At 48.0% G+C, this 71,364-nt stretch overlaps 3 protein-coding genes and 1 pseudogene across 4 annotated transcripts in view; 3 read left to right on the forward strand and 1 right to left on the reverse strand.

Moving 5' to 3' along the window:
- Window positions 1-226: 226 nt before the first annotated feature.
- Window positions 227-20,380, forward strand: GCSAML (germinal center associated signaling and motility like; the record flags this gene model as incomplete). The annotated part of the gene is made up of 4 exons (XM_081091296.1): window positions 227-261; window positions 1,534-1,583; window positions 18,998-19,026; window positions 20,147-20,380. 4 exons carry the CDS (start codon window positions 227-229, stop codon window positions 20,378-20,380), a joined length of 348 nt encoding a protein of 115 aa, XP_080947422.1.
- Window positions 20,381-25,063: 4,683 nt separating this feature from the next.
- LOC308519317 (F-actin-capping protein subunit alpha-2-like) lies at window positions 25,064-25,913 on the reverse strand (annotated as a pseudogene). Its single transcript has 2 exons — window positions 25,705-25,913; window positions 25,064-25,470 (listed from the first exon to the last, which is right to left on the reverse strand). The product of its transcript is annotated as an F-actin-capping protein subunit alpha-2-like (transcript).
- Window positions 25,914-52,687: 26,774 nt separating this feature from the next.
- CLEC4G (C-type lectin domain family 4 member G) lies at window positions 52,688-55,980 on the forward strand (the record flags this gene model as incomplete). The annotated part of the gene is made up of 9 exons (XM_081093452.1): window positions 52,688-52,742; window positions 53,018-53,119; window positions 53,488-53,541; window positions 53,686-53,748; window positions 54,100-54,204; window positions 54,494-54,583; window positions 54,769-54,917; window positions 55,035-55,150; window positions 55,424-55,980. The coding sequence occupies 9 exons, from the start codon at window positions 52,688-52,690 to the stop codon at window positions 55,560-55,562; spliced, it is 873 nt and encodes a 290-aa protein (XP_080949578.1). The 3' UTR covers window positions 55,563-55,980.
- A 13,508-nt stretch (window positions 55,981-69,488) lies between these two features.
- FCER2 (Fc epsilon receptor II) overlaps window positions 69,489-71,364 on the forward strand; it is a gene marked incomplete at both ends in the record, with an annotated part of 7,602 nt that continues 5,726 nt past the window's right edge. The window contains one exon of the mRNA XM_081091297.1: window positions 69,489-69,660. Within this exon, the coding sequence (XP_080947423.1) occupies window positions 69,489-69,660 (172 nt within the window). The remainder of the gene's footprint in view (window positions 69,661-71,364) is intronic.

The raw sequence follows: 71,364 nt of genomic DNA on the forward strand, positions 1-71,364 counted from the left end.
TAATTCCAGTTTGGTCCTGGGAGCATGATCAGTGTGGCTTCTACTTACTCCACCACCATTTTGGAATCTCAACATTAAAATTTTTAATTAAAAAAAATATGTGTATGTATATATATATATCCTATATAATAAAAGGCTAATATGCAAATAGACCGAATGGTGGAACAACCGAACAACAGTAGCTATGATGTGTGCTGACCACCAGGGGGCACATGCAGAACATAGCATGCGTCGGCAGCGGGTGGCAGAGCACAGAACATGGTGAGCGCCAGCCACGGCAGGATGGTGGAGCAGGTGAGCGAGGGCACCAGACCAACGTGGGATACTGGTCACTGTCACTGGCGCGAGCATTTGGTGGTTACTGAAAACTCTTTGCTCTCACACGCCATGGTCCTGCCCGGCGCTAACACCTGCTGCCGGCACCAGCCCTGCTCGCACCTGCTGTTGGCACCAGAGCCACTGCTCATACCGCTGCCAGTCCTCGCTGCCGGCCCCGATCACTTGGCACTGTCAGTGGGTGTGAGCGGCGGCTGCTGGCCCCGATCACCCCTGAGGGCTTCTCCACCTGCCCCTCTTTCTGAGGGGCAATCCGGGCCAGTTGCTCACACCCGCTGATGGCGCTGGCCCCGCTTGCACCTGTTGCTGGTGCCGGCCCCAATTGCTCTGCGCTATCAGTGCTGCCAGCAGACAGGGGACCAGGGGCTGCGGAGGGAGGGGCCAGGAGGGGTCGTGGGGGATGGGCCGAGGATGGGCTGCCCCTGTGCCCACTGCAGCCTCGTGGCCCACAGTTCCTTTCAGGGTGCATGAATTTGGGCACTGGGCTCCTAAAATATATATATATATATATATATATATATATATATATATATATATATATGGCACTGTGACAGACCAAATAACTAGAAAAGAACTACAGGCAGTTACCCCACCAAAATATTAAAAAAATCCATTTAAAGTGTACATTGTGATTTGATTTATGTATACATTTTAAAAGATCCCCTCCATTGAGTTAATTAACACATTCACCACCTCACATATTTAGCTTTTTTTGTTTGTTTTGGTGAGAGCATTTAAATTCTACTCTCGGCTAATTTACATTATACAATACAGTGTTATCAGCTATATTTCATGGTGTTTCAGAAAAAAAACAAAACAGGGTAAGTATGCCCAGCCGGTGAGGCTCAGTTGGGTGAGTACCTCCCATGCACCAAGAGGATGCCGGTTTCATTCCAGGTCAGGGCACATGCCTGGATTGTGGGCTCTACCCCCAGTAGGGGGCATGCAGGAGGCAGCCAATCGATGTTGCTCTCTCATTGATGTTTCCATCTCTCCCTCCCTCTCCCTCTCTCTCTCTTTAAAAACTCAATAAAAACATATTTTTAAAAAACAGGGTAAGCAGGATTTCAATTTTATTTAACTTTTAAATTGTCAATCTAGCAATGGCCTTAGGTTAAGAGCAATGAAACATTTCTTTCAAGCACAATTTCAGCTTCGGAAAAGTGGAGTGTCTCACGTTATCTCTTTCTCTTGTAGGCAGGAAATTACTGCACTGGAGAAAGGAAATCGATGTCAAGATAAGAAAAGTAAGTCATTGCTTCACAATATTTGTTTTACTAGGGAAGCTGTAAATTAAACATCCAAATTAGCTGTGATTCTGATACTCTGTCAGGATTGGAGGAGACGTGGCTGGAGTCTTCACAGAAATGTCTTAGCCCTTCATTTTTTGCCTCACAAAACTGATTTTATTATTATTTGTATTATAGTAGTATCTATATATAATTTCTTTCAAGCAACACTTTGTGCACTTCTATAGGAAGCAATTAATCAAAATCCTATGGATTTGAATTTCCATATTGTTATTTCAAAATAGGGCTATTTGGAATATTAGTTGGTGTTAAGTATATCTTCTTTGCTCATGCATTTACTCTGTCTGATTTAGTATCTATGTGTAGTAATCATGTGATTACTTTAAAAGGGACAACTATAAATAACGATGCTTAGTCCCTTGGGACAGGCTTATCTGAAGGACACTAACTTTTCTCATTACTGTTGCTTCAACTGTCTTCTCCTCTTACAGTCAAACTTCTTCAAAGAATTGTCTAGCCATGTCACTTTCCAATCTCTCAGCTCCACTGAGTGTACTTGATGGTCTATGAAATAAATATATTAATTTTTAAATGGTCTATGAATATATATATATATCCCTCACCAGAGGCTATTTTTCCATTGATTTTTAGAGAGAGTAAAAGAGAGAAGGAAAGAAGGGAGAAATATCGACATGAGAAAAGCACATCAATTGGTTGCCTCCTGCACATGCCCCAAGCAGGGCCTGGGCCAGGGAGGAAACTGCAACTGAAGTATGTGCCCTTGACCGGATTCAAACCTGGGACCCTTTGGTCCACAGGCCAAAGCTCTATCCACTGAGCCAAACTGGCTAGGGCAATGAAATAAATATTTTTCCAATGTCATCATTATCATAAATAGAATAACATACTTTTTAAAAAAATCATAGTGTATTGCACATAAAATTGCCATATGAGACAATTTTTATAATTAAATTTATTGAGGTAACTTGGTTAATAACATTATATGTTCCAAGTTTACAATTCATCTGTGTTTTGCATTGTGTGCTCACCACCCAAAATCTAGTTTCCCTTCATCACCATATATTTGACCTCCTATACCTGCTTCATCCTCCTTCCACCCTTCTTCTCCTTTGGTAACCACCATTATGTTTGTCTTTGTCTGTGAGTTGTTTGTTCATTTGTTGCTTTCTGTTTTATATCCTACATATGAGTGAAATCATAAGGCTCTTTTCCTTCCTGATGAAATAATTATTTGGTTGTATATAGTTGTACTAACATTGGTCATGTTTAAAAAAAGCCAAATGCCTCTCCCCAAAGGTAACTACTACAGACATTAAAATGCAATGTTCAGTCTTAATCTCAATCGCTTTATCTCCAGCACTTACAAATGCTGCTCAACAACTCCCTCCTGAAATCGCTCCTTCCTCCACTTTATCTCTTTCCTGAAATCGCTCCTTCCTCCGTTTGACACCACACTCTGCTGTTTGCATCCTCACTCACAGCCATTTCTCCACCACCTAACATTACCCTTTCCTGGGCACATCTAAAATGCTGGTGCTCGCCCTGACTAGTTTGGCTCAGTGGATAGAGCGTTGGCCTGCGGACTGAAGGGTCCCAGGTTCGATTCCAGTCAAGGGCATGTACCTTGGTTGCGGGCACATTCCCCGTAGGGGGTGTGCAAGAGGCAGCTGATCGGTGCTTCTCTCTCGTCGATGTTTCTAACTCTCTTTCCCTTTCCCTTCCTCTCTGTAAGAAATCAATAAAATATATTTTTTAAAAAATAAATAAAATAAAATGCTGGTGCTCCTCAGTGGTCCAGCCTTGGAACTTGTTTTACTCTCTTGAAGAGTTTGTGTAGGATTGACCTTATGTCTCTTAATATTTGATGGAAGTTACAGAGTATTCACATTTTTTGTTTAATTTTGTCAGCTTTGTAACATGCATTGTTCTCATCAAATTTGTCCTTTTTCACTAAAATTTCAAAGTCCTAAGCTTAAAGTGGGTCATATATACTTATATGTAGCCTATCTAATAAAAGAGTAATATGCAAATTAACCATCACACCCTCACTCCCTCACTCCGTCACAAAGGTGGCGGCGACCACGGAGCTGGAGTGAGCAGGAGGCTTAGGTTGCCCCCGGCGATGGAGGAAACCAAGCTTCCCTCCTGCCCTGGACATCCCTGAGCTCTGCTCAAGGCTACAATGTTTCAATTATAGAAGATAAATAAATCCCAAATACCTGCTTCCAGCCGCCATGGCCTCTGCTCAAGGAAGGGCTGGGAACATGGGTTGCCAGGGGCAACCCAGGCTTCTAGCAGGACCAAGGCTACAAAGTTTCAATTATAGAAGTTAAATAAATCCCAGATACCTGCTTCCAGCCCACAGGCATGGCCAGCCTGAAAACGGCCCTCAGCCCCTCACCCAGGCTTGCCAGGCACCCCAGCGGGACCCCCTCACCCTGAATGGGGTGTGACCAGCCTGAAAACAGCCCTCAGCCCCTCACCCAGGCTGGCCAAACCTCCACAGGGTGAGGGTCCCCACTGGGGGGCTTGACCAGCCTGCAATCAGCCATTAGCCCCTCACCCAGGCTGGCCAGGCACCCCAGTGGGGACCCCCACCCTGAAGGGGGTGTGGCCAACCTGAAAAGAGCCCTCAGCCCCTTACTCAGGCTGGCCAGGTACCCCAGCAGGACCCCCACCCTGATCAGGAACACCCTTCAGGGCAAACCAGCCGGCCCACACCCATGCACCAGGCCTCTATCCTATATAATAAAAGGGTAATATGCAAATTGACCCTAACAACAGAATGACTGGGAATGACTGGTCACTATGACACACACTGACCACCAGGGGGCAGACGCTCAATGCAGGAGCTGCCCTCTGGTGATCAGTGCACTCCCACAGGGGGAGCTCTGCTCAGCCACAAGCCAGGCTGACGGCTGCCAGCACAGCAGTGGTGGTGGGAGCCTCTCCCACGTCCTCAGCAGCACTAAGGATGTCCAACTGCAGCTTAGGTCTGCTCCCCGCTGGCAAGTGGACATCCCCCGAGGGCTCCCAGGCTGCCAGAGGGATGTCTGACTGCCAGCTTAGGCCCGATCCCCTAGGGAGTGGGCCTAAGCCAGCAGGACATCCCCCGAGGGGTCCCAGACTGCGAGAGGGCACAGGCCGGGCTGAGGTAACCCCCCAAGTACACAAATTTTTGTGCACCAGGCCTCTAGTTTTATTATAATTTTTAAAATTGTAATTACAGTTGACATACGGTACTATATTAGTTTCAGGTGTACAGTGTAATGATTAGACATTTATATACTTTACAAATGATCACCCCATAAGTATAGTATCCACCTGACACCATATATAGTTATTATAATACTAGAGGCCCAGTACACAAAATTCGTACACTCAGTGTGTGTGGGGGGGGGGAGGGCGGGGGAGGGGCTGGTCCCTCAGCCTGGCCTGCGCCCTCTTGCAGTCTGGGAACCTTTGGCGAATATCCGACTGACAGCTTGAATATAGTTGTCCTTAGCCCTGCTGCAGAGGCGGGAGAGGCTCCCACCACCGTGTTGTGCTCGCCAGTCATGAGCCTGCGTCTGACTGAGCAGTGCTCCCCCTGTGGGAGTGCACTGACCACCAGGGGAAAGCTCCTGCATTGAGCGTCTGCCCCCTGGTGGTCTGTGCGCGTCATAGCGACCATTCGTTCTGCCATTCAGTTGATTTGCATACTAGCCTTTCATTACGTGGGATTATTGACTATATTCCCCATGCTGGACTTTGCCTTCCTTTGACTGTTTTTGTAACGGGCAATTTGTACTTCTTAATCCCTTCACCAGCCCCCAGCCCCCTAGAACCACTTCCAACTGGCAAACATCAAATTGTTCTCTGTATTTATGAGATTCTTTGTTTTATTTCATATATTTTGTTTTTTAGATTCCCCAAATATAAGTGAAACCCTATGGTATTTTTCTTTATCTGTCTGACTTATTTCACTTAGCATAATACCCTATGAGTCCATCCATAGTGTCACAAATGGTAAGATTTTATTCTTTTTTATGGCTGAATAATACTCTACTGCATAAATGTACAACTTTTTTTATTTAAAAAATTTTATTATTGATTTCAGAGAGGAAGGGAGAGCGATAGAGATAGAAACATCAATGATGACAGAGAATTATTGATTGGCTGCCTCCAGCACACCCCCTACTGGGGGGATCGAGCCTGCAACCCAGGCATATGCCCTTGGTTAGAATTGAACCCAGGACCCTTTAGTCCTCAGGCCAACACTCCATCCACTGAGCCAAACTGGCTTTATCCAATTGTCTATCAGTGGACACTTAAGATGGTTTCTTATCTTTTTTTAAAATTTATTTTTTATTGTTGACATTATTATAAATGCCCCCTATTCCCCCTTCCCCCACTCACTTCCTTGCTCCACCCAACCCCTGCCCTATCTCTGGCTTCACCACACTATTATCTGTGTCCTTGGCGATCCCTATATGCATATACATTCTTTGGTTAATCCCTTCCCATCGCCCCCAAGCCTCCCCTCTGAGACCAGTCATGCTTTGGCTGTTGTAAATAGTGCTGCAATAAACACGGGGGTGCATATATCTTTTTGAATTAATGTTTTGGATTTCTTTGGATAAATACCCAGAAGTGAGATTGCCAATCAATGATTCTCTCTCATCATGGTTGTTTCTATCTCTCTCACCCCTCTCTTCCTCTCTGAAATCAATAAAAATATATTTTAAAAAAAGACAGTTGAGGATCCCTCAAAGCTGCTGCTGGGTGCGGCCCGCAGACTCCTCTTCCAGACGGAATCATGGCAGCGAAGCCCCTCCAGCAGCAGAGCCTGGAGCCACGTTCTCAGCTGGGCGGCTGACAAGAGGGCTCCTCCCCTGGGAAGGCGCAGACCAAGGTTCCCTGTGCCCAGTGCTAGGCCGGCTCTGCTTCCCATCTCTGCTGCTCTGGGTGTGGGGTTGAGGCCTCACACGCCCAGAGGGAAGGAGCTTTGCAGCCATGATATCCCTCCTGCCTCACATCGGCCACACAGGCGGGGGCGGGGCGGGGCGGGGTCCTCCCTTTCCACAATGGCAGTCCTCCTGTAGGTCCCAGGTGGCTCCGTCAGTGCTCCCTAGATGCAGCAGTTCTAGTCAGCTGCACTTCGCTTGGTGTTTCCAGTGGATTGTGCAGTAGCTTCGCTGTAAATCTGCCCCCTGGCTGGGAGCAAGGGGACACAGCATCCAGCTAGTCTGCAGCCATCTTGCCTCTCACTTTTTTTCTTGGTCCCTTTACCTTTTTCGCCCAACCCTCTCCCCGCTTATAACTGGCAGTTTGTTCTCTGCACCTACGAGTCTGTTCCTTTGTAAAAAATATATATATATTTTTAAATCCTCACCCAAGGATATGCTTAGAGTGAGGAAGGGAGAAAGAGAGAAACATTGACCCATTGCCTTCCATATGCTCCCCAACTGAGACTGTGAGAAGTCTCACCTGTCCGAGTCCCAGTAATGGACTTGGAGACATGAAGGATGGCGAAAACCAGAGCTTTAATACATCCTTGAGAGCGGGTACATGTGGGCAGGCAGGCACACACAGAGCAGTGATCATAGGCAACTTAACCTTATGGTGCCAGCGTCCCTGCTCTGGCTCCTCACTGGCTGAGTACTGTGGAGTTAACAGTCTCTCCCCTAAGTCACCTGGGTCTTATTGTCTCCTATTGGGTTATTTTAAAAAATGGGCTGAGGCCTTTTCTAGTTGTCTCTCTTAGGTTTTACGCCACCGCAAGGAAAAACCATGAGTCCAAACAGAGACCAGATTAAACAGGCTTTATTGGGAGCACACGGGGGCAGGGTGCCAGCGAATACCAGACAGTCTCCACCTCCCTTTGTCTAGGGCAGGGGTGAGTAACCTTTTTGTGAGTGCGTGCCAAAACCAGCAAAATCTCTGACTCAAAATTCTTCTGTGTGCCAACCCTAATTTTTTGAGAACATGTCACACCTACTTGATATCTCTTAAGGTATACATCTGTGAAGAACCTCGAAGAAATAAATAAAATTCATTCGAGCGACAAAAACACAGTATATGATGATGAAAAATACATTTTTAAAAATATATTTTATTGATTTTTTACACAGAGGAAGGGAGAGAGATAGAGAGTTAGAAACATCGATGGGAGAGAAACATCAATCAGCTGCCTCTTACACATCTCCTACTGGGGATGTGCCCACAACCAAGGTACATGCCCTTGACTGGAATTGAACCTGGGACCTTTCAGTCTGCAGGCCAACGCTCTATCCACTGAGCCAAACCGGTTTCGGCCATTTGTTTTTTAACGTATACATGTACACTGATAGTCTGACAGAAAACTTTGTGGCTCTGTTTGATATTATCAGTGGGACTTTTGCTGCTGCATCACTGATGACAGAGATTTTACATCAGGTTTATATTTCGTGACCTTCAGAGATATGCATGCGTTACTACTCTCATCCATCAGGCTACTCCTATTACGAGACTTAACAAAATTCATCACTGAGAACAAAGATCCACAAGCGTATGTGGATGAAACCAAAACACTGGTCGGATCTAGGAAGGCAGGGAGAGTTAAGGCATAGGCATAGAAATTGCTCTTCCCCTCTCTCGTCAATCCATGTCTATGGTCTTTAAGATAACTTGTTATGTAAAATTATTTATTTATACCTAAGATGCGCCTACACTGAATTTATCTGAAAAATAAAAAAGTCGATATTAAGAAAAAAATTGTAAATGGAAGATTATAAGAGAGGGTTTCGCGTGCCAGCAAAAGTTACTGGCGTGCCATGTTTGGCACACATGCCAGGGATTGCCCACCCCTGGTCTAGGCAGATCTTCCTGGAAAATGTGCTACTGGTCACATGCACAGTTCTTTGTTCTTGTACCCTCTCCCCCTTTACCTTGGGGAAATTCGGTAACCGACTGGCCACGTGCTGTTTGTTTTCTAAAAGTTGACTATGCTGAAGATGGATCACAGGCCTGTCTCCTACCCAGGTATGTGCAGGGAATCGAACTGGCAACCCTTTGGTCCAGCAGGACAACACTTAACCAACTGAGCCCCTCCAGCAGGGCTCTATGAGTTTGTTTCTATTTTGTTTGTTTATTTTTTTCCTGAAGTTCCACATATAAGTGAAACCATATAGTATTTGTCTTTCTCTGATTGGCTTATTTCACTTAGCATAATACACTCCAGTTTTATCCATGCTATTGCAAAATGCAAGATTTCCTTCTTTTTTACAGTATTCCATTATGTGAATGTACCACCGTTTTTAAAATATATATATACATATACTAGAGGCCCGGTGCACAACATTCATGCACACCTGGGGGGCAGGGGAGTCCCTCAGCCCAGCATGTGCCCTTTCGCAGTCCAGGAGCCCTCGGGGGACATCTGACTGACAGCTTAGGGAGCGGACCTAAGCTGCAGTTGGACATCCTTAGCGCTGCTGCGGAGGCGGGAGAGGCTCCCACCACCGCTGCTCCCACCTCCGCTGTGCTCACCAGCTGTCAGGTGGCTTCTGGCTGAGCAGCTCCCCCTGTGGGAGTTTCTGCTTTGAGCGTCTGCCCCCTGGTGGTCAGTGTGCATCATAGCAACCGGTCATTCCTCCGTTTGGTCGATTTGCATATTACCCTTTTATTATATAGGATAGGATTTTATTTATTTCAGAGAGGTAGGGAGAGGGAGAGATAGAAACATCTATGATGAGAGAAAATCATTGATCAGTTGCCTCCTGTATGTCCCCTACTGGGGACTGAGCCTACAACGGGGACATGTGCCATTGACCAAAATTGAACCTGGGACCTTTCAATCCACAGGCCAATGCTCTATTCGCTGAGCCAAATCAGCTAGAGCTGTATCACAGTTCTTTTATCCACTTATCTACTGATGGGCACCTGGGCTGCTTCCAAATTTTGGCCATTGAAAATAACATTTTAATGAACATATGGATGCATACATTCTTTTGCATCAGTGGGATCACTGGGTCATGACAATTCCATTTTTAATTTTATAAGAAAACTCTATACTGCTTTCCATAGTGATTGCACCAGTCTGTTAAGGGCAGAAATAGAATCTTGGGGACCAGCGGCAATTATAAGTAATATTAATCATGCTCTATAACCATGACGGTTCTGTTCTGATTAGAAAAAGCACATTCTAACCTTGTTGGGAGTTGTGCACCCTGGGACATGGGAGCTACCATCCTCCTTCTGAGAACTGCCTGTCATTAGGAAAGAGTTACAACCTCATGGCTGAAACAGTCTAGTTGAGGAGGCACCTGCTCCTTACAATCCCAGCCCCTTTTGCCTGTAATCTGGTCCTGGGGGGCCCAGAGGTGCCTCTCCTCCTGCAATCCTCCTCTCCCAGCCCACATGATGATAATTCCGTGCCTTCTTTCCCATGTCTGTAATTCCTACTTTCCCACATAATCTTTGTCCTTCTACCCAATATAAGCAGCTGGCTTATGGGGAGGGCAGGGCAGATTTTTGTGGGTGACCTGCTCCTCTCCCTGCTGCCGGCACTATTGGAATAAATGCTCATATATGATTCAACCCTGACCCTGCTTAATTGGCTGAATAAGTGACAGGCAGGCTGGACCCCTTGGTTGTCCAGTTACAAGTCTGCATGTCCATCAGTCTGCATTCTCTCTTCTCCTTATGGTACCCAAATGATTTGGATGTTGTTATGCTTGATGTTGTCCCAAGGGTCCCTTACACCATCTGTGTGAGCCACGTCCTGCGTGGTTCAGGGTTTGGGATCTGGAGAAGGGCTGCGAGCAAATGACAGAGATGAGACAAGAAATAATAATTTGGAAATATTGGGGGCCAGGCGGAAAGTCCAACACAAGGGGAAGGACTTCACTGGTGCCCAGGCCTTGCCAACCTTTTATTCAATTTTGGATACAAATATAGCCCTTAGTCAGGCAGGCAATTCTGGTAATGGACAGACTATCTTAAAGGTCAGTAAATATTAGTAAAGATTTACTCTGAGACTATTTGGTCAGGAAATTGCTTGAGCTACCATTGTCTCAACTAAACAATCGGTGCATTGCTCTGGCCCTTGCCAGGGCTCAAGGTTCACCAGTGTTCCGGGCTCCTTGTTTACATTTCTCTGATAGTGAAGACAATGGGTAGCTTCCAACAACCATCCTCATTTCTTTAAATTGAATTTTTGCTACTCTAATTGGGTGTTTTCTGCTGCCTTGTCTTCCAAATTGCTGATTCAATCTTTGGCTTCATCCACCCTACTGTTTATTCCTTTGTGTGTATTCTTTATTTCAGATAGTGTATTCTTCATGTCTGACTGGTTCTTTTGGGGGTCCTTTTATGTCTTCTTCATGCTGTTGAAGTTCTTACTACGTTCCTTGAGCACTGGTTCCGTCTGTTCTGGGGCCTTTTGGTCAATGTCTGGCACTCCCTGTGACAGGCCCTGAGCAACCTGTTTAAAACCTACCAGGGGAACCACTGCAGCTGAGATATCTCTCTGGGATCTCAGCCACCACCCATGGGAGCAAGGCCAACCCTTTTCACGCCTCCACCCTTTCTACCACTCACGATGTGGTTTCCTCTGTAGATCCTTGGTTATAAGACTTCTGTTCAACTAGTCTTTGGTTGGTTATTCAGGTTGATTGTTCTACAGTGGAACCTTGGTTCTTGAACTTAATTCATTCCAGAAAGCTGTTTAAGAAGCGATTTGTTCGAAAACCGAATCATTTTTTTCCCATTAGAAATAATGTAAATTGAATTAATCCATTCCAGACCCCCAAATGACTCCCTATTTTAACCTTTCTTGTATACAGTGCATGTCTAATGTACTGTTTAATCTATAAACGTTTTAAAAAACACATAAAATGGAAATGAAAATTTTACAAAAAGGAAATAAAATGTACAGTAAAAAAATGAAAATGTATGTACACACTAGAACTTACCCTTAATGTTGAGAGCTACTGATGGTTGAAATGGAGAAGTGGGATGGAGGGATGTTATTGTTTAGAAGAGGAGTCCCCTTCCATAAAAACATCAGGTAGCTCTTTGTAGGGAGTGGCTCTAGGGTCAAGCCTCAGGCTGACCTGTGGCAGGGCCACAAACAAGTCCCGGCCTGGAGGGCAGAGCTCTCCTAGCATAATTAAGCCTGACCTTGTAGCCCTCCCTAATTCCTTCCCAAGTAGCTCATGGACTGTGGGAGGTGCAGCAAGTGTTGCCAAAACAAGAACATTTGTATACATGTTAATCTACCCTTGTTTTAATCAGACTATAAATAAAGCATCGGCTCGCAGGCTGGGTCTTTTGTGTCCTCATCCAGGCAGGGAGATCCACCGAGCCCCAGCTGTATTCTCTTGTCTGTCTTTTCTTCAATCCTTCACCGCCCCTCCCCAAATTCACCCTTGGCTGTGCTGGCGTGGCACAGCTCTTCTTCTGGGGTTCTTTCTCTCTTTTGCCTCTGCTCCACTAGAACTTGCTCCAGGCTCACTGGGCCTGTCTCACTAAAAATCTATCCAATGATTTTTTTTTTGTTTTGTTTTGTTTTGTTTTAATATATTTTATTGATTTTTCACAGAGAGGAAGGGAGAGAAATAGAAAGCCAGAAACATCGATGAGAGAGAAACATCGATCAGCTGCCTCCTGCACATCTCCCACTGGGGACGTGCCCACAACCCAGGCACATGCCCTTGACCGGAATCGAACCCGGGACCCTTCAGTCCGCAGGCCGACGCTCTATCCACTGAGCCAAACCGGTTTCGGCTGATTTTTGGTTTTGTCTGCATTTTAACACTTGCCTGAAGTGAAACACTGCATTGTCATTGAACAAGTTTATTGCATGGTTTGCTATTTCTTTGTCATGGTGATATTTCTCAATAAATATTCACAGCACAATTTCCTGAGACATTGACAACATGAGGTTTAGTGGTAAACTGACTCATCTTTGTCGCCTGAGAAGTTTTGTTCCCATTTTTCTATGACTAATTTGGTCAGGAACCAAATTGTTTGAGATGGGAGACATTAGAAAATTGAAGTTTGACTGTATATTTTAGTTGTAATTCCAGTTTGCAAACGGAAAAGGAAGAGAAAAGCTGGGGTAGCAATACTCATATCTGACAAAATAGATTTCAAAATAAAGGTCATCACAAGAGATAACAAAAGTCACTACATAATACTAAAGGGATCAATCAAACAAGAGGATATAACCCTAGTAAACATATATGCACCCAATATAGGAGCACCTAAACATATCTTTTTTAAAAACTTCTAGAGGACTTTAATGGAGAGATCGACAACAATAGTCATAGTAGGGGACTTTAACACTCCTCTGACTTCACTGGATAGATCTTCCAGAAAAAAAATTAACAAGGAAACAGTGACTCTAAAGGACACACTGGATCAGATGAATTTAATTAACATTCATAGAACATTTTACCCCAAAGCTGCAGAATATGTATTCTTCTCAAGTGCACATGGATCATTCTCAAAGATAGACCATATGTTAGTATACAAAACAAGTGTCAGATCACAAAGGAAATAATAAAGATTAGAGCAGAAATAAATGACATAAAGAGTAATAAATAAATAAATAAATAAAAGATCAATGAAACCAAGAGCTGACTCTCTGAAAAGATAAACAAGATTGATGAACTATTAGCCAGACTTATCAAGAAACAAAGAGAAAGGACCCAAATAATAAAAAAAGTCATAAACAAAAGCAGAGACGTAACAATTGACACCACAGAAATACAAAGGGTTGTAAGAATATACTATGAATAACTATTGACAACAAGCTAGACAATGTGGATGAAATGAACAAATTTCTAGAAAAATACAATCTCCCAAAGATGAATCAGGAAGAATCAGAAAACCAAAACTCCCAGCAAACAAAAGCCCTGGTCCAGACGGCTTCACAGGGGAGTTTTTCCAAACATTCAAAGAAGAACTAACACCTGTACTCCTCAAACTATTCCAGAAAATCCAGAGGAAGGAACACTTCCAAACTCTTTTTATGAGACCAGCATTATCCTAATTCCAAAACCAGATAAAGGCACTACAAAGAAAGAGAAGTACAGGCCAATATCCCTGATGAACATAGATGCTAAAATCCTCAATATTAGCAAATCGGATCCAGCGATATATTAGAAATATCATAAATCATGACCAAGTGGGATTTATCCTAGGGATGCAAGGCTGGTACAGTATTCTCAAATCAATAAATATGATACGTCACATAAACAAACTGAAAGACAACTATCGCATGAGCATATCAATAGACACTGAAAAAGCATTCAACAAAATCCAACACCCGTTTTTGATAAAATCGCTCAGCAAAGTGGAAATAGAGGGGTCATATTTCAACATAATAAAGTCCATACATGACAAACCTACAGCTAACATCATACTCAATGGGCGAAAACTAAAACCATTTCCCCTAAGAACAGGAACAAGCCAGGGATGTCTGCTTTCACCAGTCCTTTTTTGTTTTGTTTTTAAATTGATTTCAAAGAGGAAGGGAGAGGGAGAGGGAGAAATTGAAGTATCAATGATGAGAATCACTGACCAGCTGCCTCCTGCATGCCCCCTATTAGGGAGTGAGCCCAAAACCCAGGCATGTGCCCTTGAATGGACTCAAACCTGGGATCCTTTAGTCCACAGGCTGATGCTCTATCCACTTAGCCAAAACGACTAGGGCTGTTTTCACCACTCTTATTCAACATATTACTGGATGTCCTAGCCACAGTGATCAGACAAGAAGAAGAAATAAAAGGCATCCAAATTGGAAAGGAGCAAGTGAAACTCTCATTATTCGCAGATGACATGATATGGTACTAGAAAACCCTAGATTTAATAAATTAATTCGGCAAAGAGAAACTTAACAAACAGTCCAATTTACCATTGCAACAAAAATATTAATATATGTAGGAATAAACTTAACCAAGGTGTAAAAGACTTGTACCCAGAAAACTACAGGATGTTGAAAAAAGAGATAGAAGAAGATATAAACAACTGGAAGAATATACTGTGTTCATGGATTGGTAGAATCAATATCATTAAAATGTCCATACTACCCAAAGCAATCTACAAATTCAAAGCAACTTAACAAAAGGAAGTCAAACAATCCAGTTAGAAAATGGGCAAAGGACCTAAATAGCTACTTCTCCAAAGGGGACATACAGATGGCCAAGAGGCATCCTGCTCTGACGCTGTATGAAGCTGGCCACTCGCTGTGCTGGCTCTGGGCCTCTTTGGAGGGACTCTTTTGTAAGCCAAGGTCAGACTGCTGTCTGTGCCTGGCTCTCCGTCACCTGTGTGAAGCTACAAGGTATCCACAGTTTGTGGCTTCCTCTGCTGGGCTCGGCTGTGCACGGGAAGGACCAAGCTGCACTCTAAGGCCAGCTTTTGCTAGCACAGGGCTTAGAGGCCTGGCAGCAAGTGTCCCAAGGCACCAGGGCCTACCTCAGTGCCTGCGCCTGCTGGCTGGCTTTTAGTTTTAGTCACTGAAAAGGCCCAGTCACTGAAAGGTCCTCTGGTCGAATCAGGAGGATGGGGCTATTGGGTCTCCCATGAGGGGGAGGTGTTTTCAGCTTCAGGGAAGATGGTGGGTGTGAGCCCTTGCCCCAGAGTCACACCTCTGCGTCTATCTCGGATTTCCCCCAACCTTGCGGGCAGGGCCCCTAGGAGTCAGTGGGTGGGGCCTCTGGGGCCCAGAAGTTGCGAGGGTGTTCCTATTGGATCTCCCATGAGAGGGAAGCACCAGTCAGGCTCACGGGAAATTGGAGGGAATGACCTAATCCCACAGCTGGCCACTGACACCCCTGAGTCTGCCCGGACTGCTGTGTCCCAGCCGGTGCCACTGACTCCTCAGCAGGGTTACTATTGCTGTGGGTGAGCAGGAGTCCAGAGGGTGGGTTAATTGCTTTTCCCAGGCTGGTACTGTGCAGAGAGGACCTCTCTGCTGCAGAAAGATGGCTGCTGCGGTCCTGGAGGATGACTCAGTACAGGGGTCCTGATGGCTGTTCGCCCCCTGTCTCCCAGAGCCCCAGCCCCAGCCCCAGATTCTCCTCAGGTGACAGACATGAGTCACCTGAGCCCAGGGTGAGTGGCTGCGAACAAAATTTTGTGAGTTGGCCCTTTGAGAGGGTGCTCTTGTCTCAAAGGGGCTGTGCCTCTCCTTGGCATTCAGAAACCCTGCCACCTTTTACAGCTGGATGCTCTATGGGCACCGGTTCCCAGCTCTGGCGCTCTGGGCTGGGGAGCCTGGCTTGGTGTTTAGCCTTCATGCCTCTCTGGGGAACCTCTTGCTGCTGAACTATCCCTCCATAACCTCAGCACTGCCTGTGGGAGCAGGGCCAGCCCTGTCACATCTCCACCCTTCCTACCATCCTCGAGGTGGCTTCTTCCGTCCGCCCTTGTTTAAAAGTCTCCTCCTCAGCCCAGCCAGTGGTTGAGCATCAACCTATGAACCAGGAGGTCACAGTTCATTCCCAGTCAGCGCCCATGCCCGGGTTACAGGCTCAATCCCCAGTGTGGCACAAACAGGAGGCAGCCAATCAATGACTCTCTCTCATCGTTGATGTTTCTATCTCTTCTCCCTTCCTCTCTGAAATCAATAAAAATATATTTTAAAAAAGAAAAATAAATAAGCCCCCTTTTCAGATAGTCTTTAGTTAGTAATTCAGGGTGATTTTCCCCCAATTGAGTTGTATTTCCAGTTTGGTTCTGGGAGAAGCTGAGAGCCAGATCACCACATCTTTAAAGCGCCAGTGTCTGCTAGTTCTGCGCTGTGGATTTTATCAAAGTTCTTTGTCATATATATCAACTTTGAGGCAAGTTACTCATATTCTTTAAATTTTGGTTTCTTCATATGGAAAATTGTCTTAAAATTAAAAAATATTACAACTTTAGATTCTGGTTGTGAAAATAACATTTAAAAATCAATGTCTACTTATTAGAACTATGCCTTATTTATTGAATCACAACTTTAAAGGCATGAATGCATCATATTCTCTGCTTATGTACTCCAGGAGCAATTGGATCACAGGTCAGTGTCTACATTCCGCATTCTTTTTGTAATGGCCTGTTTAAGCAGTCATTTAGGCTGGCCTCTTCCATCCTGGTGACCACAGGTAAACTTTAATAAACCTTTTGCCACGCATATCATGGACCATTTGTGTCCATATATTAACACTGATGGCACCCTTTCTGCCTCTAAACCAAACCAGGTGATACAACTAAGACCAGACTCTCACACGTTGGGGAGTGTGTTGCTTTTAACAATTCCTGATACCAACTGTTGAAGTCAATCACAATTATTGAATTGAATTGCAGAGTAGCCACTGTAGTGCACTAAGGTCTTACAAATCACAATAGGGCTACCACGTTTACAAAAAAAACAAACAGCAAGTGAAATTAGCATTTCAGAAAACAACACGGTGCTCACTAATGTGTTATCTCATGGCCTTGAGGAGAGAAAGGCTTTCCTTGTCATTTTATGGGATATTGTCAGAAAGATAATAAGGTTACATTAACATATTCACTTTAATATTCTTATACTCTTAAATCTTTAGATATATTCATGTTTTTTAAATAAAATAGAATACATGTGCGGTAGGCAGAATAAAAGCCCCAAAAGATATGCGTTTAAATCTACTTAAAAAAAAAATATGACAAAGGGGACATTGAGGATGTGATGGCATTAAGGGTATGAAGGTGGGGGGAGGAGCCTGGATTATCCAGGGGAGCGGCGGGTAAACACAAAGGTCCGTACAAGGAGGAAGACAGACGCAGAGGAGACGGGGCCAGGGCGGTGCGGCGGGAGAAGGATCTGAACTGCCATTGCTGGTCTCGGGTCGCTAGCACAGGGAGGCAGGACCCGAGGAATGAGCACAACCTCTAGGAGCTGGAAAGACGAAGAAACAGAGTCTCCCCTTTTCAGCTGAGGAAGAAAGAACCTCATTATCCAAGACCAGAGGGAGCACTTCATCTGCCAAGAGAGACTTGTTGGAGGCTGGCGTCCAGCTTCGTGGCAGTCCTCAGACCTTCTCTCAGTTGTTCTCGTTCCGATTCTAAGGGCCATATTTCCCCCAATCAATGCCCTAACTTCAAATAAGAAGTCTACTCAGGAGGTTAATTCAACTGACCTTTAGCTTCGTAATGGCAAACTCCATGTTTTTAATCAGAGACTAACTATGCTTGTTGCTAAACATTTTAACATCTTCAGCACCAACAGTGGGACCACTGGTCCTTGACTTTCTGATGCCGATCACACTGACACTTGGTCCTCCAAATTGCTGTTTCTAACGCTACAACTGAATTCTGTTTCTAGGCTACATAATTTCCTCCGTTTATGATTATAAAACACTATTAAAGTCAAAACATAGCTGTTTAATTAAATTATTGCATTTATGAAGATATGTGGTTTTATGGATATAAGTAGCATTTTATATTTGAAAGCACTGCATTGAACATGACTTTTTATTTGTGCAGAATGATTAGTTATTAGAAATTATTAACATACGAGAGGCCCGATGCATGAAATCCATGCAAGAGTGGGCCTTCCTTTCCCCAGCTGCTGGCACCGGCTTCCTTCTGGGACCCAAAACCTGGGCTTTCCTCGCAGCCCTGGCTTCGTCTGGAAGGTTGTCCAGAAGGTCGTCTAGAAGAGTCCCAGGTTCAATTCCAGTCAAGGGCGTATACTACGGTTGCAGGCTCTTCCCCGGCCCTGGTCGGGGCTCAGGCAGGAGGCAACCAATCGATGGGCTTCTCTCACATTGATGTTTCTCTCTGTCTTTCCCTCTCTCTTCCACTCTCTCCAAAAATCAATGGAAAAATATCCTCAGGTGAGGATTAAAAAATATATATGCAGTGGTAGAAAAGGAAAAAAAAAGAGGAAAAAGAAAAAATATATTACAGTGGATATCAGATTAACATATGTATAAATCGCTTCAGTATTCATATATGTAGTCAACCTTCGTATTTAATCTGAAGAACTTACTCTTATTTCAGTACCTATCTCTATAATGATTATTCATCTTAAAAATATGATTTTCCTGTGATGCTTTTATGGAAGTTCTATCTTAAATTTATAACTATAATCGTTCTTCCTTCATCCTTGCCATACTCTGTTTTCATAGCGTGTTTGTGGGCAAAATTGTGTTACCCACTTCCAAATGCCACTGTCCTTCAGCAGCCTTGGTGTGTAGCCTTTACACAGAAACAGTACTGATGCTGCTTCCGGACGTATGTTCTTCCGTGGTCTTGTCCTAGAGCCTTGAAAAGCTCAGTGTCAGGTGGGCCTCTTTACAGTTCACCACTGCGTTCTACCCTTTTAACCACTCCTCAACCCCAACTGTGATGTCCAAAATTCTTAGGTTGGTTTCTTTTTATGTTTTATCCTCTAGGTAATGAAGTTTTATCCACCTCTAATCAGGTAATAAAAATATTACATTTGTCTGATAAATGTCAAAATCCAGATGCCTTTATGTAAGCATAGCTGTAGATCTTCCTTTACTTGAAATTTCTAAATGCATTGATCAATACTTTCAAATTTTAAATAATATTCTTGAGAATTTTAATGCAGAAACAAAAATAAATTTGAAAATTTTTAAATGCTTTGAATTTAGATGATTGGAAAGTTCTTGTTATAATTCTACTGAAGTCTTATTTTAATTTTCAAAACTAATATAACAAAAATAAGTTAATCAAGTAAATACACACATATAATCTGACACTATAAAACATCCATTCTTTTTAACTTTCCACATTTGTTTCCAATATTTATGTCCATGAATTAACATCTATATTCACAAACATGGTGGATAACAACAGGCACATTAAAAAGCTTATTCTTTTTAATTCTACATCACAAGCATTTTATTAACTTTATTATGTAGTATCTTCATTTTTAAATTTTTCTTTCATAGTCTATGCAATTGAAAGTTTATTTAAAAATCTAAATTTTATTAATTGTATTTTATCTTATGCATATTTATAGTTATGTAACTTAATTTTTTTTAAAAAAATATATTTCATTGATTTTTTTACAGAGAGGAAGGGAGAGAGATAGAGAGTTAGAAACATCAATGAGAGAGAAACATCAATCAACTGCCTCCTGCACACCCCCCACTGGGGACATGCCCGCAACCTAGGTACATGCCCTTGACCGGAATCGAACCTGGGACCTTTCAGTCCGCAGGCCGACGCTCTATCCACTGAGCCAAACCGGTTTCGGCTATAGTTATGTAACTTGATCAATTACTTGCTGAGTGTTGATTGCTGCATATATTCTATCTCAACACGTGTGGCCTAAAGGAGGGATAGCAGTGTGCTTCCTTTCTTGTTTATTGTGTGAGGTGAGAGGAAAGCAGAGTGAGCGGTAACTTAGAGCACAGTCCGCCTTGCTCAGTGAGTCTCTCAGACATCAGGGCCCGAAGCTTTGGACACCTGAAGTGTAAGGTCTTCATCAGAGAAGAAGAGAGGAGGGTGAGGGGCTGGGTTCGAATCTGATGGATGGCTGGATCCTTGATTTCTTTCTCCTTTGTGCCTGGCAGGAAAATGAGGATGACTGTGGTTCTGAAGAAGTGTGCTACACAGTCATTCGTCCCCACGCTCAACCCAAGCCCTCCTTGAGCTCCAATGACAATGGCTATGAGAACATTGACTCCATCACAAAGAGGGTGAAATCATTTAAAGAAGAAACAGAATATGCCCTCCTCAGGACGTGCATCACCAGGCGTTCGCCCTGCACCCCGGAGCATGATTACGAACTTGTGCTTCCCCACTAGGCACCTCATGCCTTTTCGTCTTTCAGTAACAAAGATGGTACAGAGGGATACCCGCTGGGGAAGCCTCTCTCTCAGCAGTTCATAAAACATTCATTTCTGTCCTGAGTTTAGAAATCATGTCCTTTTAATATAGCGCCTTGGGAAACTCTTAAACATGGTATCTCTGTGGTTTGTATGAAGCCGTCTGCATTGGCATAAGGATCTAAAGTCTTCTACATCTTTTTGTTTGTAAGGTTTGAAGATATGGAGGTGGTGGGGAAACCTTCCTAGGACAATAAACATCCACAAATATATAACCTAAAACATTCAGTTCCAGCCATGCTCTCCAAATTTCAAACGCCGATATTTTCATTTGTAATTATGCATTTTAGTTTTGATGTATAAGCTACTCAATAAACTTTTAAAATATAGGACTAGTGAAGAGACCCTTTAATGACCTGATATTTACTTCAATTTTGTCTTTTCTATGTTTTTTAAATTTTACTTGTGATAGTGTTTTTAGAATCAAGGTATTAATATTAGATTTTCTGAGAGGAGAAGCGGAGTACGCCATTAATTATAAAAGAAGAAACGCATCAGGCATAGTTGCCCATTGTCTTTCTTTTCAATAGTAAATAGGATGATTTTGTTCAAATATTAGCAAAAAAACAAAAGTAAACCTGTGCCGATAGCTCTGTTCACAACATACTAGGTGATTACCTGTGATTAGTAGCTTCTACTAATGAATAATGAATGGGCTCTGATTTTAAATTGTAGGTACACCGATAAATAACCTATCCATTTTCATTTTCATTCCCAAGGAATTTTTAAATGATGCCAACGCCCTAATCACGGCACAAAGGCTATAGTTGACAAAGCCCTGACATCCTTGTGGATAACTATCCTCCGTTTTTTTTTCAAGCTAATGAAATATTTTATGTGCATAATAAAAGTGATATATTTAAAATAACATTTCCAGGCCCACACATCTGCAGGAGTGTGTGAGGAAAAATTCCACTGGAGTATAATAAGTGGAATTTGATTGATAAAACCATAATACAATCCACTCCCTATAGTAAATACTAACATTCACCATAGGCTTGAAAACCCTTGTAGCATTAGTAATTGTATTTTTAAAAATATTATAAACATGCATATGATGCACAGGAAGATGGAAAAAGTTTAGATTGTAACTGCACACCTTATGTACTCCCAGCTTTTCTAATTTACAATCAGTTAAGAACCACAGTTTTTAGAGAAAATATTTTAAAATAATATATGACTAGTAAGTGATTTTCTACTCAAATAAATAAAAAAATTTTCATCTTAATGTCACATTGAATTTCAGTACTTTTCAATCCAAGAAAAAAACACACAAATGAGACATGGTCATGAGTTCAGGATTATATATATACTAGAGGCCCGGTGCACTAAATTTGTGCACGGGGGGGTGGGGGATGGAAATCCCCTCAGCCCAGCCTGCACCCTCTCCAATCCGGGACCCCTCAGGGGATGTCTGACTGCTGGTTTAGGCTTGATCCTGAGGATCGGGCCTAAACCGGCAGTCGGACATCCTTCACACAATCCGGGACTGTTGGCTCTTAACTGCTCACCTGCCTGCCTGCCTAAATTCCCCTACTGGCCCCCTGCCAGCCTGATCACCCCTGGTTGCCCACAACTGCCCCTCCCACTGGCCTGGTCATGCCCAATGGCCCATCCTGCCAGCCTGGTCTCCCCTCACTGCCCCCACTGCTGGCCTGGTCACCCCCAAGTGCCCCCACTGCTGCCTGGTGGCCCCCAACTGCCCCCGCCCCGGCTTGGTTGCCCCTCACTGCCCCCCTCTGCCAGCCTGGTCGACCCACACAGCCTGCTCTTCAGTCGTTTGGTCGTCCCTCACTAACCCCCCTGCTGGCCTGGTTGCCCCATTCAGCCTGTTTGGTTGTCTGTTCAGTCATTCTTTCGGTTGCGATGGTCCCCGGCTCTTTATATATAGAGAGTACAGTTTGCCTTGTTATAATACACTAGAGACCTGGTGCATGGATTTGTGCACCAGGGAGGTCCCTTAGCCTGGCCTGAACCCTCTCGCAATCCAGGACCGGGCTGAAACCGGCAGCCCATCCCTGAGGGATGTAGTAGTGCGGGAAGCTGCAGGCTGCTGGGGAGGAGCCAGTGCCACTCTGCTCATCCCAGCCCCACTGTGCCTGTGGCCGCTGCTGCTTGGTGAGCTCGCTGAGCGGCGCTCCTGCTGCGGAAGCACACTGACCACCAGGGGGGGCAGCTCCTGCATTGAGCGTCTGCCCCCTGGTGGTCCATGTGCAACATAACTACCAGTAGACTGTTCGGTGTTCGGTCGTTCAGTCGCTTGGTTGCTCGGTCGCTCTGGCTTTTATATATATAGATTTGTGGCTTCATGACAAAATTAACTCAAGCTAATTTGCATAACACAAGAAAAAAAGCATTAAATGCATTTCTGAAATAAGTTTTTCATTTAATTTTAGACTCTCAACATAGCATTAGCCCTTGGCATTGCTTTAAAGGAAGGTTCGTTAAACACTAAACTAGCTAAATAACTTGCTTGAAAGCTTTAAACACAATTGGTATAGAAAATGCTTTCCCTCGCATCTCAATCTTACATGTATGGAGGAGGTGAGGGGGAAAGGCAGGCAATTCCTTTAGCAGCATATACAGCTAAACCCATCGAACACCTGAACCTGGAAAGCCCGTGACTGACCCCATTAAAAAGAACTGGCAAATATCAGAAGTCACACACTTCATAAACCAAAAGACAATAATTTTAGGTTTATGGTAAGTAAATATTTTTGATAAACTTTTAACATTAACCTAGAGGAATCATCTGTTCATTGTAAGAAAGGCATAACAGAAAGTGAAAGGCATTTAAACTAAACTGATTTTCAATCCTCTTTGAACAAAAGAAATGAAAAATAATGGCTGATTAGCTAAGCTTCGTGCTCTAACCAAACTAATTACAGTGATCTTTAAATGTCAATAGCCCACCTGACTGGGTAGCTTGATAGTTCAATAATTTTGCAATAATATTTTTATTTTTTTGTTTTTTTTGTTTGTTTGTTTTTAATTAAATCTTTATTGTTCAGATTATTACATTTGTTCCTCTTCCCCCCCCCCATAACTCCCCTCCCAGTTCCCACCCCACCCTCCGCCCTCACTCCCCACCCACTGTCCTCATCCATAGGTGCACGATTTTTGTCCAGTCTCTTCCCGCATCTCCCACACCCCTTTCCCCCCCAAGAATAGTCAGTTCATTCCCTTTCTATGTCCCTGATTCTATTATAATCACCAGTTCATTCTGTTCATCAGATTATTTGTTCACTTGATTCTCAGATTCACTTGTTGATAGATGCATGTTTGTTGTTCATAATTTGTATCTTTACCTTTTTCTTCTTCTTCCTCTTCTTAAAGGATACGTTTCAGCATTTCATATAATACTGGTTTGGTGGTGATGAACTCCTTTAGCTTTTCCTTATCTGTGAAGCTCTTTATCTGACCTTCAATTCTGAATGATAGCTTTGCTGGATAAAGTAATCTTGGTTGTAGGTTCTTCATATTCATCACTTTGAATATTTCTTGCCATTCCCTTCTGGCCTGCAAAGTTTCTGTTGAGAAATCAGCTGACAGTCGTATGGGTATTCCCTTGTAGGTAACTGAGTTTCTTTCTCTTGCTGCTCTTAAGAGTCTCTCTTTGTCTTTTGCTCTTGGCATTTTAATTATGATGTGTCTTGGTGTGGTCCTCTTTGGATTCCTTTTGTTTGGGGTTCTCTGTGCTTCCTGGGCTTGTAAGTCTATTTCTTTCACCAGGTAGGGGAAGTTTTCTGTCATTATTTCTTCAAATAGGTTTTCAATATCTTGGTCTCTCTCATCTTCTGGCACCCCTGTAATTCTGATGTTGGTACGCTTGAAGCTGTCCCAGAGGCTCCTTACACTATCTTCATATTTTGGGATTCTTTTTTCATTTTGCTTTTCTGGTTGGGTGTTTTTTGCTTTTTCGCATTTCAAATCTTTGCCTTGATTCTTGCGCTCCTCTGATCTGCTGTTGGGAGTCTGTATAATATTCTTTATTTCAGTCAGTGTATGCTTAATTTCTAATTGGTTCTTTATCACAACATCAAGGGTCTCATTAGATTTCTTGCAGATCTCATTAAGTTTATCGGCAGTTTCTAGAAGATTATTGAAAGACCTTAAAAGTGTGGTTCTGAATTCTATATCCTCCATTGACATTTGTGTCCTGTTTCTTTGTCTCCGCATTTTTTATGCTTTCTTGGTGCACCCCCTAGTGGTCTTTGTGTGCAGTCTTGTTGTAGTTAAGCCTTGATTGTTGTAGGTAATACTGGGGGTGATTTGACCTCCAGGCCAACTGGCTGTGAGAATCCTGAAATAATATTTTTAAGAACACAAAGAGCCCTAGCTGGTTTGGCTCAGTGGATAGAGCGTCGGCCTGCAGACTGAAAGGTCCCAGGTTCAATTCCAGCCAAGGGGCACATGCCCAGGTTGCTGGATGCTCAGTAGGGGGCACGCAGGAGGCAGCTTATCAATGATTCTCTCTCATCATTGATGTTTCTCTCTCACTCTCCCACTCCCTTCCTGTTTGAAATCAATAAAATGTGTTTTAATAAATAAATAAATAAAAACACAAAGCCGCTAAAATGATCCGATCACACAATGTTCATCTTAGGCATTCTGCATCTCTTTGCCAATCTGCAGCTGAGGACCTTGTTCCAATCAATCTTAGTGCATGTAACTGGCAACTGTCGACATAAGGCTTTGAAAGTAGTGTCCGACATGGTCTGAAAGTTCTCCCTGATGGCAGTCTGGTATTCATTTTCTGAAGCTTCTACAACCGTTATAAATTCTTTTGCTGTTTGCACCTCATTAGACACTGTTAGGGAATCGTGTATATCTTTATGACTCACTAGCTGAACATTACCATCTTCATAATAATGAACCTGAAATTTCAAGATGCCAACCACTTGAGTGGTTGAAGGAGTGATTGTAAACTTCCACTCTGACCTCCAATGACCATTCCAAAAGTTTTTTGCTTGGAACTGATGGCTCTCTGTGCATGCAATAATGGTTTGCTGCCCATATGTTTTTTACCACATACAGTACAGACCCCATGTGGATAATGTTCTTTTACAGAAGCTCGCAGAGCCGTTTCTACTCAAGTTCTCCATGATTCAATTGCATTCTCTGCTTCATACGGTCTTGGATCAGTTGCTTCCTTTCTTAAGTGATCAAATTTGAAACAGATTCTGTTTTCTTGGATCCAAAAACTTTCCATTTCTCATGTATCCATGTTTTGTTATCGATACCTGATCTTCATCACCTTCAATTTTTACTGGAGTAACTGGTCCAAGTTATATCATGCAAATGCTTGGGCTGCTCCTTCCCTGAGAAGATTATCATTATTAAGCAGCAACCGGACATCATTAAACACCTCATTAAATTCTCTAGGAGAGGCATGTATGATGAATTTTGCTGCTATTGAACCATAGGCACCCCATCTTGTTAGAATTGCCATTTAAAAATTTTCACTAAGCATAGATGGTCCTTTGTTCTGTTAATTAACTCTGCTATTCCTGGCTTCTGTAAACATGCTTGCTTGAATAATAGGGATGATAAGCTCAGTTATCTGGTCCTGCAAGCCACTCTGCTGACGTAAGGGTCTGGTCCATCCCTGGTTACTCCCATGCCAGGTGTCTTTTAGTTATCTGAATTATGCTGTGCTCAAGGCTACAAGCTTCCTGCAAGATATCTACTAAGCACACTCCCCCCATCCCAGTACATAGGGCTCTTTGAAAAGCCTGCAAAAGGTCCAGAAGACCCATATTTAGGAGACAAAGAAACCAGGAGGGTATAAAGCAGTGGTTCTCAACCTTCCTAATGCCACTACCCTTTAATACAGTTCCTCATGTTATGGTGACCCCCAAACATAAAATTATTTTTGTTGCTACTTCATAACTGTAATTTTGCTACTGTTATGAATTGTAATGTAAATATCTGATATGCAGGATGTATTTTCATTGTTACAAATTGAACATAATTAAAGCATAGTGATTAATCACAAAACAATATGTAATTATATATGTGTTTTCCAATGGTCTTAGGCCACCCCTGTGAAAGGGTCGTTTCACCCCTGTGAAAAGGCGACCCACAGGTTGAGAACCACTGCTCTAAACAGAGACAGTGGAATGGATTTTTCATGTCATTCCCTTCTGGCCTGTAGTGTTTCTGTTAGAAATCAGCTGACAGCCTTGCTGCCTTAAGATTCTCTCTTTGTTTTTAACTATTGCTGTTTTAATTATGATTACTGTTCAGTGTGGTTACACAGATGTCACTTCTACACCTAATGCATCAGAGATCATTTTGCTCCATATTATCATCCAAACCCCCTATGTTTGTTCACTTAAATAGTTGTCACTAGCCCTAGCTGGTATGGCTCAGTGGCTAGAGTGTCTGCCGGCAGACTGAAGGGGCCTGGGTTTGATTCCAATCAAGGGCATGTATCTCGGTTGCAGGCTTGATCCCCAACCCCAGGTTTGGATTGTGTGGGAGCCAACCAATCAATATGTCTCTCTCACATCAATGTTTCTCTCTCTGTCTCTCCCTCTCCCTTCCACTCTCTCTGAAAAAAAATCAATGGAAAAATATCCTCGGGTGGGGGATAAATAAATAAATAGTTGCTTCTAATTATCAGAGAAATGCAAATCAAAACCACAATGAGGCCCTAGCTGGTTTGGCTCAGTGGATAGAGCGTCGGCTTGTGGACTGAAGGTCCTGGGTTCGATATTAGTCAAGGACACATGCCCAGGTTGTGGGTCTGATCCCCAGTAGGGGACATGTAGGAGGCAGTCGATCAATGATTCTCTGTCACCATTGATGTTTCTATCTCTCTCTACTGTGTGAACCACATCCAGTGGGGCTTAGGGTTTAGGAAATGGAGAAACAATCAAAATGGAAAAAATAAAAAAAAGAGATTCCATACAACACACTGCCAATGATTCATTTTGGTGCTTGTCAGTTTTTAGATCACAGATATGGCGAGAGAAGTCTAAAACGACCCCACCCCTCCATGAAGTTGTGTACTCCCCGCCTTTCTCAGGGACCCCTTCATCACTGGAGAATTGTGGAATATGCTCTGATCTTGGAAGATGAAGGAGATGCTGACACTGGGAGGGGAGTGACAGATCTCAGAGAAGGTGGTATGGGAATTTCCAACTTCCTCCTGCAGCTATCAAACAAATCTCCATAAAAAGTATCAGATGGAGGAAACAAAAATGATAAGAAACAGACTCAACCCAACCCATGAGTCACTTCTCTTTTAAAAAAAATATTACATATGTCCCCTCCCTCCCTGCCCCCGACCCAATAGCCCCTTCTAGCTTGCCCCTACCCCCTCGCCCCAGGTCTTCACCCATGTCTGCGTCCATGGCTTATGCATAACTGCATTCAAGTTCATTGGTGGATCTCTTCCCACCTACCCCCACCTTCCCTCTGAGATTCGACAATCTGCTCCAGGTCTATGTCTCCGAATCTATTTTGCTCACCGGTTTATTTTGTTCATTAAATTCTACATATGAGTGAGATCATGTGATACTTGTCTTTCTCTGACTGGCTTATTTTGCTTAGCATGATACTCTCCAGGTCCCTCCATGCTGTCTCAAAGGGTAAGAGATCCTTCTTTTTTACAGCTGTATAGTATTCCAGGGTGTAAATATACCACAGCTTTTTATCCACTCATCTACTGATGAGCACTTGGGTTGTTTCCAGATTTTAGCTATTGTAAATTGTGCTGCTACGAACATAAGGGTGCATACATTCTTCCTGATTGCTGTTTTGGGCTTCTTAGGATATATTCCTAGAAGTTGAATCTCTTTTTCTAGAGATTTCTCTTATTCTTTCACTTGGGACACGTTTCTTTGTCTCCGCATTTCTTCTGCCTTTCTGTGTCTGTCCCTGTGTATTAGTTAAATCTATGTCTCCCAGTCTTGGTAGGGTGGCCTCATGTAGCAGACGCCCTGTGGGATTTCTCCTGAGTAGGGGGCTCCAGGAATGTCCCTTCCGTGGGCCATGGGAGCCTCCTGTTGTCATTGAGTGTTGATACTATTGGCCCACTTGTGTGTGGGGTCGACCAGCAGGCTGGCTGACTGTGAGGATCCACCCCAACCACAGGTGCGAGCCGCTGCACAGGTGCTGACCACCTGGAGCAGGGCCTGGTGCCTGTGGGGTGTCCTTTTGGGGTGCCGCTGTGGAGCTGAGCTTTGCTCTGATGTGGTCTGAAGCCGCCACCAGGTTTGTTGTTCTGGGGCCTCTTGGGAAGGACCCTGGTGCAGGTCAGTGTCAGACGATGCCTGTGACGGGGGCTGAGATGCCTGTTAGGAGCCGCAAAGCAATCCATCGTTTGTGGCTGCTTCTGCTGGGCCTGGGTGTGCATGGGAATGGCTGAAGAACATGCCAAGGCCAGCTCCCAGCAGTGCTGAGCCCAGGGCAGGGCAGCAAAAGACCCACCTGCCTTCATGGGCCGTTGGCGGCGGCCCCTGCCTGCCCGAGGCCTGCACGCTCCGTCACTGGGGCCTCTGGTGGAATGCAAGTTGCACGAGGCAGGTTCTCGGTGAGTCGCCAGATAGAGGCAAGTGGTGGTCACCAGACGGACACAGACTCACACGTGCGCCAGTGCATTCTGAGGCCACCCAGGGCACACCAAGACTAGCTGCCACCCCTGGGTGCCCACCCACCTCTGTGGTGGGCGGGTCTCAGGGAGTCATGGGGGGAAGCCAGCAGAGTTTGTCAGGCCCCAACAGACTCTCACTGGCCTTGTGAAGGGCGGGCTCTGTGCGGTCGGGCGGGCGTGTGAGGAAGAAATGACCCCTCGGGGAGCCACACACTTATTCTCTCCCAGATTCCGCCCAGACCTCCTGGAGAGCCCGAGCTGCCCGGAGGCAGGAGGGTGGGGCTAGGGGGTCACCTGTGAGTGGTGGTGGTGGTGGTGGGGGGTGCTGGCCAAGCTCTTGAAAAGGGAGGGGGAAGGGCTACCACCCAAGAGCCACACAGCTCAGTCTCTGACACACTCTGTGTCCACCTGGACCTCTAGACCCCGGGCCCAGAGAGCTGCCTCCCCTGCAGCATGTGAGGACGACATGGGTGGGGGCAGTGGGGCTACGGCATCTTCTGAGGCCATGTCATAAGAAGGGGGGTGCTTCACGCAAGAAGCATGGCAGCTGTGCTGGGGGAGAGGGACCCAGCACAGGGCCCTGGTGGCCGGCCCTCAGCTCCCCCCGAGAGCCACGCTACCCAGTCCCCCTCACAGGACTCTATTCAGCTCCACGCTGGCCTCCCTCCCCTGGGGCCCAGAGCGTGTGGCTGCGAACATGATTGTGTGTGTTGGCCCTTGTTCACGCAAAAACATTCAAACCTGTGAAGGATTTTTGTGAGTTTATTTGAGCCAAACTGTCACCAATTGCCGGGAAGCAGAATCTCAACGGACTGGGACAGTGCCCCGGAGAATGGCGGGTTTTCACTTATTGTCGTACATTACGATCAAAGGAGGAGACTCAGGTGGGTCCGTGAAATCCATTGGTGATAGGTGAGAGGCGGGAGGAAGCGTAGGAGGAGGCCCAGGTCTTCTGGGTAAAGCTCTGTCCTCCAACTCTCACCTCTGGCCCACTGAACCCATAGGCCCAGCATCTGCTGTCTGCCTACCCTCACCCCCAGAACCTCAGCCACACTCCAACCCCAGCCGAGCCCCCAGGGCCCACAGTCAGACTCGGCGATGCCAAGAGCGCCCAGCGCCTGGCCACGCGTCACCTGAGCTCACCCTTGGCTGCCATCCTCTGCTTTCCTCGTTCCTTTCTGCTCCAGTTCCACCCCCAACCAGGAATCAAGAAAGGGCAGATGAGGTGAGGGCAGAAAGGGGTGGCTGAGCAGAGGGGGAGCGGGCGGGGCAGTGGTGGCATTAGAGACACTGTTTCCATTTCACAGTCGGATGCCCCAGGGCGGCCTTCGATTGGGCTCCAGAAGCGCCTTGTCTTTCCTCTTACCCATCCCCCTCCTGCCTCCAGCATCTGATCCAGGGTCAGGAATATTTGGAGACAGGGGGAGTGTGCTGGGAGGCAGCCGGAGCAAAGGGCTGACCTAAACCCTGATCTCCCGGCCAGCTAGACTGAGGGGCTGCCGTCCTGGAGGTGCGAGCGGGGTGAGGGCCAAGCCCTTGCTTTAGGACAGTGGTTCTCAACCTTCCTAATGCCGCGGCCCTTTAATACAGTTCCTCATGTGGTGGTGACCCCCAACCATAACATTATTTTCGTTGCTACTTCATAACTGTAATGTTGCTACTGTTATGAATCATAATGTAAATATCTGATATGCAGGATGTATTTTCATTGTTACAGACTGAACATAATGAAAGCACAGTGATTAATCACAAAAACAATATGTAATTATATATATGTGTTTTCCGATGGTCTTAGGCAACCCCTGTGAAAGGGTCGTTGGACCCCCAAAGGGGTCGCGACCCACAGGTTGAGAACCGCTGCTTTAGAAGCTGCGGCTTCACCCAGCCAGGAAGCCTAAGATCTGGCCTGACCTCCTGGGTTCAAATCTCAGCTCTGCCACCGGAGAGCTGTGTGGCCTTGAGCCTGCTCCTCAGCCTCCGGAAGCCTCATTTGTGCATTTGTCTGTACCTGAGGGCGATCACAGCGACCACCTGGGAGGGCCATTGTGAGGGTTAAATTAGATAATGCCTGCCCTACAAAGTTCTTGGAACAAGAGCAAATATGTATTTATTTTTTTTAGTTTTAAGGAAATTATTCAAATCAGGGAGCTCTTTCATGTCTGAATGAAAATTTGGCTCTTCTAAGCAAAGCCTCGGTGCTATGAAGTAAGGGTCCCCTCCCTCCCAGTGTGCCCTGGAATGCCCGGCACAGGACTGACCTCCTGTGCAATGGTGAGAGGCAGGTGGGAGCAGCCCACTCCAGGGGCACGCCATGGTCCTCTGTAGAGAATTTTAAAATGACAGTAAAACAGACTAAAAGCCAATCCACCTATTATTACTCACACTTGCAGGAAATTCTAAACATCAGTAATAAAACACTCCTCTCGCTGGTCGGTGTGGTTCAGTTGGTTGAGCTCGGTCCCGGGCACCAAACGTTCCCACGGCCTGATTCCTGGTCAGGGCACACGCCCCGGTTACAGGCACAGTCCCTGGTAGGGGGTGTGCGGGGAAGCAGCTGATTGACGTTTCTCACATCTATCTTTCTCTCCCTCTCTCTATCTCTCTCTAAAATCAATAAAAACGTATTTTTTTAAGGACACTCTTTTGGTCCCAAATATTACGGAGTCTAAATTCTAACCAATTGCTGTGTATTTTTAAAAACTGAAATGTAGCCCAGCAGGTGTGGCTCAGTGGTTGAGCACGAGCACATGAGCTTTAATATCATTATCTGTAAACTTCAAAGAAGCACCTTATTACTTCCTCCCACATGGAAGTTCATTCTCAGAACTCCCAGATGTTCGATCAACCGCTGATGTCTGGACACTCAGCGACAGAGTTGGGGTTTGTTTTTTTTTAATGTATTTTTATTGATTTCAGAGAGGAAAGGCGAGAGAGAGAGAGAGAAAAATCTACAATGAGAGAAAATCATTGATTGGCTGCCTCCTGCATGCCCCACACTGGGGATCGAGCCCGCAACCTGGGCATGTGCCCTTGACCGGAATAAAACCTGGGACCCTTCAGTCCGCAGGCTGACTCTCTATCCACTGACCATTCACAATGTTGTGCAGCCATCACCACCTCCCACCTCTAGAACTTTCTCACCTTCCCAAACTGAAACTCTGTCCCCATTAAACACTTACTCCCATCCTCCTCCCCAGCCCTGGCTCCCACCATCTGCTGTCTGTCTCTATGGATCTGACTCCTCTAGGGTCCTCCTGTGAGGGAATCACTCAGTATTTGCCCTTTTGGTCTGGCTTTCACTGAGCTTAATGTCCTCAAGGTTCATCCATGTGGTAGAAGCTGTCAGCCTTTTTAAGGCTGAGTAATCTTCCATCATGTGAATGGACCACGGTGTGTTTATCCATCCTCCATTGATGGACACAGGCTGTTTCCCCCTTCTGGTGACTGTAAATCATGCTGCTGTGAACACGGGGTACAGGCATCTGTTGAGTCTGTCTTTTCCAGTCTTGGGGTGTACACCTAGGGATGGATTTGCTGGGTCATATGGAAATTCTATGTTGAATTTTTTGTGGAATGGACAGACTGTTTTCCTTGGTGGCTGCCCCAGGAATGCACAGGGTTCGGAAGTCTCCACATCCCTGTCAACATTGCCCATTGTCTGGATTTTTTATAGTAGTCATGCTAACGGGCATAGGAGATAGCTCATGGTGGTTTTGATTTGCATTTCCTTAATGACTACGATGTTGAGCTACACACAGCTTTTAGAGTGAGTTTGCCCAGAGTTAGAATCACTCACTGGTTTTCCTTGGGACACAGTTCAGGTTCCCAACCCCTGTCGTTCTACAGATTCTTTTTTTTTTTAAAGTAAGTTTGTGCCCGGCAGGCGTGGCTAGGTGGTTGAGGTCACGGTTCGATTCCCGGTCAGGGCACATGCCTGGTTTGCAGGCTTGATCTCCAGTGGGGAATGTGCAGGAGGCAGCCGATCAATGATTCTCTCTCATCGTTGAGGTTTCTATCTCTCTCTCCCTCTCCCTTCCTCTCTGAAATCAATAATAAAAATATATTTTTTTAAAAAGTAGGTTTGAAATATATAACAAGATCTCCCTGATTGTAATGGTGAAAAAAGAAAAAACAAGGCAGACTTAGAGCTATTCTAATTCTATCATTCGATGTGACCACTTAAAGTTTTAAATCCATGTGTAAAACTTAAAACAGTGGCATTTCAAAAAGAAAGAAAAGTTCAGAGTGTAATACTTTTGTTGGGTAAGCACAACATTTGATCATACATGAAATATTTCACTGAGTTTACTAGCCTTAGAATTTGTTTTAAGTATTCTTCTTCAATTGTTAACTGCTTTTCTTACTTTTTTTTTTTAAATATATTTTATTGATTTTTTACAGAGAGGAAGGGAGAGAGATAGAGAGTTAGAAACATCGATCAGCTGCCTCCTGCACATCTCCCACTGGGGATATGCCCGCAACCCAGGTACATGCCCTTGACCGGAATCGAACCTGGGACCCTTCAGTCCGCAGGCCGACGCTCTATCCACTGAGCCAAACCGGTTTCGGCTCTTACTTGTTTTTTATTTTGAAAGAACATCAGAGTCCCGTGGACACTTCAACCCCTCCCGCCCCCAGCTTTCCCCAGTGGTGACATCTTACACACCTACAGCACATGGTCAAACGGAGGCACTGGCATTGGCACAGTATGTGTGTGTAGGTCAATGTCATTTTAGCTTATTTTACAGCTCAAGCAGTTTTACATAGGAATACACCCACATAACCACTTCTCAGATCAAAATATAGGCCATTTCAGCACTTAGAAGATTCCACATACGCCTTCCTGGTCAACCCCAGCCACCCCTTCAATTAACCCTGATTCTGAGTCGCCATCAAACTTTAGTTCTGGCTGTTCTCAAAACCCGTGTCATATCCAATCCTACTGTCCGTACTCTTTACACCCGGCTCCTTGGCTCCTTGGTGAGATCTATCCACATTGTTGCATGTGTCTGTAGTTCGCTTTTTCATTATACTATAGTATCCCACTATATGAATGGCTACGATTATTTTTCAGTTACCTATTAGTGGCCACTTGGGTTTCTAGTTTGGGACTTCTGTGAATTTTTAATTTCCTCCTTGTTACTATTTATACTCTTTGGATAACAGCATGGACTGTGGAGGTAGACTGTCTAGGTCAAGCAAGTCAAACTCGCGGCCCACAACAAATATCTTGTAGACCAGCCAATATAACGGTATGTAAGAAATATTTTAATAAAAATTTCGTAACTTAATTTTTACAATATCCTGTTATACATAATTTTATTAATAACGAACTACAATGTTCACTAATGACTGATTACTATAATCGTGTTGCATTCATTTCCCTTGCGCGCCTTACGCGCAGGCGCACCATTTCTCTCCACTAATACCAGCAGCGAATATTTTAGCAGCGATTGCCACGTCATTAGTCTTGGACTGACTTGTTTGGTGTGCACAACAGGAAATATTTCACTTTCGGAGAACAAGAAAAATAGGTTTATTTGAGTTACACTTGTTAATTTGTGCAGTTATTCAATGTCTGATAAGTTAATGTCCAAGAAAAAATATGAATTTTTATTAAAATGTTCTATTATTTTATGTTAACGATGACTCGTTTATTTCAGCCCTTTGTATTTAGCGTGTCTCTATGGAAATAAACCTACGTTTCTATGCAAATTGAAGCTTTTGGTTTTTTTGCGGCCCACATACACTTACACCCTGTTTCTTTGGCCTTTGAGTTTGACAGGCTTGCTCTAGACCAGCGGTTCTCAACCTGTGGATCGCGACCCCTTTGGTAGTCGAACGACCCTTTCACAGGGGTCGCCTAAGACCATCCTGCATATCAGATATTTACATGACGATTCATAACAGTAGCAACATTACAGTTATGAAGCAGCAACGAAAATAATTTTATGGTTGGGTCACAACATGAAGAACTGTATTTAAAGGGCCAGAAGGTTGAGAACCACTGCTCTAGACCATGTCCCACAGGCCCTAATAAGTTTGAGCCCAGTTGCCTAGTCAGCCATCTGCTCATCAACGCTCCCTGCATTGGTGTCCTCCTTGCCCTGCCCCCTTCCCACTCCTCTACTGGTGCTTCTTGGAATGAACCTCCTAGAACAGTGATGGCGAACCTATGACACGCGAACTCATTTTTTTTGGGTTGATTTTTCTTTGTTAAATGTCATTTAAATATATAAAATAAATATCAAAAATATAAGTCTTTCTTTTACTATGGTTGCAAATATCAAAAAATTTCTATATGTGACATGGCACCAGAGTTAAGTTAGGGTTTTTCAAAATGCTGACATGCCGAGCTCAAAAGGTTCACCATCCCTGTCCTAGAATCTAGATCAACCTAGATCTAAACCAAGTCCTTATCCCCGGCTCTGCTTCTGGGGAAATCCAGGTCCAGTTGCTAGGAATTTGCCTTCTATCTCAAAACATCCTTGGCTATTCTTGTGTAATGTCTTTTCTTTTTAATATATTTTTATTGATTTCAGAGAGGGAGAGACAGAACTATCATTGATGAGAGAGAATCATTGATCGGCTGCCTCCTGTATACCCGCTAATGAGGATCAAGCCCACAACCCAGACATGTGCCCTGACCGTGAATCAAACTGTGACCTCCTGGTTCACAGGTCGATGCTCAACCACTGAGCCACGCCAGCTGGGCTATTCTTGTGCAATGTCTTTTTAAGATTATTTTTAAAAAATTGCTACAGCTTAACCTGGTCAGCTGGCTCAGTTGGTTGGAGCGTCGTCCCATACACCAAAAGCTTGGGGGTTTGATTCCCAGTCAGGGCACATGCCTGGATTGTGAGGGCATCTATGAGGGGCAGTTGATTAATGTTTCTCACATCAATGTTTTTCTCTCTCTCCCTTCTTCTCTCTCTAAAAATCAATGAAGACCTATCCTCAGGCGAGGATTTAAAAAAATTAACACAGCTTAAATGTTTTTGAATGAGTAATCCATTGCACACAGAACCAAAATATATTAGTCTACTAGTGTACAGAAAAACTAAAGCTCCCTCCCTACTATGGTCCTAGCCCAGGGGTGGGCAAACTTTTTGACTCGAGGGCCACAATGGGTTCTTAAACTGGACCAGCGGGCCGGAACAAAAACATGGATGGAGTGTTTGTGTGAACTAATATAAATTCAAAGTAAACATCATTACATAAAAGGGTACGGTCTTTTTTTTCAATAGTTTTATTCATTTCAAAGGGGCCGGATCCGGCCCGCAGGCCGTAGTTTGCCCACGACTGTCCTAGCCCAAAATGTTACCCTCCCTAGATGTAACCTCTATGTTCCAAATAATCCACTTGTCAAGCTCATTTTAAAATATGCTTGACAATCTTTCAATAACATGTTTAAAAATCTCTTTGTGAGTAGGCGGAGTACAGGATTTTCAGGGCAGTGAAATCTCTCTATGTCTCATGAAAATGGTGAACACATGTCATTGTTATCGGGAAGCCCATGAGTTGGGGGGGTGGAGAGCTGTTCCCTCCTCAGTTCTTGTCAGTCTCATTAGAAAGTTTTCAGACCAGTGACAACAGTGTTGAAGCAAAGCAAGCAAATTTGTTAAGGAAGCAAAGCAAGCAAATTTATTAAGGAAGCAAGGCAAGCAAATTTATTAAAAACTAGAGGCCTGATGCACAAAATTCTTGCAAGGGTTTGGCCCTCACAGCCGAGGGGGCTTGCCTCAGTCCTCGCAGCCCCGGCTTCATCCGGGAGGTCGCCCGGTCTAACTGGCATATTACTCTTTTATTATTATAGATACACTTGGCACAAAGCACAAGTGGGCACCCAGCTAATCTGAGCACACACCTGGTGGGGTTCAAGCGGTTTTATACCCTTCTTCCTTTAGGGTAGCTGATTAGGTTTGAAAGTCCCCCTTTCACTTTGTTGTGGCTTTTCTTGGGCTGTTTGTATGCATGCCTGGTCATCTTGTTTGGCAAGTTCCAAGATTTCTTTGTCCAGTGGTGAAATAAAACTCCCCACCTTTCCCCCTCCCCGCCCCTGCCGCAGCAGTTCCAGGGTGATTTAAGCTATGTGTCCTCTGATTGGGAGGAGAGGTATTAACCATTTGCTCTCAAGCGTCCTTGGCTGGGGAGGACCAGGGCTTGCTATTTCCAAGCTGGCTGCAAGCTGCACGGACTGTTTGGCCTTGTTTAGTTTTCTTGTCTCAGCTTCCCTGTTCCCCCCGACCTGGCCTCCTGGTCTGCCTCATCATGACACCTTTGTCCAAACCCACAGAAGATGCACCAGCAGGAGGGAGCCCGGTGTAAACTGTGGGCTCTGGGTGATAGTGACGTGTCAATGTGAGTTCATCCATTATAACCGAGGCATCGCTCTGGGGCGGGGGGGAGGGAGGTGCTGGTAGTGGGGCCTGTGCCTGTGTGGGTACAGAGGGTATGTGGGAACCCCCTTTCCTTTCTACTCAATTTTGCTATGAATCTAAAACCACTTGAAAACGTCAAGTCGATTTAACATGACCGACCTGGTTTTCCTCACAGAACGATTCCCGTGTAGAGGCAATGAAGACAATGGAAATCACCAGGAAATCATGGTGCTGGGCGCTGCCATGCACAGTGTGGCTTTCACAGGAGAAGTGGGACCTGGGAAGAGCCTCAAAGAGTCTCGCCCTGGAGAGTAGCTCTTCATTTCCCGGCTGCCTTTGTCCGACGCCGCACATTGTTGTTGTGCTCCCTATTAGAAGGGCTTCTCCCTGGACGTGGGGACTCACCTCACAGAAATAGAGCCGTGTGTCTCAACCTTTTCCCCCATTTTCATCCCTAACCAAGTGGCCTTTATAAATATTTTCCCTAATCGTCTCCCTGTATTAAGTATTAAGAAATAAGATTTTGTTGGGTAGAGCTGGAGATTATTTTGCTAAACGACATAAGCCAGTCAGAGAAAGACAGCTATCACGTGATCTCACTATTATGTGAAATCTAATGAACAAACTAAACTGACAAACAAAATAGGGACATCTGTAATATTCTCAACAATAAAAACAAATAAATTAAATATGCTCAAAAGAAAAATGCAGCTGAAGTTCTGCCGGGCTGACCAGCAGTCCCTGAACGGGGGATGAACAGATGACTCCGACACAGGTTCACTGTGGGGAGAGGGCTAAGGGGCTGCCTGGCTCAAGGGTCCAAGCAGCCCCGATCGCCTGCCTCGTTCACCTTTTATTACAGTTTTTGTCTTTGGATACAATCAGTAGGTGAGTAATCTTGGGAGGACACGTGTGTTTACACTGTCCTCTAGGCAAGGGCATCCAGGGATTAAGCATAAGAAATCCAGTAAACACCTGGGGGTCTGCACCTGCACAGACTTGTATGGAAAGGTCAAGGAATAATTAGGGGCGCCGCCTTCGACACTCCCCTAAGTCGGAATTCCGATAAACAGGGCAGGCGGCCTTCCACACACTTCCCTTTTCTCGGAAGGTCCTCCTTACAAACTTCCCAACCAAGTCTCCTGTGCTCCCCAACAAAGTACCAAAAAGGGAAATGAAGCCTGTAGTTTAGTTAACAGTATTGTACCAATATCAATTTCCTCATTTTGGCACATGTATGACGGCAATGTAAGACGTTAACATCAGAGTAAGCTGAGTAAAGGGTACATAGAACTCTGCTACCACTGCAATTCATCTATAAACCTGAAATTGTTTCAAACTAAAATGTTTGAAAAAGATTCAAAGAATCTATTTAGCACTCCAGTTACATGAGGCACACAGAATAGTCACATTCATAGAGACAGGGTGGGTACTGGGAGCTTCGGGGGTTGGGGGGTAGGGAGACCTGGGGACAGAGTTTCGCTTTGGGGTGATGGAATAGGTCTGGAAATGGGTGGTGGGGATGGTCACACACATGTACTTAATGTACTTAATGCCACTGAACGGTGCCTTTAAAATGATTAATATAGCAAATGTTATGTCTTGTGTATTTCACCACAATAAAACAACTCTTAAAAATCTATTTAGGATTTTTATCAAGGTGGTATTGAATTTACAACTTAATCTGGGAAGGATTAAACTCTTTAGAACACGGAGTATTCTCTTGGTTATCTCGTGTTGTGTCTTGATTTGTTTGATTGTTGCCGGAAAGGGGACCTGCCCCTTGCTGGGTCTGCCTAGGCCAGCTGGGACTGTGCGGGTTCCTGACTTCGTGCAGGAAAAATTTCACAACAGGAGTCCAGGTGACGATGAGGGAGCGTTTATTAACGCTGGGGGCAGTGAGACAGAGGGCTTAGCGTAGAGGGAGCAACAGAGAGCCTAGGCTGGGCTGCCCTGGCTCTCTGGGAAGTCAGAGAAAAGGGGGCCTGGGGTCAGGTTCAGGGGTTAGCCCGTTGCTCCCCAGGTTGAAGGTCCCTTAGAGTTTAGGGGACGCAGGCCTATCGGGGAAGAAGAGGGAAAGGCAGGGGCTGCTCCCCGAGGAAGAGCCCGGGCTGGTCCGTTGTCTTCTCTTTGAATCCTCACGCGAGGACATTTTCCATTGATATTTAGAGCGGAAGAGAGAGGGAAAGACACAGAGAAACACCCATGCGAGAGACACACATCGACTGGTTGCCTCCTGCACATGCCCTGACCGGGTCGGGGGCAGGGGAGGAGCCTGCAACCGAGGTACGTGCCCTTGACTGGAATCGAACCCAGGACCCTTAGGTCCCCAGGCCGATGCTCTGACCACTGAGCCAAACCAGCTAGGGCTCTGTCTTGAGGCTTTATCTCTCTCATGCGGGCGAGAACCTTAGGGCAGGTTTCAGGGGAGGGTTTCGGCAGCACAGCCACCGGTTCTCTAGGCGCGCCCCTCCAGGCCCAGCGGGTCCCAGTCGCCCTCCAGGTTTTGCTGCTTTTCCGGGCCGGGAGCTGAAATACAGCTGGGGCCTCGATGTTATTTCTAGGGCGGTGACTTTCTGCATGTGCTGTAAGTCGCTGTCAGTTTGTCCAGCTCTCGGCCTCCGGTTCCCTTTTCCGCTTGTCCTGGCTTACTGGTCTGTGCCAAGATCTTAGTTGGGTTTAATAGGTTTACTCTGTTTACAATTATTCTTTAATTTTCTAGGGTTTTCTTCTATTGGGAAGAGGATTTGCTCCTTCTCTCTCTCTCTCTCTCTCTCTCTCTCTCTCTCTCTCTCTCTCTCTCTCTTAATCCTCACCCAAGGATATGTTTTTATTGATTTTTAGAGAGAAAGGAAGGGGGGGGGGGGAGAGAGAGAGAGAGAGAGAGAGAGAGAGAGAGAGAGAGAGATCAGTTGCTTCTCATACTCACCTCAACCTGGGATCAAACCTGAAACCTTTTGGTGTACGGGACGACACTACAACCAACTGAGCCACCCAGCCAGAGCTGTTCCTTCTCTCATTTTGAGATGCTTATTGAGAGAAAGCTGGTCCCTAATCTTGCTGCATCCATCATTAGTCCAACAGTGAAGCCTCTAGAATTTTCTAAGTAGATGACCATGGGTTTGAAATACTGTCAACTTTGACTCTTTTCAATATTTATAGGCCTTATTTCTTTTTCTTATTGTCTTGGCAAAGTAACAGGATGGACAGCTTTAATTTGTTCTTAGTTTTACCAAAACTGGTTCTCAGAATTCACTATTCATCAACATGTTTGCGGTTTCCTGGAAATGACCACTTATCAAATTAAGGAAGTTTTATCCGGGTTTTTGTTTACTAAGCATTTTATTCTTGTGTTTATCTTTCCTCTAATGAAGATTGCGTATTGGGTATTCATATTTCAAAATTAATATGGAGGAACAAAAACAAGTTGTGTAAGGTCATGGGCCACGCGGTATCATTTGTGTAAAGCCTCGGGTATGCAACCCAGCCCAATGTATCGTTTAAAGGACAAATAGTTACGGATGTTTAATATGATAAACATCAAGTTTGGGGGGCAGTTGTCTTGGGGGATGAAGGAGACAAATAGGATAAAGGTACATAGGGCTCCCATGACCTGTTATGGTTTATTGACTTTTACAGGGACCTGACCTCTGTGAAGGTGTCGGAACTTGACCAAGCTGAGTGAAAGATGTGGGTTTTCACGGGCTTGTTTCCTACAGACATTTTTGCATGCATAATTTTTTTACAATAAAAAAGCAAACCAAAAATTAACTGCGACAACCCAAGCATAACGTACCCCTTGCACTGACCTGGGTCCCCTGCTGAGTCGCAAGCCTCCAGCCTCTGGAGAGAATAGAAGTCACAGAGCACCCTTGGCCTCGGGGCTAAATCCGAGGCTTTTCCTTCTTCCAACGTTAGTCCAAACCCCTGTCCCCACTCATAGTCCTGCTGCCATCTAACCCCCAGCCCCAGGCGCTGCTCTCAGCTGCTCTGAGGAGCCCTGCGCCCTCCCCTCTCCCCCTGTTTACATGTGTTGATATCTTTTTTTTTTTAATTAAATCTTTATTGTTCAGATTATTACATTTGTTCCTCTTTTTCCCCCGATAACTCCCCTCCTCCCAGTTCCCGCCCCACCCTCCGCCCTCACTCCCCACCCACTGTCCTCATCCATAGGTGCACCATTTTTGTCCAGTCTCTTCCCGCATCTCCCACACCCCTTTCCCCCCCAAGAATAGTCAGTCCATTCCCTTTCTATGTCCCTGATTCTATTATGATCACCAGATTATTTGTTCACTTGATTCTTAGATTCACTTGTTGATAGATGCATGTTTGTTGTTCATAATTTGTATCTTTACCTTTTTCTTCCTCTTCCTCTTCTTAAAGGATACCTTTCAGCATTTCATATAATCCTGGTTTGGTGGTGATGAACTCCTTTAGCTTTTCCTTATCTGTGAAGCTCTTTATCTGACCTTCAGTTCTGAATGATAGCTTTGCTGGATAAAGTAATCTTGGTTGTAGGTTCTTCATATTCATCACTTTGAATATTTCTTGCCACTCCCTTCTGGCCTGCAAAGTTACTGTTGAGAAATCAGCTGACAGTCGGATGGGTACTCCCTTGTAGGTAACTGAGTTTCTTTCTCTTGCTGCTTTTAGGATTTTCTCTTTGTCTTTTGCTCTTGGCATTTTAATTATGATGTGTCTTGGTGTGGTCCTCTTTGGATTCCTTTTGTTTGGGGTTCTCTGTGCTTCCTGGACCTGTAAGTCTATTTCTTTCACCAGGTGGGGGAAGTTTTCTGTCATTATTTCTTCAAATAGGTTTTCAATATCTTGGTCTCTCTCATCTTCTGGCACCCCTGTAATTCTGATGTTGGTACGCTTGAAGCTGTCCCAGAGGCTCCTTACACTATCTTCGTATTTTCGGATTCTGTTTTCATTTTGCTTTTCCAGTTGGGTGTTTTTTGCTTCTTTGCATTTCAAATCTTTGACTTGATTCTTGCGCTCCTCTGGTCTGCTGTTGGGAGTCTGTATAGTATTCTTTATTTCAGTCAGTGTATGCTTAATTTCTAGTTGGTTCTTTATCATAACATCGAGGGTCTCATTAGATTTCTTGTAGATCTCATTAAGTTTATCGGCAGCTTCTAGACAGTTCTTGAGAGACCTTAAAAGTGTGGTTCTGAACTCTATATCTTCCATTGACAATTTTGTCCTGTTTCTTTGTCTCCACATTTTTTATGCTTTCTTGGTGCACCCCCTAGTGGTCTTTGTGCGCCGTCTTGTTGTAGTTAAGCCTTGATTGTTGTAGTTAATACTGGGGGGATTTGACCTCCAGGCCAACTGGCTGTGAGAGTCTGCTGTGTCTGCAGTGGGAAAACTTCTGTCCTCTGGGGAGGTGCTAATCTAGCCTTTGCCTGAGGCTATCTGGCAAATGGCTCTGTGCAGGACTTGGGCGGGGCGGATCACAAGGGATCAAACAGGGCAGGCGGAGCGAGCAGTTATGGCTGCTCTCAGTCCCATCCCCAGAGGCTCTGCCTCACAGAGTCCCAGCAACCGCTGCAAACCTCGGAGAGAAAGCTGCCTTCGAGTTCCGACCAAAGCCAGACAGTCCCGCTTCTCCCGTTTGAGTCTGGGTCCCTAGAGACTCGCCCGGCTCTGGAGCTCAGAGTCTGAAACTGCCTCCCGATTGAAAACAACAACCGCGCCCTCCGCCTCCAGCCCGCTCCACACACACACTCCGCACCTGAGTATTTCACTTCAGCACTGCGCCTCCTCTGAGTCTGGGTATGATATTCTCTTTCCTCCTAGTTGTAGAATTTCCACTCAGCCAGCCTTCCTGTGGTTCTGGATGATGTCCGTTCCGTCTTTTAGGTGTATCCTTGAATTGGTTGTTCTAGGCAGCAATCGCCGGCATTAACCTATGCCGCCATCTTGGTTCTCCTCCCATGTGTTGATATCTTGTTGGGAAACTCTCTCATCACCCATATGTTGTGTACATCACCACAATAAAACAATTCAGTCTGAAGTGGAACCTCAGTTCTAGAACTTAATTCATTCCAGAAGGCTGTTCGAGAAGCGATTTGTTCACAAACCTAATCATTGTTTCTCATTAGAAATAATTTAAATTAAATTAATCTGTTGCAGACCCCCCAAATGATTCCCTGTTTTAACCTTTCTTATATACCAGGGGTGGGCAACCTTTTTGTGAGTGCGTGCCAAAACCAGCAAAATCTCTGACTCAAAATTCTTCTGCGTGCCAACCCTAATTTTTTGAGAAGATGTCACGCCTACTTGATATCTCTTAAGGTATACATCTGTGAAGAACCTCGAAGAAATAAATAAAATTCATTCGAGCGACAAAAACACAGTATATGATGATGAAAAATACATTTATTTTTTAACGTATACATGTACACTGATAGTCCGACAGAAAACTTTCTGACTCCGTTTGATATTATCAGTGGGACTTTTGCTGCTGCATCACTGATGACAGAGATTTTACATCAGGTTTCTATTCTGTGACCTTCAGAGATATGCACGAGCTACTACTTTCATCCGTCAGGCTACTCCTATATGAGACTTAACGAAATTCATCCCTGAAAACAAAGATTCACAAGCATATGTGGATGAAACCAAAACACTGGTCGGATCTAGGAAGGCAGGGAGAGTTAAGGCAGAGGCATAGAAATGGCTCTTCCCCTCTCTCGTCAATCCATGTCTATGGTCTTTAAGATAACTTGTTATGTAAAATTATTTATTTATCTAAGATGCACCTACACTGAATTTATCTGAAAAATAAAAAAGTCGATATTAAGAAAAAAATTGTAAATGGAAGATTATAAGAGAGGATTTTGCGTGCCAGCAAAAGTTACTGGCGTGCCATGTTTGGCACGCGTGCCTGGGGTTGCCCACCCCTGTTATATACAGTGCAGGTTGAATGTATAGTGTTATCTATAAACAAATACTTATTTTCTTAAATTATCGAACCACCCCTGCTAGCCTTAAAGGGATCACTTCCAGCGCTCGGTCCAGGGCTGTCTTTCAGGTCAGCAAGCACCATCTTCCCTTTTTCACATGTCACTGCCCCCAAAATGCTGTCAGTGACTGCTTTTCCTTTATCCAAATCAACAACAGTTCTACTTCTTCAATGGCCTGTGATCACTGCTTCTTTCAGACCCCTGGCAACATTAGCACTTTTTAAAAAATATGTATTTATTGATTTTTTACAGAGAGGAAGGGAGAGGGATAGAGAGTTAGAAACATCGATGAGAGAGAAACATCAATCAGCTGCCTCCTGCACACACACACACACACACACACACACACACACACACACACCGCACTGGGGATGTGCCTGCAACCAAGGTACAGCCCTTGACCGGAATCGAACCTGGGACCTTTAAGTCCACAGGTCAATGCTCTATCCACTAAGCCAAACCAGTTAGGGCAACATTAGCACTCTTGATGGTCTCTTTATGTTTTAAAATTGTGCTAATGGTTCATTTCACCATCAGCAAACACACACACACACACACACACACACACACACACACAATCAAAACACATACACACACAAATATTCACAGCACAATTTCCTGTTAACAACGGGAGTTTTACTGGTAAGCTGACTCACACTGTGCATTCTCTCCCTTGCTTGTGGTCTGAGAGACGCTTTTTTGTCCTGCTGATGCATCAACCTGAAAGGGTTGTCAGGTTGAGAACTGAAGTTTCTTCAACAACCAAGACTTTTTTTTTCCATGAACAACTTGGTCGAGAACCAAATTGTTTGAGATGGACTATATCTATAATTTTACTTCTCCGGCATTGCCTCCTCCAGGAAGCCCTCCCAGACTTTCCAGGCTGAGTTAGATGCCTCCAGGAGGCCTCATAGTCCCCTGTGCTTCCCAGATTCATCACATTGTGTTAAATTCCCAAGTCACAAGTTCCCCACCACCACCCAAAACGGGTCTCCCTTCCCAGTGATGGGCCGTGGCTAGAGGTGAGATTTGTAGCCATCCTCACACCTGGGACCTCCTTTCCCCTTTCATTTTATCTAATTCTGTGCAAGAGGCATGAGGCAGGCAGCTTTCTGGTTGCCTCACTAGGCTGGACAGCTCTGCCTGGCTCCCCACCATCGCTTCAGTTCCAGGCATAGTCAAAGGAGACCCTCTACTTGCCTCCTTGCCTACGCCTCGCTGTACTCTCTGCCTGGTAGACCCTAACTTTTCCTGTCAACAATATACAAGCCCTTGATGACCCAGTTCCAATGCTCACTCTTCCAGAAAGCGTCCCATGACCCCCAAGCTTGATCACTCTTTCTCCTCCGTAAGGGCTGATAAATCAATTCCATCTGGGTCCTTTCCCAAGAGCACATTCTGATGAGCCTGTGCAATCCTTGTGGTTTTCCATTTCCTCCCACTGCGCCCTCGCCCTCCAGAGCACGGCTGTCCTCCAGAGCCCAGAGGGAGGGTGTGCCCTCCCGGAGCCTTCTGCCCCAGCAAAGCCCGCTGCTAAGTCAGCTGTCGGGCCTGTTGACTCCAGCTCCGCTTCTGATGATGAGGGCAAGATGGGTCTTGTGTCTTGGAACAAAGGGACTTTAGGAAGAGGAGCAGGACCTTCCCATTTGGTGGAAGATAACCTTTCTCAGGCCTGCATTGTCCTGTGAGCACTGCTGACCCTTAATATCCAATCGCTCTTCCTCTGTGTACAGTGGCCATCCACTAGCTGCGTGATACATGTCCTTAAGTACACATAGTTATGTGGCTGTGTGTGTGTGCACGTGTGTGTGAATTTACATGAATGCCACAGTGCCATGAATCTCAAATGATTTCTGCTTCTTGAAACCCCAAGTTACTGATATCTAAGACACGCCACTGCCGGTACAACTAGTTCACTACTAGTTTACTCAGAGTGCGTGCACACCAAGATCTACTTACTCCTTGATGACCAATCAAAAGCACCATAAAGAGCCTTGGCCTGTGTGCTCAGTGGCTAGAACACCTGCTGAACACCAAAGAGTCTCGGATTTGATTCTGGTCAAGGGCAGGTACCTGGGTTTACAGGTTTGATCCCCAACCAGCATGCAGGATGCAACCAATTGATGTATCTCTATCGGTGTCTCTCTCTCTCTCTCTCTCTCTCTCTCTCTCTCTCTCTCTCTCTTTCTCTCTGTCTCTGTCTCTTTCTCTTTCCCTCTCTCTCCCTCCTTCCCTTCCACTCTCTCTAAAAAATATTAATGAAAAAATGCTCTCGAGTGAGGATTAACAACAAAAAAAGCACCATAAAGTGGAAAGACCAGCCACCGCGCGGGAAATGATGGTTGCGTCTGTATTTCTAATACTTACGGAACTTCTATAAATTAATAAAAAAAAAAACCAAACCATCTCTTACAAAAAGACAGAGGACACAGACAGATGACAGGAAGAGTGAGCAGAGAGTGAGTCAGGAGTCACCGTGAGATCGAGAAGCAGCAGAAAGTGTTTAAAGGCCTTTGTTTTAACGAAGGGGAATAAAAAGTGAATGAGAGAAGGGGGAGGGACATGAAAGGCAATATATTAAAAAGGAAGGAATTAAGGATTTCACTTGATAAATTAGTTTTTAGAAAGCAAAAACGAACCAAAAGAAGGTAGGAGTAGGGATTTTTTTTTTAATAAAAGGTGAGATAATTGAAGAAAAATAGCAAAATCACCAGGTTTAAAGAGCTTTTATACGTATTAACTCACATAAGTTCACAATAATCCAAAGAGGTACTAGTGTAATATTATTCCTGTTTTATAGATAGGAAACTGAGGTGCAAGAAGAAGGGTTTTTTTTATTCTCCTAGGATTATATAGCTTGTAATTATTATAGCTGTGATTTAACCCAGGCAGTTTGACCCTTAACTAGTAAGCAATACCATATCTTTTAACCAAAAATAGTAAAAGAATAAGTGAAACCTTTTTCTTTTTTAAGAAAAAGTACTCACAAATAGGATATCCTTGAGATAAGCCTGGAATGAGAAAGAAAACACAGCAGCAATTAGAAATTAAGAAAACAGAATGTGTGCCTGCATGACAATAAACTTAAAGATCAGCTTTCTCACAAAGCATGACGCAAATCAAAATAGAGGTTTTTAAAATGAGGCTTAATGTATTCATCAGTTTTTGTTGTCTTTTTGATGTTTTGACAAAGAAATTGTTTCTATCCAGATATTCGTCCTAACGTTTCGCTTTTCAAATATTTAGGTTTAGGTCCAGCTGGGCAGGGGTTGGCTGTCTTACTTGCCATTACAAGGCCAAGAGCTTTAACAGAGCACATAGCAGGTTAAATGAATTAATGAGAGGCCGTGGTAGGCACTAAATGAATATCTGTGAAGTAAGTTAGCAAGGGGCTGCTGTGTGCGAGCCCTGAGGAGAGGAGTGCCTGTGGTGCTCTGCCCAGCGCAGCACAGCCCGTAAATACTTGGCGCTGGAGCAGCTCCAAGGTCCACCAACAGGTGGATGTATAATCAAACTGGTACAGCCACACAGCCAAATTCTACTCCTCAATAAAGAGGAATGAGGTATCAATAGTCATGCTAAGCAGAAAATGCAAACTAATCTAATGACAGAAAGTAGACCAGTGGTGACGGGAGGATAATGAGGATATCCTGTATAATAAAGAGCTAATATGCAAATTGTTGTCACGCCCTCACGCCAGGGCTGGGGACCTGAGGCCATTCCCCCCACCTGGCAGGGCTTGACGGGGGACCTGAGGCCACACCCCCTGCCCTGCGGGGCTTGACAGGGGTGGGGCCAGCTGGGTCTGGTCTCGCATGATTTCGAGGCACATGTGGGTGGGGGGGGACTTGACTCTGGGTCCCGTGGCATGCCCCAGACTCTGACAGGAGGGATATTTTCATATATATTTTACTAATTTTCTTTCATCTCTCTCACTTCTATTATAGAGAAAGGGCAAATAGCAATCTACCTACACTAATAAAAGACAAACATACAAATTGACCGTCCCTTCACTATGCCTTAAGCCAGGCCCACCAGCCAATCAGAGCGACTATATGCAAATTAACCCAAACAAGATGGTGGCTGGCAGCCACAGAGCTGGAGCAAGCAGGAGGCTTGGTTGCTCCAGTGATGGAGGAAGCCAAGCTTCCCACCTGCCGTGGCCAGCCAGCTCTGAGCTCCACTCAAGGCAACAAAGTTTCAATTATAGAAGATAAATAAACCCCAGATACCTGCTTTCAGCCAACCATGGCCACGGAGCTGGAGCGAGCAGGAGGCTTGGGTTGCCCCTGGTGATGGAGGAAGCCAAGCTTTCCGCCCGCCCTGGCCGGCTCTGAGCTCCACTCAAGGCTACAAAATTTCAATTATAGAAGGTAAATAAATCTCAGAATAAAAAAAGAAAAAAAAAAGAAAAGCCATAGCCGGTTTGGCTCAGTGGATAGAGTGTCGGCCTGCGGACTGAAGGGTCCCGGGTTCGATTCCGGTCAGGGCATGTACCTGGGTTGCGGGCACATCCCCAGTGGAAGGTGTGCAGGAGGCAGCTGATTGATGTTTCTCCCTCATCAAAGTTTCTGACTCTCTGTCTCTCTCCCTTCTTCTCTGTAGGAAATCAGTAAAATATATTTTAAAAAAAAGAAAAAGAAAAAAAGGAGAGGAGGCTGGGAACTTACGTTGCGGGGGGCTTGGCCAGCCTGAAAATGGCCCTCAGCCCCTCACCCAGACTGGCCATGCACCCCAGTGGGGACCCCCAACCCTAAAGGGGGTGTGGCCAGCCTGAAAACAGCCATCAGCCCCTTACCCAGGATGGCCAAACCTCCATGGGGTGAGGGTCCCCACTGGGGGCGGGGGGCTTGACCAGCATGCAAACAGCCATCAGCCCCTCACCCAGGCTGGCCAAATCTCCATGGGTGAGTGTCCCCACCGGGGAGGGGTGCGGAGGGCTTGACCAGCCTACAAACAGCCATCAGCCCCTCACCCAGGCTGGCCAGGCACCCCAGCGGGACCACAACCCTGATCTGGGACACTCTTCACGGCAAACCAGCCAGCCCCCACCCATGCACAAGGCTTCTATCCTATATAATAAAAGGGTAATATGCAAATTGACCCTAACAACAGAATGACTGGGAATGACTGGTCACTATGACACACACTGACCACCAAGGGGCAGATGCTCAATGCAGGAGCTGTCCCCTGGTGGTCAGTGCGCTCCCACAGAGGGAGCTCTGCTCAGCCACAAGCCAGGCTGACTGCTGCCAGTACAGCGGTGGTGGCGGAAGCCTCTCCTGCCTCCTCAGCAGCACTAAGGATGTCCGACTGCAGCTTAGGCCTGCTCCCCGCTGGTAAGTGGACATCTCCCGAGGGCTGCCAGGCTGCCAGAGGGATGTCTGACTGGCAGCTTGGGCCCGATCCCCCAGGGAGCGGGCCTAAGCCAGCAGGTGGACATCCTCCAGGAGGTCCCACACTGCAAGAGGGCATAGGCTGGGCTGAGGGACCCCCTCCCCCAGTGCACAAATTTTTGTGCGCTGGGCCTCTAGTATATATATAAAAGCCTAAGTGACCATTCGATCATTGGACCATTTGACCAGTAGCTATGACGCACACTGACCACCAGGGGGAAGATGCTCCAACCAGTAGGTTAGCTTGCTGCTGGGGTCCAGTCCATCAGGACTGGGAGAGATGGGCCGGACATTCCCTGGGACCCTCCCACAGTCCTTCCCCGGCCCCGTTCATGCACCAGTATGAGGGACCAAACCGGTGCATGAATCCACGCACTGGGCCTCTAGTATTAAAATATTTCCTCTAATTAATTCCCTTTTAATGTGCATGAATTTTGTGCACTGGGCCACTAGTAGTAAATATTTCATAGTACATTTACATCTGTTTCTTCAAGGCCACAGTAACACAATAGAGTCAACAAATACTTCATTGGTGGTGAAGATGGAGAAACTGGGCAACTTGCCCTGGCCGGTTTGGCTCATTGGATAGAGCATCAGCCTGTGGACTGAAGGGTCCCAGGTTCCATTCCAGTCAAGGGCACCAAAAAATAAAATTAAAGTAAAAATAAAACAAAGAAACTGGGTACCCAGAGACCACATCCTCTACCTGAGGTTACCATCTGACTCCTCATTGACATTCCTCGTTCCACATGGAACAGAATTCCTCTCACTGTTCTTAGTGGTCATTTCCCCCTCAGCTCAGGATTCTCATTTAGATGGAAGACAGCGGTTCTCAGCTTGTGGGTCGCAACCCCTTTGGGGGTCGAACGGCCCTTTCCCAGGGGTCGCCTAAGACCGTCAGAAAACACATATATAATTACATATTGTTTTTGTGATTAATCTCTATGCTTTAATTATGTTCAATTTAATTATGTAACAATGAAAATACATCCTGCATATCAGATATTTACATTATGATTGATAACAGTAGCAAAATCACAGTTATGAAGTAGCAACAAAAATAATTTTATGGTTGGGGGTCATCACAACATGAGGAACTGTACTAAAGGGTCGCGGCATTAGGAAGGTTGAGAACCACTGCTCTAAGAGAAAGAGAGAGAGAGACTGGAACATAGGAAGTGCTCGATAAAATATAACATTTTGCCTTCTCGGGGAGGCCTGCCCTAGTCATCTGCCCCAGCCCAGCTCTCCCAAGCCCTTTATCCTTAGCATTTGCTTCTATAGCACTGAGGACTTTTTAATGTCTTCTATTAGGGTTTGCCCCGTCAGCCCTGGGGGCCAGTGTTGAGCAGCATGCCACTAGATGCCAGTATCACACACACACCCCCAACTGTGGCTCCGCAATTGTCTCCAGACACGGCCCAGTGTTCGCTGGGGGGCAGGATCCTCCCGCTGAGAATCACTCTCTCTGCACCTTCCTTTTTCCTGATGTTCGTTATTTGCTGTCGGTCTACCCCTGCGCCTGCTGCAGTGTGTGCTCCAAGGAGGGACTTTGCTCACTGGGCCCTGGTGTAGATGTGAACAAAACCCACTCCACCTGTGTCCGGATTTCATTTCATTTTTAAGTTTTGTGCTGTGACCAACCTCACTCCTTTAGCAAGCATATCAAGCCTTCTAGGTGATGATTATCTGTGTTCCTTAAAATGGAATCATAAATATTTTTGTTAGTAATGGCAGAAGGGCATGACAACCGAGAAAAAAACCAAACTGGCGATAGTATCGATTTGGACAACCATCCATCACCAGACCGTCAGGAGAACGGCCCCTGCACTACCGCGTCCTCGTCCCTCTGTCCTGTCGGTCACCAGTGCTCAGTTATACCGTGAACGGCACAGTCACGGGGGTCTGGTAGCGGAAAATAATCTGCACAGACTGCGGGCCATCTGTTCTGCTCCAGCGCCATCTTCCTGTACGTGAATAACGCTACAGTGAGTTCTATCGTACTATGGCGTTGCCTGCCTTGTTTTTCGGTCTGAAGCTAACTTCGCAAACAGTGGCCATTACGCCTCTGCCACCACAGGACGATTCCCAGGTCCTAGGTCGATGCCTGAACACGGGAGGTGTTTGATCTCTGTTGAAAGAATGAACGAACATTTAGTGGGTTTTGTGCCTGGGGATGGTGCCGGGGCTTAACATCCATAACCTCATTCCTTTATCACAGCATCCCTTGGAGAGAGGTCCTCCTTTGCACAGAGGAGAAAAACTGATGCTTCTAGAAGCTACATACATATACCCCTCCACCCACCCACCCAAGGGTTGAGTCCAGAAGCTTGGCTGACCATCTGTGTTCCCCTTCTAAGGACTGAAGGAAGGATCGGCGTCTGTGGGAGAGTTAAGGAGCGAAGCTGAGCTGACCCGAGTCCAGGCCTGAGGGGGCTTTCCCAGACCCAGAAGGAGACCTGTCCCTCTTGGGAGGAAACCCAACCTCTGACCCATAAGAGCTGGGGACCAGAGCGAAGCCCCCAGCACCAGCCTGGAGATGTTGCTATAGCTACCAGGCAAAGGAGGTTGGTACAGTGCACAGATGCACACACATACACACACACACACACACACCGGCAAGTGCTCACACTCCACTGCCCATCCCCCTCCACTTTCTCTACCCCCTCAACACCCCTACTCTTCCACTTCCTTTACTCCACCTCACCCTTACCCCCTAGCTCAGCCCAGAAAGGGCCCAGCCCTGTGATTGGTCAATGGGTCCTTGGTACCAGCAATGGAAAGGAAAGAAATGAAAAGGAAGGAAAAGAGGAGGCGGGGCAGGGGGAGGGAGGGGCTATATTTACATCCATGCCCAGGCTGGGAGCCTGCTCGCCATGGACACTGTGGAGTACAGCAACTTGGGTGGCGGGTTCAAGGAGGCCCCCACAGGTATGAACGAGCAGGGGGACCTCACTTGCCCCTTTGGGTCCCTCTGATTGGGGATTTGATGGGCAAGGGAGGTGACATCCAAGAAAGGGAGCAAGTCCCGGGTGCAGGAGAGACACCCCAGGCCCCAGCCAACTGGACATAGATTCAGATTTTGACTCAGCACCGAAAGCTGCTTAACCTCTCTGCATCCCAGTTTCCTGGGCTGGGTCCTCAGGGCTCAGGGCTCCAGGACTGTCCTGGAGCTGGAGGGACCCACGAGTCCTTTGTTATTCAAGGGCCCTGGGGCCGCTGGGGCCGGCGATTCCTCCTCCTAACCCTGGGTCTCCTGGTCACCACAGTCCTGTGGGCCTTCGTTCTGAGCATCCTACTTTCCAAGGGTGAGTGGCGGGTATGATGGAAGACCGTGTCCCAGTCGACGCCCCCCCCCAACCCCCTCCCTGCTCAGTTTCTTCCCTCCACCCCGGGGCGTAACAGCTGGGTCCCCGACCCTGCCGGGGGCTGGGTGTGAACACACGTGACCAGTGTGTGTGCATCCTGGGGCTGTGCACCGCATGCGGGTGCATGTGCACGCATGAACGTGTGTGTGCGGTCTGGTGTATTTGTCGCCCCTCGGCGCCTGGGCGCATCATGTGCGCTGTGCCCCTGCCCCCATCTCTTTGCAACCCAAGACGCGAGCTCCCGCATCCCTGGGGCGAGGGGGTTCCCGGGTCCCCGGGGCCGCGTCCGCAGGAGCCTTTCTCCGCAGCCTCCAAGCAGCAAGGGGAGTTGCTGGGCGGCCAGGACCTGCTGAGAACAAACGGTGCGTGCAGACCGGGGCTCCTGGGTTGATGAGTAGGTGGGTGGGTACCCCAAGGTCCCGGAGCTGGCCCCAGAGTGGGGAAGGGTGTCCCCGTGAGTCCCGAGGGTGACTTGGCGTGTGTGGGTCGGGCGGGGGTCGTTGCAGCCTCGAAGCAGACGGCGGTGCTGGACGCCCTGAAGGACGAGGTCGGATCCTGCCACCGCTGCTGTGAGACGGGGCGCGGGCGGGCTTGTGGGCGGGGGCGGGTCTGTGGGCGGGGCGGAGCCTGGGGAGGGGCGGGTCTGTGGGCGGGGCGGAGCCTTGGCTGGGGCGGGCCTGTGTGCGGGGCGGAGCCTGTGGCTGGGGCGGGTCTGTGGGTGGGGGCGGAGCCTGTGGCTGGGGCGGGTCTGTGGGCGGGGCGGAGCCTGTGGTTGGGGCGGGTCTGTGGCTGGGGCGGGTCTGTGGGCGGGGCGGAGCCTGTGGTTGGGGCGGGGCCTGTGGTTGGGGCGGGTCTGTGGCTGGGGCGGGGATGGGAGCCGGGATGGGAGGGCTCAGGTGCCCCGCCCCGCCCCGCCCCAGGCCTGGGGACGCAGGAGCAGCAGAAGAGCGCGGGCGCCGAGCTGCGGGAGGCGCAGGTGAAGCTGCTGCAGCAGGAGAGCGCCCTGAGGGAGCTGAGCGAGCGCGGTGAGGGCGTGTCCCGCACGTCCAACCCCACCTTCATCTACATCCTGACCCCTCCGCGACCCAACCCTGCCCCGTGATCCTGACCGCTAACCCGGTCGCGTCTCCCACCCTGACCCTGACCCTGGGCTCTGCCGTTGACTGCGACTCCTAACCCCGCCACAGGGACACACTAGCGCTAGCAGTCCTTGGCCGTGACACCCTTCACCGTGCCACTGGGTGCTGCCCTGGCCTAATCGCAGCGACACCTGACACTAACCCGGCCGTAATCCGGACTCCCTTGACCTCGCAGTGACCCAGAGCTTGGCCGAGGCGGGAAGGGACCGCGAGGGCATCCGCAGTTCGCTGTTCCGGGCGCTGGAGGCTGTCCGAGTTGGAAACAGTGAGCGGCACGGGGTGGGGTGGGGGGTCAGGGGGCCCTACCTGTGGGCCCCGTGGTTCCCTGATCCACCCGGATCCGCCCGTTGACCTTGACCTGTTCGCGATGGTTCTGCACCTGCGCCCCCCACACCCCTTCATCTGCTCCAGCTGGGAGCAGTCTACCTCCCTGACCGTTGCCACCCACAGGCTCCTGCCAGCAGTGCCCCACGCCGTGGCTGCCCTTCCGGGGCTCCTGCTACCTGTTCTCCGAGCTGCAGGCCACGTGGGAAGATTCGCAGCGCAACTGCGCGGGCGTGGGCGCGCACCTGGTGATCGTGGAGGACCTGGATGAGCAGGTGCGCGGCGCGGCGGCCGTGGGGGAGGCGGAGGCGGAGGCGGGTTTACCTGGGGGCGAGCCCGGGAGGTGCAGCTGACCGGCTGGACGCGCGAGCTCAGTCTCCGCTTCCATCCAGGGCTTCCTGTCCCGGGACACACGCGGCCGGGGCTACTGGCTGGGCCTGAGGGCCGTGCGCCGCGCCCGCAAGATCCAGGGCTACCAGTGGGTGGACGGAGCCCCGCTCAGCTTCAGGTGAGGGAAGGGGCTTGGCCAGGGGCAGGCCAACCCTGCAGCAGTCCTCTGGGCAGCTCCCAGCAGCCCCTTCCGGACGGGCAGTCTAGCGTCAGGAGCTGGCTGAGGGACAAATTCTGGGCGTTAGGAAGTTATATCCCCGGTGCGTGCTTAAGTTAGACCCCCAGAGTGTCTAGAGGAGACACAAGCAAGAGACAGGCTGGACCCTGAAGGCTGGACCCCAGGGACATCCTCAGCCTAGACCCCAGCAACACCCCCGCCAAACCGCTGCAGCTACTGGAACCTGGGGGAGCCCAATGACGCTCAGGGGCGCGAGGACTGCGTCATGATGCTGCACACGGGTCTGTGGAACGATGCCCCTTGCCGCAACGAGAAGGACAACTGGATCTGCGAGAAGAGGCTCAACTGTTGAGCCCACCGGTGTCCCTGAGCCACACCCTCCGCTGCGATGGCTCCAGCTACTCACCTTCCTGGCTTTGCCCGCCACCATCGGGTCCACCCCCCCCCCGCCCGCCCCACTGCCGCCCCCACTACCACTAAGAACTACCCACCCCACTCAGCGGAGTGCAGTGCGTGTGCTCGGGGACCTCCTCTCCGCCCTGACCACTAGCCCTCCCGCGGGAACCTAACTTTAGCCTCCACCTCTTCCGGAACCCTGGCTCCTGAACCCCGATCGGACCCCACCTCCCTCCGGAGCCAAGACCAGGTCCTGGGAGATAGAGCTGTTTTCTTGCATTTTTTTTAGACTGGGAGGCCTCAAAGACAGGGGTTTTATGAACTACCCTTGAAGCCCTAAGGAGCATCAATAAATGTCTGAGATATGAATCTTCGCTCCTGGCTCTGGGGAGCTCTTCTAAGCTTTATGCCAGAGACCCCGACATGATACCTGTGAGGGACCCCAACCTCCCCGAGTGGCCTCATGGCTCTATTATGCTCCCAAACCCAGTGAGTAGTCCGCACTGGGCCAGGAGGGCTGTGGGGCCCTGGGGACATGGGAGTGAGTCAGACCCAGTCCTACACCCCCACCCCCTCCCCCACTCGGGCTGGCTCATTCCACTGTCCCTGGGCACAGGAGAAATCTGACCAGTACCTCAGTGGAGGAATGCAGGAATGAGTGACAATGACGCATTTGAAGGAGCCACCTGTGTCCCGGGGAGAGGGGCTGTGCTGGAACACTGAAGGGGTGGCCCCTGTCCTTGAAGATTTCAGGCTCCTGAGACAAGGCCCTGAGGCAGGTGTAGGTCCCTTATGTCTAGCGCACTTAGGTTCTGTGACCACTGGGTGGAGCGATCAGAAAATACACCCCAGAGAAGATGGACTTTCGAAGAATGAGATTTCAGCACGTGGAGCTGGGAAGGGAAAGTCTTGCGGGTGGAGAGTGTGGGAAGGTGTTAAGGATGGCTGAACACATTTGGGGGGTGCAGGGTGCCCCCCAAACACAGGAACTCTGTCTCTGAATTCACTCTGTACTCCCAGTTTCCTGCCCCTGTCTTGGGGGCTGGAGGCTCTCCTGGAATTTCCAATGGAGACAGGTCTAAGGAGTGTGGCAGGCTAGCAGCCTTTACATCTGTGTAGAACTGAGTTCAAGTCCAAAGCTGCTTGAGCCCTCGGATGCCCCGCCCTGAGAGCATCGACTGAGCTGGAAGAGGAGAGAATAACACTCAGACAGCCTGGCCAGGGGAAGCCTTTCTGTGGTGTAACCAGCCAGCCCCCCGACCCTTCTCTGGGCTCTACAACTACAGCTCAGAGCAAGGCACTGGCCAGCCCCAGGCGCCGCCTGACTCCTGGACAGATAGCCTACTGAGTGGACTGTCAGCCAGATGGATAGGTTTTCACATGGTCAGCTTGGAGGAGCGTGTGAGTTTCCTAAGGTCACTGTAACAAATGACCACCACTTGATGGATTAAGACAGCACATTCTGGAGGTCAGAAGCCCAAAATTAGTTTCACTGAGCCAAAATCAGGGTATCCCCAGGGTCAGGCTCCCTCCTGAAGCTCCAAGGAGAACCTGTCCTTGTCTTCCGGCTTCTTTAGCTGCATCTCTCACATATTCTGGCTCATGGCCTCTTCTTCCATCTCAAAGCCAATAGGGCAGCATCTTGCTTTCGTGGTCCCCTTGCCTTCTCTGGGTCAATATCCCTCTGCTTCCCTCTTATAAGGACACTTGTGATTGCACTTTTAGGCCCAGCCTTATAGTCCAGGATGGTTTCTGTAATGCAACTGTGGCACTAACCACCCCAAACTAGTATAAACAGCACCCACAGATTAAGGGCACCGTTCCTAACAAGACTGCCCTAACTACAGTTTGGGGGTACCTGGGCCATCCACACCTCTGACCAATTGACTCTTACCAACCGATACAAATTCAGAGGATCTCACAATCCCCTCCAAATGAGTTCTATAATTTGCTAGAATGGCTCAGAACTTAGGAAAGCTCTAGACTTTCAGTTGTATTATAAGGAACACAAATTCAGACTAGCCAAATGAAGAGACACATAGAGCGAGGGTGGGAGGGTCTCAAACATAGAACTCCCATGTTCTCAGGACAGATCACCATCCTGGCACTGGTGTCCAGAGTTTGTATTGGGGCTTCATTATGAAGGTGATTAATGGAATCATTGGTCATGTGATTGCACTCCATCTCCACCTCCATCACCTCCCCAGAGGTTGGGTGTCTGAAAGCCCCACCCCTCATGGTTGGTCTTTTTGGCATGACCAACCCCCACCCTGAGCCATCTCCTTGCTATAAACTCAGGTATGAGCCAATGGGTCCCCATGAAGACCAAAGACATTCCTATCACTTGAGAAATCCCAAGGGTTTAGTGCACCTTGCCAACAAACAGACAAAAACCAATCAAATTCTTTAACATGTAACATCCCCATCTCTAAATCCTTAATCACATCTGCCAAGTCTCTGTTGCTATATGAAATAAACCAGCAATAGCCCTAACCGGTTTGGCTCAGTGGATAGAGCATCGGCCTGCGGACTGAAGGGTCCCAGGTTTGATTCCGGTCAAGGGCATGTACCTTGGTTGTGGGCACATCCCCAGTAGGTGATGTGCAGGAGGCAGCTGATGGATATTTGCTCTCTCATTGATGTTTCTAGCTCTCTATCCCTCTCCCTTCCTCTCTGTAAAAAAATCAATAGAATATATATTTTTTTTAAAAAGAAATAACCCAGCAATAAAAGGACAAGCACTGTATTATTTCACTTACTTGACGTACCTAGGGTAGTCAAACTCATAGAAATAAAAGGCAGAATGGTGGGTGCCAGGACCTGTGGGGTGGGAGGTGTGTGGAGTTATTTAATGAATATAGAGCTTCAGTTTGAAAGATAAAAAAAACTTCTAAATTGGTCGCTCAAAATGTGAATATATTTAATACGACCAAAGATGGAACCTACAGCTTGGTATGTTCCCTGACTGGGAATCAAACCTACAACCCTTTGGTGTACGTGATGCCACTCTAATCACTGAGCAACACTGGCCAGGGCCTGAACTGTCTACTTAAAATGGTTAAGATGCAAATTTTATATTATGCGTATTTTATACCACAATTTAAGTGTTTTAAATTTTAAGGCACCCATTTCCAGCTCCAAGTCAGAGTTTTGAGAAAAGTATACAGCTGTGTAGTCACCATTACATTCCAGATACAAAGCATTTCCATCATCCCCTCAAGTCCCTTCCCTTCCCCACCCCTGCCCCAGGCCACCAGGATCTGCTTGCACCACTGTTGCCTAGACTTGTCTTTCCTCAAATGTCCTTTAAATTGAATCGCCATATGTAGTGATTCGTTCTCTAGGCATAGTATCTTTGAGATTTATCTACACTGTCTGTGTGTCCATTCACCTGTTGACTGATGTTTGCATTGTTTCCCATGTAAGTTACTATGAATTAAGCTGCTGTGAACATTCTTATACAGATCTTTTTATAGCTTTAAGTTTTCACTTTTCTTGGGTAAATACCTGGCAGTGAGTCAGATAGTAGATGAGTGTTTAACTTTTATAAGAAACTGTCAAACCATTTTTCCAAAGTGTTTGCACCATTTTGCACCCCCTCAGCAATGTCTCAGGGCTCTGACTACTCGGGTGGGCACTTTTGACCCAGGAGACATTTCAGCAGTTCTAGAGCCAGGTTGAGGTGGGGTCTATCTAGAGGAGGCAGGAGGGAAGGAAATAAAGTGGGAGGTTGAAGCAGATAATGGGGAAGGTAGGAAGCTGGGATGATATGTACCTGACAACATGTGTTGTCATGGGAAGACTGTGGGACTTGGGAAACAAGAGGTGGGGGGGGGGGGGTCTCTGCGCTTTGGAACTGTAGCCCCTGAATCATGACTAAGGAGGTTGGCAAGAGAAGCCGGAGAGAAGGAGCGAGATCAAGTCTCCTGGGAACAAGAAGCCATTTCATTCATTCATTTATGCAATGAAATAATTTGCATTCATTCAATACAATTATTTCTTATCCACAGACATTTCTCTAGTGCTTGTTAGATTATTATACATCAGGCATGGCACACAACAGAGAACAAGAGGTCAGGATCTCTGGACACGGGGGATTCTGAAAATACTTAGGCTGAGCGGGAACAACCGTTCACAAAGTGGTGGAGATGCTAGGAGCCCGTTTATGTGAAGTTCTAGAACAGGCACAGCGGTGCGAGCTGGGGAAAGCGTGGCACAGTGGTTGTCAGGGAGCAGGGGCAGGGCTTTCCCAGGAAAGGCCATGAAAGAACTTTCTGGAGTGATGGAAATGTTCTGCGACCTCGATAGACATTTGAATTACAAGGTGAATGCATTTGTAAAAGCTCAGAGAGGCCCAGCTGGTGGCTCAGTGGTTGAGCATTGACTCATGAACCAAGAGGTCACGATTCAATTCCCAGTTGTGGGCTCAGTCCCCAGTGGGGGAGTGTGCAGGAGGCAGCCAATCGATGTGTCTCTCTCATCAATGTTTCTCTCTCTCTCTCTCTCACCTCCTCTCTCTCTAAAATCGATTTTTAAAAGCTAAAAAAAGCACACTCCTGGGATTTGTGCATTTCATTCTATGTCATTTTACTCAAAAGGGAAAAAGAGTAAGGAGAGTGGCAAACATTGGACTTCAGTTCATGTTCCGCAGGCTGGACTATTTCAGGGGAAGGGAGATGGAAGTCCACAACCAACTTTTTGTTGTTGTTGACACTATTGCAGATGTTCCCATTTCCCCCCAGTTTGCCACTTCACTCAGGGGGCCACCCTCCCGCCCTTGGCCCTCACCACACTACTGTCTGTGTCCATGCACTATGCATTTATGTGCTTTAGCTAATCCCTTAATCTTCCTTTATCCAGTCCCACACACCCCTTCCCTCTGACATTAGCCAGTCTGTTCCATGTATCCATGCCTCTGACTCTATTTTGTTCATTAGATTCCACGTATAAGTGAGGCCATATGGTATTTGCCTTTTTCTGACTGGCCTATTTAACTTACTGTAATAATCTCCAGGTGCATCCATGCTGTTGCAAATGTAAAAGTTCCTTCTTTTTCACATCCATGTAGTATTCATGGTGTAGATGTACCACAGTTTTTTTATCCATTCATCTACTGATGGGCACTTGGGCTGTTTCCAGATCTTAGCTATTGTTAATGTGCTGCTATGAACATAGGGGTGCATGTATTCTTTCTGATTGGTGTTTCTGGTTTCTTAGGATATGTTCCTAGAAGTGGGATCACTGGGTCAAATGGCAGCTCCATTTTTAATTTTTTTGAGGAAACTCCATACTGTTTTCCACAGTGGCTGCTCCAGTCTGCATTCCCACCAGCAGTGCGTGAGGGTTCCCTTTTTTCCACATCCTCTCCAGCACCTGTTGTTTGTTGATTTATTGATGGTAGCCATTCTGACAGGTGTGAGGTGATACCTCATTGTCGTTTATATATACATATACTTTTATTGATTTCAGAGAGGAAGGGAGAGGGAGATAGAAACATCAATGATGACTGAGGATCATTGATCGGCTGCCTCCTGCACTCCCCCCACTGGAGATTGAGCCTGCAACCTGGGCATGTGCCCTTGACCGGAATCGAACCCGGGACCCTTCAGTCCGCAGGCTGACGCTCTATCCACTGAGCCAAACCAGTTAGGGCTAAAACTCAACTTTAAAAAAAAAATGTTTTTATTGATTTTTAGAGAGAGAGAAAGGGAGGGGAATGGAGAGATAAAAGTATCATGAGAGAGAAACATCATCAATTGGCTGCCTCCTGCACGCCCCCTACTGGGGATCAAGCCCACAACCCAGGCATGTGCCCTGACCGGAAACAAACTGGTGACCTCGTGGTTCACCGGTAGACGCTCAACCACTGAGCACACCGGCCGGGTTTAAAACTCCCCTTTTCTGTTTGCTGGGAGGCTGTCACACATGAAACGCTGGAGTCAGGTCCTGGCTGCCTCCCTGGGCTCACAGTCCGGCAGGGAGAGGAGGAGAGGAGGAGGAATAGAAGTTCCTGTGCCCACATGGTGAGGTTGGAGGTGGAACTTGCTAGAAAATCAATCTCCCCCAACCTTTGCCTGAGGAGTGAGGTGGTTGGCGGGAGGTCTGCCTTGGAGAGGCAGAGGAGGCTTTTGCTGGGAGGCCGGAGGCGGGGCTGCCCTCTGCCTTTCTCCCAGCGGGTGTCCCAGCACCCCCCTAGTGACAGCACTTTCTGGGACTGACTCAGGAGCAGGGTTTCCTGGACAAACTGGTCCCACCCGCCACCCCTTTCCTAGGAAATGGCCTTGAGACCGAGCAGCCTGTCCTTTCCAGCCTCCCACCTCTCTCCTTCCAATTCCAGGAAAACCCCTGGGATCCCAAGGCGGAGGGGTCCGGGGAAGCCCCCAGGGTGGGACAGGACCGGCTTTCTTCCACCCTGGGCGGCCCCTCCGCCACCTTCTTCAGCGCCCCTCACCGCACCCCTCCCCCGGCCGCTCCTGTGTCCCCCGACCCACGGACAGACGGCTCCAATGGATGATGTGGCAGATGCTGACAGAATGCCCAGAGCCCAAAATTGGTGCTTGCCGCTTGGTCTCCGGGACGTGGCCTTGCCTCTCTGAGGCCCCGTCTGTGCGTCTCCCAAGGGGGGGTAACAATAGCAGCAGCGCCCACCGTCTGGGCCTTGTGGCCGCTGAGCAGCAGCCCCTGAGAGATGCCCGTCCTGCCCCTGAGCCTGTGACTGTGTGGCTTCATGTGGCAAAAGGGACTTTCCCGATGGGTTCAGGTAAGGATCTGGAGAGGGGAGATGATGCTGGATTCCGGGGGGTAAGGGGGACAATGCTGTCACAAGGGTTCTTATAAGAGGGACTGGGGGTCAAAGTCAGAGAAAGAGGCATGGCAGCAGACGCAGAGAGAGATGGGAGGGTGGCACGCTGCTGCCTGCAGACGGAGAAAGGGGCCACAGCCAGGAAGTGTGGCGCCTCTAGAAGCTGCCTTCTCCCGCAGAGCCTCCAGGAGGACAGCCCTGTCCAGCCCAGAGATCGCATTGGACTTCTGACCTCCACAACCGCAAGGTAATGAATGTGTGTAGTTTAAAGCCTCCAAGTCTCTGGTCATTTCTTACAACAACCATAGGAAACGAATTCAGACCTGATGCCTGTAAAGCACCTACTGTGTGCCAAGCCCTGAGCGATGAACTGACAACTTGGTGATGACCATTGGAAAACCAGACACATTCACACATGGGGCAGGTGTCACAGAGACCCTTAAAGGGATGACTGGGGGGCTAGGGGCCACTTAGCTGGGGTCACTTCTCTCAGAGAGCAGAGTCCTGGAGGATGAGGAAGGACCAGGGAAAGGGCTGTAGCGAAGGGAGAACCATGCATGCGGGGCGTGTCCCCGCCACACAGCGCCTTGCTGGCTGCAGGGAATTTTCGTCTGAGGGCCTTTGCAGGGGTGGGGATTCATGACGGGAGACACAGGACAGCCCTGTGCTTCGGGAAGTAGCAATAACCCTCCCCTGTGCTCCTTCCAATTGGCATGGTGCAGAAGGCGTGGCACATATGACGACCTATGTGGGAGAACTGTGCTCAGCCCACTTTACAGCTGAGGAAACTGAGGCTGGACAGGATAAAGTCAGCCTGCAGGGAAAGGGGGTGGAGCTAGGGCTCCACCTTTCACTTGCACCCAGTGGGGGACAGTGAGTGGGTGTGAACAGCAGGGGGCAGCACCCCTACTGCTCTGGCTCACTAATGCACTTGCGGGCAAAACAGCTTTCTCATCCGTTGGGATGGATTAGAAAACACACACAGTCCCAGATAGAAGTCCCCGAGGGGCTGGGGGCCTGAGGTCCTGGACTGATGGGTCCCTGAGGAGTTTCTGGATGCCTGGGCGGCTGGGGGCCATCCTGCAGCCTGGTCCCCACACCATGTTCTCTCCGGTCACTGAACCATGGCATCAACAGAGAGAAATCCCCAAAGCCAGTGCAGGCCGAGGCCCCCGGGTGTGCAGGGGCCTGGGAGTTGGAGGGAGTGGGCCGTGGGCCTGAGAGGCCATCCAGAAGGAAAGCTGTGGATAAGCCAACCTCAGGGTCCCCTTCTCCTGAGCACCCCAACCTCTCTCCACCCAACACACAAAAACAAAACCGGCCTGGCTCCAGCCCCGAAGTTCCAGGAAGGCGACGATGCAGAGCCAGCCTCTTCCCGATGCCTCCGCTCTGTCTGCTCTCTGCAAGGGCGAGGCTCAGGAAGGGGAGCAAAGGGGTGCACAGGCTGTGAGCTCACGGCCCCTCCAGGAAGCGGACCCAGGTTCTGCCCTTGGGGAGCTCCCAGCCCACTCAGCACAGGAGCTCAGTGCTGGGGAGAAAGGACACAGGGTGCGGGGCTGAGAGGAGGCGCCTGGCCTGGCCTCCCCGCAGAAAGGCCTCTGCAAGCTGGTGCTGCAGACCAGCGGGCACTGCCAGCACGGACCTGCCCGTGCAAGGGGTGCGAGAGCGCGGTGACTTCAGGCCCGTGGGGAATCATGGAGGAGTGGGGGTGGGGGTGGCTAGAGAGACAGCAGTCAGGCCCAAGCCTGTTTGGCTCAGTGGCTAGAGTGTCGGCCTGCAGATTGAAGGGTCCCAGGTTTGATTCCAGCCAAGAGCACATGGCCAGGTTGCGGGCTCGATCCCCAGTTGGGGGCAGCAGGAGGCAGCTGATCAATGATTCTCTCTCATCATTGATGTTTCTATCTCTCTCTCCCTCTCCCTTCCTCTCTGAAATCAATTTTTTAAGAAAACGAGAGACAGAGAGAGAGATCAGGGCCTGAGTAGTAAGGCTCTTCAACTCCCGATGGGGGAGCTGGAGCTTGGGGGCGTGATGGTGGGTGGTGACAGTGATATGGTACCCAGCCTGGAGCAGCGACCTCATCTGGGCTCACTCAACTCCAGTCACCTGGCTTCCTCGATGTGTCTCCAACACACCATGTACAGTCCACCCAGTGATCCCCAGCCAAGCACGGGGGGACCAGGAGGGGGAGTGACAGCCACACCAGGCCTGCAGGCTATTGCCCTTTGCACTTGCCGTCCCCTCTGCCAAGGATACCCTTCCCCTGATCCTTGAAGGCTGCTTCTCTCGGTCCCTGTAGGGGTCCCAGCTCAAACATCACCCACTCGGAGAACCGTCGCTGATCACTCTAGTTAAACAGCACCTGTCTCCCCAGTCCTACCTGCTCTGTGTCTCTCACAGCACTTGCCACCATCTGCTATTGGCCTGTCTATCTATCATCTATCTATCATCTATCTATCTATCTATCTATCTATCTATCTATCTATCTATCTATTATCTGGACAGAAAGGCAGATCCAAGGAAAGGGATTTCTGTCTGGCTTATTCACTACGGTGGCCCAACTGCCCGGTACAGTGCCCAGTGCCTCACTCGATAGCTGAATGAGTGGGTGAATCAGTGCATTAACAAATGAAGCTCAGGAGATGGGACCGGACTGCACACAGAGAAGTGGGGAGTCAGCAAGGACTGGGACGCTGGCGGTGAGGGCTGTGAAGAGGCCAAGCAAGAGGTCCTCAGGGGAGGGGAGGCCTGCAGAGCAGAGGAGGGCAGAGCAGGCAGGGGTGGCAGGAGGAAAGGGCGCTGCTCGGCCAGCCACCCCCTCAGCTCTGCAGAAGGCAGAGGCGTGTCTGTGCAGGTGCTCATATCTGTGCGGTGTGCTCTGTATGTGTGAGCATTCTGCTTGTGTGTGCATTTATGTACATGCGTGTGTTTATGGGTTTGTGCCTGTGATTGTGTTGTGTGTGTATCTATGTGCACATTGGTTGTGTCTATATTGTACCTGTAGATTGTGTCATGTCTAACCTGTGTGTTTATATGTGTGTGCTTGGTGTGTACTTCTGTGGGTGTCTATGCACCTGTTGGTATCTATGTTTCTATGTGTATGTACTGTGAGTGTCTATGGTTTTACTGTATTATATCTATGTGCATGTGGACATTCAACTGTGGCTTGGATATGTCATTTGAACTGCACCTTTGTGTATGTGTTGCATAAATGTCCATTGGTTGTATGTGTGGTCTCATGGTGTTGTGTGTATGCTTGTCTGTGCTGTGTCTGTTTCGTTTATATTTGTCTGTATCTGCGTGTATCTATGTGCATGGATTATGTATGTCATGTGTGTGTCTTATGTAATGTGTGTGTGGTTTGGTAGTGTCCTGTAGTTTGTGTCTTTGTGTATGTGTAGTGTAGACATCCCTGAGTTGTGTCTGTGTGTCTGTGGTGTGTGTGTGATGTGGTTGGATTGTGTGGCATTTGTCTACATGTCCAAATCTCTGCATGTGTATGGTGTAGTGTCTGCGTGTGTCTGTGCTTTTATTGCATTGTGTCTGTGTGCATGTGTTGTGTGTGCGGTGCATGTGTCTGCGGGTTAGTTGTGTAGTGCCTGTCCATCTCTGTCTGTGTGTGTGACTGTAAGTGACGGTGTTGCATCCCTTTGTGAACGTGTGTGTGTGTGTGTGTGTCTGTATATCTCCACGTTGAGAGCCCCACACACTGCATCCCTCACCATGGTCGCAGCAGCTGTCCCCTGGGCCAGCCCAGTTCTCTAGAATTCCCAGCTCCCCACAGCCCTGGGGTTCTGCAGGAGGCTAGATGCCCAGGCCCGCCAGGGCCCAGAGCCCAGTGCCCTTCTCTGTGAGGCCCAGAAGAACAGGCTGCTGAAGCCACTCGGTCACGGTCCGGGAGACAGAAGGCCACTGGCCCCGCTCCAGGACCTGGCGCCTCGGGTGGGCGTGCGGCGTTCCCCGGGCTGGAAGGGCAGTGGCACCCGCTCCTGACGCTGAGGTTGCAAAGCCCAGGGGAGGACCTGGGCTGCGTGAAGGATGAAAATGTAGCCACAGCTTCCGCTTCCCCCGAGTGGCCTGCTCAGAGGCCACCTCCCGGGCCCCGGTTTCTGCGTCCGCCAAGGTGTCCCCAGTCCTGCGTTCCGCCGCCTAACGTTGTGGGCTTGCGGGTTTTGGCTTTTGCTCTTATGCTGCAACATGGATGAACCCTGAGGCATTATGTGCAGTAAAGTAGCCAGGCACATGAAGGACAGATCTGTGCGGGTCCCCTCATGGGAGGGCCTAGAGGAGCCGGATGCATAGAGACAGAGTAGACGGTGGGAGCCAGGGGCCGGGGACGGGGGGTGAGTGTTTAGTGGGGACAGAGTGTCAGTTTGGGAAGATGAGAAAGTTCTAGAGACGGATGGTGGGGATGGTTGCGCGACAATGTACTTAATGCTGTTGAAAATGATTAAAACGTTCAATTTTATGTGTATTTTACTACAGTTAAAAACAAAATCCTGTCTTCGTTCCTCATGGGAACTGGGACTTTGCCTTGTTTCCAGCGCCTGGCAGACAGTAGGTGGCCAACCACTGGTTGAGTGAATGAAAGAGGAAGGAGGTGATCTGGGGACAGCAAATAGAGAGAGAAATGGAAACAGAGAACAATGAAAGTTGAAGCCTAAAGCCAGCACCTTCTCTTCCCCCTTAAATCATGCTTCCAAGCAGTGGTTCTCCAGTGGGGTGATTCTGCCCCCCAAGGGGCATTTGGCAATATCTGGAGACATTTTTGGCTTTCACTACTAGGTGGGAGGGAGGAGAGAGAGGTGCTACTGACAACTCGTAAGCAGAGCCCAGGGATGCTGCTAAATAACGTACAATGCACAGGACAGCCCCACCGCCAGGAGTCATCCAGCCACAATGTCACAGTGCTGAGAAAGAGAAACCCGCTTTAGGGACACCTCTTCCTGGAAGCCCTCCTGGATTTGACACACCTGCTGCCTCACACATCCCTTTCCCTTCTCCCCTGGCATCACCAGGGGAGGTTACACAGGTGGGGTGAGTCCAGGGCTGTTCCAAGATGGGGTTCGGATCAGGGTGGTGAGGCTCCTGCATCATGTTTGCAGTTGGTGCCGGCCCTGTCCCCCGTGCTGAGGTTCTGAATTCAGTGCTGGAGATGCGGCTCCACACAGCACCGAGCAGGTTAGGGTTGGAGACCTGAGCATCCAGCATCGGATGTGGGGTGAGTTGGGGCTGTGCAGGGTCAGGGCTGGGGCTGGGGTGGCGTCTGGTTTGGGCACCACATATACTCCTTGCCAGACCCCTGCCTCAGACTGGCGATGAGTGAGGCGCGGCCCCATGCGCGAGGATCCCAACCCTGAAAGAAGAACCGATAACCTCAGATCTCGGTCCACATCCGCACCGTTTCCTGTTTTTCCCCTAAAGCGGGTGAGAGACACGAGCTGATACTGCAGAGGGGAAGGAGGGGGCGATCGCGTGACGGGGACCCCCATTGAGATTTCACCCCCAAAGCGTCGCTTCTCTAGACTGATGGTTGGCAGGGACCACACGGACCGAGCCGTGGAGCCCGGGCAGACGCCGTGGGTCCGCGTGTGGCTGTCGCCAGAGCCCCGGGGCCAGAGCAGGTCTGGAAACACCAGACTCCAATCCAGCCCCGCCCTCTAGCCTCCGGCCCGTGTCCTCACTGTGCCCGACAGAACTTGTCCCAAAGCTGTGTCCTCATCTTTTCTGTGTCCGCATCGCTAGGACAGCCCCACTGTCCACCCAGACACTGGGCTGAAACCGGTCTTTTTTCACAGCATCTTCTGAGTACCCGTTCCCAAGGCCTGTCTCTTTCAGACCAACCTGCTCTCCATCCCACAGCCGCGCTCCAGGCTACCTCCTCTGGCCCCTGGACCCAGTGACAGCCCCCATCCCTGCCAGGCCCTCCAAAACAGTCCTCTCAACGTTCCCCTTCCCTCCCCCCACCCCCGCCAAGGCCCTGGGCGGCTGGGTGGAAAAGGACAGCATGAGGCCCCAGTGGCCTCTCTCTGATGCCCACTCGACACTTCCCTACTTAAGGCAGTCACCCTCTGTCCCTTGGCAGCCGTGCAATGGGTTCACGCCCCACATGAGCCCAGACCAAGGTGGGGTGCAGAGTGAGTGTCCCAGCCCGTAGCCATGTACAGGGGCTCCAGACCCCATGCTGGGGACACAAGTGGCAGACAGGGCAGCGCGTGCTGCTGGCATGGAGCACCTTCTCCCGGGGACATTCCAGCCAGGACCCTCCCCATCGGGTGGCTGCCCGCTCAGGTCTGGTTGGGGCATGGGGCACAGGGGACATCCTCCAGAGCGAGAGCCAGGGTGTGGAGCCGGGGGGAGAAGGCAGGCCCTCCGAGAGTAGGGTGTTTGGCACTAGGCAGTCCCCGATTGAAAGTGGGGGTGGGTCTAAGGGTCAGGGGACATGGTATAGGGCAGCGGTCGCCCACCAGTGGTCCACGGACTGGTGGTCTGTGAGGTCCGAAAGATTGGCGACCGCTGTTATAGGGATAAAGAGTGAGATGGGTAAAGTGCCAAGGAGTCCCTGTAAATACAAGGCTAGGTGGCATAATGGTTAGGGCTTTAGACTTGAGACTCACATTGTCTGAGTTCAAATCCTGCTTCTGCCACGTATGAGCTGTGTGACCTTGGGTACGTTACTTAACCTCTCTGTGCTTCATACCCTTCACCCATAAGGCAGCCTGGGTGACGAAGCATTTATCTTATGGGGTGATTATGAACATTAAATGTATTACTACATCTAGGCTGCTAAGGAGTGTGCTTAGTACATGTTGCTACTAAATTAAACTGTACAACAAAATTCCCAATATCTGACCACAATTTTAACATGTTATCTCACGTGTCCTTCTTTCTCTTTTCTCCTTCCCTCTCCCATTCTCTCCCCTCTTCCCGCCCAGTCACTCTAGTTCAAACCCTGGCTGTACCACTCACCTCCATTAGCAGTTTGGGAACGTGGGGTGACGTCTCTGAACCAGTTTGCTCACCTGAGACATGGAGATAATAATAGAAGGGACGCTGCCGGGCTGTGGCGCACAGACGCGGCCATGCATGGACGCGCTCATCCGGGCGCGCCCACGATCAGGTTTGTGAACATAGAGCCGGCGGCTCTGCTCTCAGGAGAAAGTGCCTCCAGGCTCAGCTCCTCACCGCAGCCTGCGGCCTCTGCTAGTGGCCCCAAGGACCGGGAGGACAGCAACTCACACAGGACGCATATGCGTGAGTGTGAATGTGTGATGCTTGTCACTGTGCAAATGTGTGCCTGTGTGTGCGTGCCTCTGAGGGTGTGCCCGTGTGAGTGTGTGAATGTGTGTGCACACGTGTGACTCCGTGTGTGTGTGTCGGGGCTGGTGGTGGGAAGTGGACCTTGGTTTGCTAGAAGAAACGAGCTCTGGGCTGAGTCTCGCGGGATCGCCCAGAGGAGGTGTCTGGGGAAGGGCAGGGCAGTGACGACGGGTGTCCTTGACAGACTCTCGGTGCGCAGGGAGCCGGCTGGGCAAGTGGGAGCCAGCCAAACAGATGAGTGAGGCGTGTGCACTGGGGGCCGGTGATGGAGGGCCCTGGGGAGCCATGGACGGTTGTAAGCAGAGGCCAGAGTTCTCGTGCTGGAAAAATGGCCTGGTTTCTGCACCGGCACCTTGACGCTTGCCAGCAGATGCCCGCCAGGAGGCCATGGCCCAGGTGGTTGAGCAAACAAGCTTCAAGGCACAGTTCCTGGGTTCAAGCACTGGGAAGGGGCAAATCACTTACCCTCCCAGCTGTCCGCTCCCCACCGGTGGGTCACTGAGCGGCCACTGCATGCCGGCTTCTCACCCCCCTGTACTTCATCAGTGGAGTCAGCACTGTCACTCGCCCCAGTTTACAGAGAGCAAATTAAGTCACTCGTCCAGGGAGAAGTCAGGACTCAGCCCCAGGTCTGACCAGCTTGGGCTCAGGCATGTCCAGCCACAGAATGGTGACATTCTGGCCTCCTCCAAGATGACCAAATACTTGGTTCGAGCTGCCAGTAATCAGAGCCGGGCAGCCCCACATCTTCATCCCCCCAAGGCTCAGAGAGGGGAAGCCACTTGCCCATAGTCACACAGCAAGAGGGGCAGCCAGCGACCCCCAGGCTTGTCTGACCCAAAGTCCACGCTCTTCAGCACATAGTAGGTGTTTTAAAGTCAAGTGACTTCACCCTGGCCAGTGTGCTAAGTGGTTAGAGCATCAGGTCCTCATACCAAAGGGTCACAGGTTCAACTCCCGGTCAAGGACATGTACCTGGGTTGTAGGCTGGATCCCCAGCCCAGGTCAAGGCACCTGCTGAAGGCAACAGATGGATGTGTCTCTCTCACATCGGCGTTTTTCTCTCTCCCCCTCTTTCCCTCCCTTCCACTCTCTCTAAAATTCAGTGGAAAGATCCTCCGTGAGGATTAACCAAAACGAAATAAAAGCAAGCGACTTTAAAGGTGTTTGGAAAGGTTGGCAGGAGAAGTAGCTGCGGCCTGGTGACCGGGCTCTCGTTCCCCTGCGGGGCCGCACAGAGCAGATGCCGGCTAAAGGCTCAGCATCTGAAGACCCGCTGTGTCCAGCCTGTGCTGCAGCCTCGCGTACAGTATTCTCCCACTGATCCCACCGTGGCCTCCTGAGTTGGGCCCCATTTTAGTGAGGGGAAAGCTGAGGCTCCGAAAGGTTGCGTCCCGGGCCAAGGCTGCACAGGCAGCAAGACTGACAAGCGCTGAGGATGGGACTATGTGCCAGGCCGTTCATAGAGAGCCGACACTCCCCCGAGCAGAGGGATTCTTAATATAGTCAGTTTATAAAGAAGGAAATTGGTTTTGAGGCTCAGCCACGCGCCCAGATCACAGGTGCACGCTCACTGAGCCTCTGCCGTGTGCCTCCCATGGGATGGGCCTGGGCGCTCGAATCTGGCCTGAAGCCTGC

This window comes from Myotis nattereri, assembly GCF_964212035.1.
Source record: "Myotis nattereri genome assembly, chromosome: 5".
Lineage (NCBI taxonomy): Eukaryota > Metazoa > Chordata > Mammalia > Chiroptera > Vespertilionidae > Myotis > Myotis nattereri.